The sequence below is a fragment of the Camellia sinensis genome, chromosome 12 (genome assembly GCF_055761805.1).
Source record: "Camellia sinensis isolate YWXY chromosome 12, ASM5576180v1, whole genome shotgun sequence".
NCBI lineage: Eukaryota > Viridiplantae > Streptophyta > Magnoliopsida > Ericales > Theaceae > Camellia > Camellia sinensis.
Window position 1 is genome coordinate 72,810,432 of NC_138972.1, and position 72,089 is coordinate 72,882,520.

The 72,089-nt window shown below is 36.2% G+C and overlaps 2 protein-coding genes and 1 pseudogene across 10 annotated transcripts; 1 reads left to right on the plus strand and 2 right to left on the minus strand.

The window, feature by feature from the left end:
* Positions 1-2,844: 2,844 nt before the first annotated feature.
* LOC145789025 (uncharacterized) lies at positions 2,845-38,135 on the plus strand. 9 transcript variants are annotated; one of them, XM_082898931.1, is made up of 9 exons: positions 2,845-3,071; positions 12,688-12,912; positions 13,798-13,955; positions 14,049-14,194; positions 15,664-15,756; positions 31,311-31,472; positions 31,634-31,725; positions 32,061-32,245; positions 37,622-38,135. In XM_082898931.1, exons 3-9 carry the CDS (start codon positions 13,874-13,876, stop codon positions 37,645-37,647), a joined length of 786 nt encoding a protein of 261 aa, XP_082755057.1. In that variant the 5' UTR covers positions 2,845-3,071; positions 12,688-12,912; positions 13,798-13,873; the 3' UTR covers positions 37,648-38,135. The 9 variants fall into 9 exon arrangements, with proteins under 9 accessions (XP_082755057.1, XP_082755051.1, XP_082755059.1 ...); XM_082898925.1 differs by having other exon boundaries at positions 37,642-38,135; XM_082898933.1 differs by having other exon boundaries at positions 32,163-32,245.
* A 3,815-nt stretch (positions 38,136-41,950) lies between these two features.
* On the minus strand, positions 41,951-42,679 carry LOC145803660 (receptor-like protein 33 pseudogene; annotated as a pseudogene).
* On the minus strand, positions 42,614-44,531 carry LOC145804565 (uncharacterized). Its single transcript, XM_082898922.1, has 2 exons — positions 42,833-44,531; positions 42,614-42,723 (listed from the first exon to the last, which is right to left on the minus strand). The coding sequence occupies exons 1-2, from the start codon at positions 44,453-44,455 to the stop codon at positions 42,682-42,684; spliced, it is 1,665 nt and encodes a 554-aa protein (XP_082755048.1). The 5' UTR covers positions 44,456-44,531; the 3' UTR covers positions 42,614-42,681.
* Positions 44,532-72,089: the final 27,558 nt, after the last annotated feature.

Genomic DNA, 72,089 nt, shown 5'->3' on the forward strand with positions numbered 1-72,089 from the left:
TTTATATTTCGAAGCATTTATTTTCAGCATTTCCATTTCGAAGCATTTTATGCACTTTCTTTTCGAAGCATAGGAGTAGAGGTAAGTAATTATTACTTTGATTGTTCACTCAATCATCTTTCTCCGTTCCCCATTCTTCTTTTAATTTTTCTTTTCTTTACACTTGGCAATCTTGAAGTCCTCTTCGTTGAGGCAAAAGAACCGTCAACACAATCGCTTGATAATTGGCTTGAATTTAATCTGTAAGGATTTTTCAATCCTTGCTGGCACGCTCGCATTTATGATATTTTCCTTCGTAGGAAAATAAGCCAACATTTTAGCCAACATTTTTTGGCACGCCCAGTGGGACGTCAAGTGTAATAAATGGAAAATGAATTGGATTTGTCCATTTCAAATAGTCTAGATGAAATTTATTGGCGTAAACAAGAAATTTTGGATCTTCAAGAAGAGATTCATTTTCTTGATGAAATAAATTTTCATCCCTTACAATATTATTTGGTGGAAGAACAAAGACACCATTTAATTGGAGAAATTCATCAACTTGATATGGAAATTCGCCAATGGAATGATGAGTTATCAACTCTCACTACCAAGTCTTTAACTGAGGCCTTAATGGCCGGAATTGGTGAATTTTTTCAGAATTTTTCCATGGTTAAAAATAGCAAAAGCAAAGAATTGATTTCATCAATGGCTCGGGGGGTTCAAGAATCCGTTTTTAAAGAGCCAAATTATGAAATTAACACAACGAAAGAGCATGTTCTTGAACCAAATTTGGCTAAGAATGATGTTCCATGTATGACTCGGGGGGTCCAAAAACCAAATTTTAGAGAGTCAAGTCATGAAAATAATATATCTATGGGTGATTTTCATAAGCCATTAATGGCTAACATGGAAAAACAACCTATTTTGCCAAATAATTATGAAAACCTATTCGGCAAAAGTCATGTTTTTAAAACAAACATGGTCAAGAACAATGAACAAGCCACTGTTCATGAATTCAAAATTTTTGACATTTTTCAAAATGTCAAAAAGTATAAATTTTCATGGTCACACTATACCATGACTTTTGGTGTTCAAAATCCTTTTTGGATTTGTGGTTCACATCAAAATATAATTATGATGATGTGGTTAATAAAATTAACAAATTGTTCTTATGAGTTCGAAGCACTAAGAACAAGGGATGACCATTTAAAATGCATGAACTTGGCTAGAAAAAGCCTTTGCATTTAAATAAATGGTTGAGAATGGCTTATCTTTTCAAATTGATGGCCAGTTGTTTGTATGTACACAATCAAAGCATCGAAGATACATTCGAAGCATCAAAAGTTGTTTCGAAGGTTGATTACTTCACATTCGAAGCTGTATAAAGCTTTGAAGATACATTCGAAACATCAAGAGTTGTTTCGAAGGTTGATTACTTCACCTTCGAAACTGTATAAAACTTTGAAAACTTTCGAAATGTGTACATCTCTTCAAATATATGAAAAATGACAATTAATTAGTTGTCGAATAATGCCTGTTTTTGGCATCATAAGTTGGCTCGAAGAACAACAGTTTTGGTGTCTTCGAAGAATTAATAATTGGTTCGAAGCACAAAATTAATATTTTCATTAATTCTGTGTGAACCAGAACATATAAGTTTTGAATAACCACAATGTTGGCCAAAAACAGCTTCGAAAGCCGTTTTGCCATAAGTTGCTTCGAAAGCCGTTTTGCCATAATTTTGTAAGCTTCGAAGCACTCTATCTTGTATCAACAACAGCTTCGAAGAAATAATAATGGAGGTTATGAACCTTCGAAGCTTTGTCGAGTATTTTTGAGGATGTAATTCGTCTTTGGTCGGTTCCATCGACCTTCGAAGAATGATTTTGGTTCTTTATATCACTTTCGAAGCTTGTTACTAGTAATAATTCGAGTCATCTTGTCATAATTTCATACTCATTCGAAGCACTTTATTGGTGTTGTTACATCATTCGAAGCACTTTGCTGCTTAGGTTAGTCATGTGCTTGGTTCGGCCCTTCAAAAATTCAAATAAACATCATTTTTAAGGGCCGCGGGGGGTAATGTTAACACCATAAATCTGCAATTTTTATTATTATTTATTATTTATATAATTGCAGGACACGTGGCATCCTCTTATTCATTTGGAAGTTAAAAGAAGTTATAGAGATAATGGAGAAAATGAAGGACAAAGTGGATGAGTGGGAGGACAAAGTGGATGAGTGGAAGGACACATGGCAAGACAAGAATGAAGATGGAAGAAATGGGTAGTTACTAAGTAGTTATTGCTGTATTTTTTCTTCTATAAATAGCCATTAATGGCTACATTGTAAAAGATCCAGAATTCATAATCAAAGACACTTGATTTCAATATTTCTTGTTATTTTCCTTATCTTAGGAGTAGTTTAACATAGATTTATATTTCGAAGCATTTATTTTCAGCATTTCCATTTCGAAGCATTTTATGCACTTTCTTTTCGAAGCATAGGAGTAGAGGTAAGTAATTATTACTTTGATTGTTCACTCAATCATCTTTCTCCGTTCCCCATTCTTCTTTTAATTTTTCTTTTCTTTACACTTGGCAATCTTGAAGTCCTCTTCGTTGAGGCAAAAGAACCGTCAACACAATCGCTTGATAATTGGCTTGAATTTAATCTGTAAGGATTTTTCAATCCTTGCTGGCACGCTCGCATTTATGATATTTTCCTTCGTAGGAAAATAAGCCAACATTTTAGCCAACAATGCCACTAACACAAAAGGTGTAAATGGAAGATATAAACATTAAACAGGACTGCAACAGAAAAGGCGTAAATGGAAAGCGTAAGTTGCACGCTTAAGAAAAGTCCGTTTCGAAAAACCCAATTTCGATTAATCTCTGTTCCGTAAAAAAGCCCAAAAAATTAAAGACCAAAATCATCAAAAAGGCCCACCCAAACCCAAAGCGCGCGTGGCGCGTTCTTTCTTCTCCTTGGAGCGATGAGCTCTTCAGTAGCTCCTCCTCTTCTTGTTTTCTCTCTCTCGTTCTTGTTCTCTATCCTTTCATGCTCAAGCGATGATCCTACATTCAAAGGTACTTTTTACTTCACATCTCTTTCTCTACTCAAACCCTATCTCTGTGTGTGTCTGTTTTTTTTTGAATTGATTTGTAGAGATTTTAGGGTTATGTTGTGAAGTTTTTGTTTAATTGATTTGGTGTAGAGATTTAATCAATCGCGATCTTCAAGCTGTAGAATATAGGAGGTTCATTTTTTATTTTATTTTTTTGGTATGCTAATAGTTCAATTTGTAATTTGTGAGTGCATTGGCAATATGGGTTCTATATATAATTATTATTGATTTTTGAATAAAGATCCTTCTTGAATTTCTCTCAATAATTGTACTTTGTTTTTCTAATACACACTTACGCTAGAGATAAGCGTCTTCTAACCATTGTAAGACTATAATGCCTGACTTGATGAATGATATTGTAGGCTATATAACTGCTACATTAGAGTCTTTAAGGAATTGGGCAAGTATCACAATTATCACCCGCAACTAATTAGATAACTAATTAATTAAATAAGCAGGTAATACATATATGTATATATATATATATATATATATATATATATATATTGATAAATACAAGGGTTAAATTCGTTTTACCCCATGTGGTTGGGGCTTGGAGATGTCCCTATGATTCAAATATAGTCAGAAAACCCCATGTGGTTTTGGCCTAAAGTGTTACCGTTTGTTTTCCAATCCAAACTAATACACATACCATTTTTTAGAGTGAGTTTGGTTTTTTGAAAAATTAAAGTGAAATTAAGACAACAAAAAAAAAAAAATTTACCTCCATTTTCTCCAAACTCAAAATTAGATTAATATGTTAATTAAATTAAATAAATTAAAATATTATTAAGAATTGATCTAAAATATAAAATATAATGAAGAATTGATTTAAAATATAATTAAGTAAAATATAAAATAAATAATAATTAAGAATTGAATTAAAATATAATTAAATTAAAATTAGATTAACATGTTAGGAATTATAATAAATAATTAAATATTTCGGATTAATTATGATATAAAATATAATTAAATTAAAATTTGAATAACAAGTTAAGAATTACAATAAATAATCAAGAATTTATAATTGATTGTAATTTAATTAAATTAATGTTAGACATTATAAATTATGTGGATTAGAGCGGAGAGAGAAAGAAAATGACAAAAAAATATAGGGTTTGAGGGTATTATAGTCATTTTACATTTATAGTTAACGGTTGCACTTTAATTCAAAACCATATGGGGGCTTTCTGGCTATATTTAAACGATAAGGGGGTCAAGTGCTCTGGCCTCAAACCACAAGGAGGTAAAATGAATTTAATCCTAAATACAATACAACGCTATAGGGGCCACATGGCAGGGATAGAGAAAGAAAGAGGAGGATCAAGGATGAAAGGGAGTCTGTAGGATCTTTAAGGAGGAAGAGATAGCCATTCAATAGAAGAAGAAGAGTGAGGGGAAGAACCTCAAGAAGAAAAGGAAGGAAAAGTAAAAGAGATTCATAAAAACGAAATGTTTAGAAACAATCTGTTTATTAGTAGATAAGTCAATGCTAGGATATATATTCTTAAGCCATCAACTTTTTCTCAATGGTAAGTTGAGTACGCAGAAGTCCCTAATCTTCTTCTTTCTAGGGTTCTTTGTATTTACCTCCCATGAATTCTAAAGGAATGGGATCGAGAAATACATGGTAAATGTACCTAATGTTAACCCCAAGGGTTTTGGCCTAGTGGGTGCACCTTTGGTTGTGCTCCCTTCTAGATCTTAAGTTCAACTTCCACTAAGTGCTATCAACTCCTTGGGGCTACGCCCGCGGATTCTGCTTGAGATTTACTCGATCCACGTGGAGGGGGTGCTTTGTGTGGATCTCGGGATTAGTTGAGGTGTGCATAAGTTCGCTTGGACACAGGTCATCAACAAATAAAAATGTGCCCAATGTTCAATTATCTTAAACAAAATTTTGAAAAATTGGTTAATAGACGGAATTTAGATAAAGATGCTATTTCCTTTATGTCTGAAACCTTGGTATAGGTCTAAGTCACAGTTCTATTTCATAGCATAAATATTGTTAAGAGCTCTATGGTATGAAAACCTATGAAGTACGGACTCCTCTCCAGGGCTTTCGTATCAGTGTTGGACACATGTCGGACGCGTGTCCGACTCTCTCCTGAGAGTGTCCCTTTTTTTTTTTGAATTTTTTGCAGCCAGACACGTTTCGGACATGTTTCGAACACTGCGGGGTGCAAAACATAATTTCTGAAACTTGAGGTGGGGTCAAATTGTAAAAAACAAAATTAAAACAATTAACCCAATTTGGAACCCTACAATCGAACTGATTGAAGAGAAGAGGCAAGAGAAAGGGTTGGTCACTGCTCGTTGCTCGCTGCCATATTGAAGGTAAGTACTTCAATTCTCTTCTTCTTCTTGTTCGTTCGATCTTCTTTTTCTCTTCTTCTTGTTCGATCTTCTTTGAGTTTTTCGATCTATCTTTCTCTGTCGCTCTCTGTTTTTCTTCTCTCTCTATCACTCTCTTTTTCTTTTATTTTTTTTTGCTAAATGTAAGGCTTTTCTCTCTCTCTCTCTCTTTTGTTTCTTTTTTTTCCCTTGAATGTAAGGCTTTTCTCTCTATTATTATTATTGTTATTATTATTTTGTTGGCTGATTAGTTTTATAATTTTATTTGAAAGAACAAATTAGTTTTGTTTGAAGAAAAAAAAATTATAGTTGATATTGCTGAAATTATTAATTTTAATGATGTGTTTATTAATTTTATTATAGGAACCAATTTTTTATTTTGAAATATAAAAAGTTTTTTTTTAATGTAATTTTAATAGTGTCATTTTGTATTTTTTTATTACCTTTCAATATATATATATATATATATTTTTAATTTTATGACAATAAATAAATTCAATTATATATATTGAATGTGTCCCCAGCATGTCCCCGACAATTGAATATATATTTTTTTTCATATATACGTTTTTATATATTTATGTCATATATATAAATTCAATTATATATACTTAGAAAATATGAGGAAGAAGAACTCCGAAAATATGAGGAAGAAGGAATATATTTCTGTTATATTCAAAACTTCTTATTTTACAAGACCAAATGACACTCCTTATATAGGAGATATTACAAACATCATTATAACCCATTATATGCCACTTACATATTATATATTACCACTATCTACCACTATCATATTATATACATGCCACTATCTACCACCAACACCACTATCATATTCTATACATGCCACTATCTACCACCAACACCACTATCATATTCTATACATGCCACTATCTACCACCAACACCACTATCATATGCCACTATCTTATTATATGCATTAACACAAATTTCCAGCACTCTCCCTCAAGCTGGTTTGAAGATATCTTCCATAGCCAGCTTGCTAGTCAGCTTATCAAATTGCTTCTTGTGTAGTCCCTTCGTTAGCACATCAGCTAATTGTTCACCTGTTGGAAGGTAGGTCATACAGATTATGCCAGCATTGATTTTCTCCTTGATGAAATGTTTATCCACTTCTATATGTTTTGTGCGATCATGTAGAACTGGATTATGAGCTATAGATATAGCTGCTTTGTTGTCACAATAGACCTTCATAGGTGTCGGGTGAGAAAGCTTTAATTCTTCAAGAATTCTTTTAATCCACATTACTTCACAGATTCCATGGGCAACAGCTCTGAACTCTGCTTCTGCACTACTTCTAGCTACCACATTCTGTTTTTTACTCCGCCATGTAACTAGGTTCCCACCTACAAAGGAGCAGTATCCGAATGTTGATCTCCTGTCTGTAACACTTCCTGCCCAGTCTGCATCTGTGTATACTTCAACTTGAAGATGTCCATGTTTCTTGAACAGTAAGCCTCTCCCTGGAGTTCCTTTCAAATATCTTAAGATCTTATAAATGGCCTCAAAGTGCTCTGCCCCTGGTGAGTGCATGAACTGACTTACCATGCTGACTGCAAAGGCAATATCAGGCCGCGTATGAGACAAGTAAATCAATTTTCCGACAAGTCGCTGATATTGTTCCCTCTCTTTGACTTCTTCAGCCTTAGCAGCTTGTAACTTCAAGTTAGGCTCGATCGGAGTCTCCACCATCTTACAACCAAGCATACCTGTTTCTCCAAGGAGATCAAGAACATATTTTCTCTGATTAACGAATATACCTTCCTTGGATCTTGCAAATTCCATTCCGAAGAAATACTTGAGGGCTCCCAGATCCTTAATGTGAAATTCTTTTGCGAGTTTCTCTTTGAGGGCTGCTAACTCTGCTTCATCATTACCAGTTAAAATGATGTCATCAACATAAACAATCAAAATTGCAATTTTACTGTTTTTTGAATGTTTATAAAATATTGTGTGATCTGCTTGACTCTGCGAGAAGCCACAACTGATAACTGCCTTCCCAAAGCGTTCAAACCATGCTCTTGGTGATTGTTTGAGTCCGTATAATGACTTGTTCAATCTGCATACTCTGTCGCTTCCAAGTCTCTGCTCAAATCCCGGCGGGAGGCTCATGAACACCTCCTCTTCAAGATCACCATTGAGAAATGCATTTCTAATGTCAAGTTGATGTAGAGGCCAATCTGAATTTACTGCAAGAGATAACAGTACTCCGATTGAATTTATTTTAGCAACAGGAGCAAACGTCTCCTGATAGTCGATCCCATAAGTTTGAGTGAAGCCTTTAGCCACCAGTCTCGCCTTGTGTCTCTCAACGCTTCCATCTGCGTTACATTTTATCGTAAACACCCATTTACACCCAACTGTTTTCTTGTCTTTGGGTAGATCAACTATCTCCCAAGTACCACTTCTCCTTAAAGCATTCATCTCCTCCATGACTGCTAATTTCCAATTCGGATCATCCAATGCTTCCTGTATATTCCTTGGAACAAACAAGTGTGAAATCCTAGATGTGAAAGCTCTATGGTTTTTAGACAGTCTTTGATAGGAGAGGTAATTTGCAATAGGATGATTAATGCAATTTCGAACACCTTTCCTAATTGCTATAGGAACATCAAGGTCGGAAATAGAAGGAATAGGATTACCTAAAATTTCGATGCCAAAACTCGGGTGGACATTCGGGTCATTAGGATGGACATTCGGGTCATTATTCCTCAGATGAAATCGCTTCCTAGTATAAACCTGAAGCTCAGGATTTAGATCATTTTGTAGTACTTCTCCCCCTAAACAAGAATCTTCTTGACTAGGCACCATAGAACTTGGTTCTCCTAAGTGATCATTATCAGACAGATGTGGTTTTTGTGTAGGATAAATGACATTGGGGAGCGGGATAGAAATATCCCAAAAACGGTCTTCTACTCCACTTGTCTCCCCCTGAAGAGAAGTGTTGGGGAAATAGGATTTTGTTTCCACAAATGACACATCCATACTCACATGAAATTTCTTGGTTTGAGGATCGAAACACTTATACCCCTTTTTGTTTGAGGAATAACCCAAAAAAACACATTTTATAGCATGGGGGTCAAGTTTTGAACGAAATTGACTAGGAACATGAACATAGGCAGTACATCCAAAAACTTTGGCGGGTAAATCAGAAAACAACCTCGTGTCAGGAAAAAAAGTTTTGAGACAATCGAAAGATGTTTTGTATGTTAACACCTTTGTAGGCATCCTGTTTATCAAATAAGTGGCTGTTAAAATTGCTTCACCCCATAAATATTTAGGAACATGCATGTAAAACATTATAGCACGTGCTACTTCAAGTAGATGTTTATTTTTTCGTTCTGCAATGCCATTTTGTTGAGGGGTATCCCGACATGTAGATTGATGAAAAATCCCCTTTTTTTCCAAAAATTCACCCAACTGCTCATTGAAATATTCTGTTCCATTATCAGAATGTAAAATACCAATTTTGGTTTGAAATTGGTTTTCAATCATATTGTAAAAATTTGTGAATAAATTTTTCACGTCAGATTTTTTATTCATCAAATAAATCCAACATAAGCGGGTATGGTCATCAATAAATGTAACAAACCATCTTTTACCAGAAAGAGTAGTGATTTTAGAAGGGCCCCAAACATCACTATGAATCAAATAAAAAGGTTTGGAAGCCTGGTAAGGTTTTGGCAAATAAGTAGAGCGATGAAATTTTGCAAAAATGCAACTTTCACAATGAAAAGAAGAACAATCAATCCCTTTAAATAATTCTGGAAATAAATGTTTCAGATAAAGAAAACTAGGATGTCCTAGCCTATAGTGCCATAGCATTATTTTTTCTCGAACAGAGATTGAACTAGTACTATTAAAGCTCTGAGCTTTTTTATTACTAACAGGTACTTCATCAAAGTAGTAAAGACCTTCAAGCATCCTAGCACGCCCAATCATCATCCCCGAGTTCTGGTCCTGAAATTCACAATGGGATTCAAAAAATGTAACACGACAATTAGAATCCTTAGATAGTTTACTGACAGACAAAAGGTTACAGGCTAAGTTGGGGACGTGAAAAACAGCATTGAGATTAATTTTCTCAGTTAGTTTAATAAATCCTTTTCCTGCAATAGGTGAAAAACTACCATCGGCTATTCTGATTTTGTCATGACCAGAACAAGGGAAATAGGTACTAAATAAATGGGAAAAACTAGTCATGTGATCGGAGGCACCGGAATCTATGATCCACGGAGAGAAGTTTAGGCAAGAGAAGGCTTTAGGATTTCTACCTGTTTGTGCCAACAAAACACTAGGAGTACCGGATGAGGAGTTGGATTTTATCAGCTTTAAGAGTTGATCAATCTGCTCTTTGTTGAAGGGACCTGAATCGGCTTCATTAGCGGTAGGAAAGCCACGATTCTTGTCTCCTTGTTTGCTGCTTTTCCAGTTGACAGGTTTGCCATGGATCTTCCAACACGTTTCGCGTGTATGGCGAGGCTTGTTGCAAAAATCACACCAGACCCGTGGCTTATCATCAAACCTGCGCTGGTAATTTGCAGCCTTGTTGGCCGCAGCATCGCTAATTAAAGCAGAAATTTCAATTGATTCACCAGTACCTTTTTTCTTAAGCATGACGCTCCTTCGGCTCTCTTCCCTTCTGACTTCGGCAAATACTTCGCCAATGGATGGGAGAGGAGGTCTGCCAATAATTCTTCCTCGCACTTCATCGAACTCAATGTTGAGGCCGGCAAGAAACTTGTAAATACGGCTGTCTTCCACAGTTTTCTTGTGGTGGTTGCAGTCGTCAACCGATTTCCATTCGTATGTGTTGAAGATGTCAAGATCCTGCCACAACCTTTTCAACGAATTGAAATATTTGGTGACGGAATCATCTCCTTGACGAATCTCTCCCAACTTCAAAGTTAAGTCGAAAGCTTGAGATTGATTTCCTAGGTCAGAATACATCTGACTAACATTATCCCACAATTCTTGTGCAGTAGGATAGCACATGTAATTAGAGCTTATATCCTCCTCCATGGAATTGACCAACCATGTCATAACCATAGAATTTTCAGCGTCCCAACTGTCGAACAGCGGATCATTAACAGCAGGAGCCTTCTTGTCACCAGTGATGTAACCGATATTTCCTTGCCCACGGATATACATCCGGACAGATTGTGACCAGCGGAGAAAATTATCACCATTTAGGCGGATGGTGGTGATTTGGACAGAGTGAGAGTTTGACGTTTTCACCGGAATGGCAGCGGCAGGGGTTGAAGTGGTTTCGGACGTGACTTCCGACATGGCTATGACGGTTTTAGGGCTGCTGTGTTTTTTGTAGCTCTGATACCAACTTAGAAAATCTGAGGAAGAAGAACTCCGAAAATATGAGGAAGAAGGAATATATTTCTGTTATATTCAAAACTTCTTATTTTACAAGACCAAATGACACTCCTTATATAGGAGATATTACAAACATCATTATAACCCATTATATGCCACTTACATATTATATATTACCACTATCTACCACTATCATATTATATACATGCCACTATCTACCACCAACACCACTATCATATTCTATACATGCCACTATCTACCACCAACACCACTATCATATTCTGTACATGCCACTATCTTATTATATGCATTAACACAAATTTCCAGCATATATATTGAACGTGTCCCCAGCTTGTCCTGAATATATATATTTTTTTCATATAAATTGAATTTATTTTTTTCATATATTTAACGTGTCCTCGACAATTTTTCAAAATTTCAGGACACGACATGGGGGATACATAAAAAAAATAATGTTTTTATATATTTATGTCATATATATTACAATATTCGTGAATTTAGAAAATACTAAATCAATATTGTGTTCGATTTTTTTAAATTTTTTTATTGGATATGATTTATTTATAATAAACTATGGGGGTGTTTGGCAAGAAAAGTTTTATCCTCTTTTAGGCTAAAATTCACAAAAAGACAAAATAGGCGAAAATAGCTAATAAGACAAAATGTCACATCAAACCCATAATTATTTCACTTTTTCTCTCACAAATATCACATCCAATTATAAAAAAATCCAATCATCTTCCCAAACACAAAAATTTTAGTTTACTAAAATAGCCAAAAACTAAAATAGCAACTTCCCAAACACCCACTATTTGTTTATTTATTTTCTTGGATTGGTTTGCAATATAGTTTTTTCCTCAGCATGCTTGGACATGATGGGCTTAATTTTTAAACCTGCTTGATGTAGTCCAAGTAGAAAGCCATGCACAGCGAATTGGGTCTCTGAAAATTTAGAATAAAACACCCACAAAGCCCATAACAATGTACAACGGACCAACAAAAAGAGAGCCTACCCCATTAAGTGGAAAAAAATAAAAAACGATTCTGAACCCAGGATGCCTCTGTCAAAGAAGATGAAGTTGAACCAGGTAAGTATTCTTCTTCTATACTGTTATTGTCTCTTGTGTGACTTCTTCCTTCATCTCTTTCTCTGTGAATCACAGATCTAGAGTTCCTACAGGTAGCATGAACAAAATCACTGATTTTTTAATTTTATTTTTGGCAATGTTCGGAGAGTGTTGGAGGTGTGTCCGGCAACTAAAAGAAGTGAACAAAAGTTGGTTACAAGAGAGGGCATGTCTGACATGTGTTTGCCGTGTGTTCGAACTTATCTGTGTCCTAGACGTGTTGGACACTAATACATTAGGCTAGATGGAGTGCATGTGCTTCATAGGTTTTCATATATAATGGACGTGATTCATGAGATGAATGTTTTAACCTCATGGTTATATTAAATGTGCTTTATGTAGGTAAAGGAGTTTCATTTACGTGAGATCTCCCAAGTTTTGTAACTTGGAAATTTCACAGTTGTTAATAGAATTAGGGTCTCTATTAGGTCAACAACAACATAATTAATTTTTATGTGGGTGGTTGGGTTTGTCCAACTAGAACATGACATTTTCAGAATATGACACTTCAAAGGCTGAATTTGCGGTTGATTCGATTTGAGTAATGTGGTGCGGGAAATACTAATTTAAGGGATGTGTTACATGATGTCTATCATGGAATTCCTAGAACACGTCATTTCTTTTCTATCTCAGTTTTGCTACTTACTTCCAATGTTCCCTTTTTTTGTTGGTAATGTATTTTTTTTTGATAATTAATTATCTCTAAATGTTAATAATACAGGCATTGATTTGGAAAATCCAGTTATTGATGTCACTCCATCTCCCCTTACCGGCTATACATCATCTTCTCATGGTTCCAAAGATGTTTTATTGTGTGAATGCGTTCAAGTTGCTAGTCAGTCAAGATTGGAACTTGGGAGTTATGCAGTGCATATCAGGTTAAATTGGTCCCATCTGCAGTAATTCCTGAGAGACTGCACAACAAAATTTAGATTTGTTTTCACCAGTAAGTGAAATGTCCTTGAATTTTGACTCTTTTAACTCCCACCCTCTTTCTCTCCCTAATACTCTACATTACATGGACTTGGGTACAATTGTCGGGTGTGGGTATGTATCTAGGGGTCGGACTCAGCAAACCTCTAAATGAGGGATACGCGAGTACGTCTAAAAGGTACCCAAAATTAGACACGGGTACGTGGATGCGGCTAAACATGGATGTATCAAAAAAATATTATGTATTTTTTTGATAAAGTTACAATAATTTATGGCTCAAAATGATTACATATTTTTATGATGATGCTACACATTTGTAGTTAAAAAATATTGAATAAAAATTATATATAACGTTATTAAAAAAAATGAATAATTTATTTTCCATGGATATAAGTTAAATTCCAACACCTTAATTAGTATTAGTCCCAAACATGAGAAGCTCATGTAAGACCATCTCCAACGCTGCATTTAATATTTTATCAAATTTAAATTTGATGAAAAACGGCAACTGTTTAACCTCTAACCCTTTCATCAAACTCATATCAACTGAGGGATGAACCAAAACTTTCATCAAATGGAGGCTTTCATCTTTTATCAAATTTAAATTGTTATCGTTGGGCCAGACATCCTCCTGGATGCCCACCCACGAGCAACTTTGATAGCCTTTTTTGCTCATGTCCGGACGACCGCCCGGATGTCCCCCCGGACAACTAGGGATGTGAAAAAATCTGATGAAAATTCTAGTTTTAGTATTGGAGTGAACGGTATCATACCCCTATTGTATCGTGTCGACACGGGTACCTCTCAAAATACAAAGAGTCCATGTAACGTAGCTGATACTTCAACGCGATAGTTATGTTGATTGAAAATAGTATCTCACATAGAAAGTGTTTTGTAGGAATGCTTCACGTGGTTTATGACAATGTGAAACCGATGAATGGAAAACTGTCCACAAGGAGCTTTGGAGCTCTGTAATGTCACCTTATGAGGACAGATATGTTGATGTGAAGTTTGTTGATAAAATTGCTGGTTATGTGACAGTAACAGTTGATAAAGGTCAGGGATTTATCTCCTGGTGCTTGGGTTTAATTTATCTTCTGTCTCCCTCCATCTTTTGATGTTTGTCTTTGGCTTTTGTGGTTTGTGCAGAGTTTCAAAGATGGCGTCTCTTTTGTCTTGCTTTTGGTTTTGTTTTATTGCTGTTGGCACCACTGGTCAGCAGTTGGGTTCCCTTCTATTATAGCAGTTCAATGGCTGTTGGAGTTTTTCTTGTCATTATTATCCTTCTTTTTCAGGTATTTGGATTTGATGTGCATTGTATAGTAGTCTTTTTTTTAAAGAAAAAAAAAATCTGTTGCCTTTTATTTTACTCTGTATTCTCATATGGTGCCCACTTATTCTTCTTAAGGTTTCAATTTCTATCACATAACAAAAATCAAAGTTGTTGGCCTGTTTAGTTGTACAGAAATCTTGAAATGTTTTCAACATGAAACCTTTGCAACCTTTGACAAAAATCTGGTTGTAGAAAATGCAGGCATTCACTGGTAATATTGGTGATATGATCCATAACAACCAAAAATCTTATAACCTGTGTGGATTTTATATTTTCATGGTCTCTCCAAAGGAGAAGAAATGATGAGAAATAAAAATAGGGCTTTGATTTTTGTCCTTCTCCAGCTTTAGAATTAAATGATGAAGAGGATGGAAAAGTCTTCTTGTTTCTGTATTGCATGATTTAGGGTGGCACTTCTCGAAGATACAATGAGTAATAGTTGTTTGACATTGACCAATTAATGTTCCTGTAAAGAGTGATCTGATCTGGGTCCATGGTGCCAAAAAGAAAAGAGGAAGGTCAAGAGAGGCATAGGATGGGAACTATAAAACAAAAAAGGAAAAAAAAAGAAAAGAGTGACATAGGATGGGGCGGTGACAAATTACATGATTGCTTCAGATTTAATCGAGAATATGGATTGGAATAGAGTGGATAGGAGAAAACAAATTCGTGTACCTGAAGCCAGTTTTTTGGGGCTAAGTGATGTAGAACAACTGGAAAAGAAGAATAGTAATACTGAAGAAAGCGAATAAACCACACAGAAAATAAAAACAAACCCTAAAATACTCAAATACAACTCTCAATTTTCAATACTCATTCAACGCTGAATAATCCTCCTACATAAAGGCCTAGTTACCCTTCTTATGAGACGAAAACTTAGCATTATGACTTGTGTTAGATTCATTATTCTTCAATTGAGTTTTTATTGCTGGCTGAATTGTTGGCGATGGGGAATATATTTGATTCTTCTTCTTATTAGTTTGATTTGGTGTAATGAATTTCCGGATTTGTTTTGGATATTGATTACTGAATATATTTGATTTTGCTTTGGAACTATTTCCCTTTTCTTTCCTCTCTTCATACTCTTCTTACTTCTCTTCTCTTCCTCTTTCTCCTTCTTTATCATTCTTTTAGTGTTACATCTGTTGGAGCTTGGGTTTACTATCATTTTGTATGCAAGTGCTATAATTTTATAAAACATTTTACTGCCTAGTTTCATATGTTGCTTCTGAATTTATTGATGAAATATCTCATTGGACTGCCGCTGAAATTGGTTTAGGGGATGAAATTATTACAACTGGGAGGAAAAATGTCTTCTACCTCACTTTATATGGATCAGTGATAAGTGCTTTTCTGCTTTAGTATTGCGATGTTAGGATCTTTTTTTTTGGTGTTTGATATCTTATGGAATTGACTTGCGTTTGATGTCAGCTTGGAGCTGGTTCTTTCCTGTTACATGACTTTTCAATGTTGGTCAATTCAATTCTTGTCAGTTTTGGGCTGAGTGAAGAGATGCACAACCCTGTATGTCTTACTACCATTATGTTTATATAATGAAGACTTGTTTCCCAAAGTGATTGGCTTCATTTGGTCTGGAATGTACTGTATTTCAATTTTTTAGTGATGTAGTATAATAAATAGATAAGAGTCTGTTAAATAGCTTCTTAGTTGTAGTATATAAATAGGTGATGTATTACCCATTGTACTCAGTTTTGGAATAAAGAACATATATTGTGATTGGAGTAGACCTTAGTTTCTCCCTCTAGCCCTTGGGGGTTTTACCCCTAATTGGGGCATTTGTCTTCTCTCTCTCAATTTGATCTTGATTTGGCATTTGGATTTCATTATTTGGTATCAGAGCATAGGATCTTGTACTTCATTGTTTTTAATTGTACATAGAGCTCGTCAATTAGAAAGGAGCAACATACCTGACTCTGGATCTAAACCCTAATTCCTGGGTGCGAATGCTAGATCATTTCACCAGAAGTTGCCATCACAAGTGTGATTGATTTGATTTGAAGCCATAGAATTGACATTGCAATCAAGAGTTGACCCTAGATTTGGTAGTCGCGACTTGCTTTTGAATCTTGAAGCCTTCATTCGAGTTCAGATCTCAGTTCGAAGCCCTTCATTTGTTTGAATATGTCAGGAAACCGGGGAATACCATCTCTTTTTGAAGTCTAAGTGGAAATTACGATTTGACCAGATTGCTTCGTTGACTCCGCTGGACGAACGAGGAATTTTTTTTTGTTTAGTTGTTCTGGGTTGCATCTGGCTTGAAGTTCAAACCTAGAATCTCTCTAAAGTCGAAGTTGAAAACCCATCGCGATTTGAAGACCCATTGCAAACTCGAAGTTGCTATTGTTCATCGCGATTGCAACCTAGCTCTTTGATTGAGTTCGCGTTTGCTGGAATTCTTGAATCCTCTTATTGAGTCAAGTTCGCAAACTTTGAATTCTACTGGTCTTGCGATTTCAGTTTGGCCTTGCGATCTGACTTGCAAGATGAGATTCGATCTGGGTTTGGTCCTTCGACTCCAGTTTGTCGCTGAATTAGGTATCACAACTCTTCGTGAACCAACTCCCTTGAACTCCATGTACCACTTCGATTCTACATCTTGGGTTTGAAGCTGTGAGTCGACTTCGACAATCAATTGCAAGTTGCGATTCAACCCTCTTCAACAAGTTGATGTCAGGAGTAGTGAACTCGTCTTCTTTTGAAGTTGCAACTGCAGATTACCAAAAAAATCAACTTAAAGATTTAATCTCATAGTTCAAAAGTGATTCAAAATCTGACCTAGTTATGTTTTTCAAGTTGATCGACATGACTCAATTCAATTCTGGTATGTTTGACTCAGTTTTCTTCTCAATTGGAATTGTCTTGAATCAATTTGCGATGTGGCTATCTTATTCCTGATTCTTATTCTTGGATTGGATCTTTGATTATTTGCTGCTGCATACTGTTGTGAATGGATATTGAATTGAGTTGTCCTCAATTGTGAAATTGGGCCTGAAACTGTGATCTCTGTAATTTGGCATATCTAGACTATTTGTGGGTCATTTTGGTTTGTTTGGTTATGGCTAATTGGGATCGAGGTCATCGAGATGGCCATGGTAGAGCTCATGCTCCGACTTTGGGTGAAGAAACTGAGATGAAGTTCTCAATTGGAAGGGACACTGATGCTAATCCAAATCAAAATTCTTAATCAAAAAGATGAGTTGAAGCAAATGAGTGGATGACTTGTCACATCGCAAGCCGCCATTGAAATATTTGACAGCTTTAAAGAAATTATTTGAAGTTTATCGTCAGGACTCTTTCATATCTCTTCACAAAGTTGTTTTGAGTTGAGTAGGTTGCTTCTTGTGTGCTCAGTTCACATTGGTGCCAAGGGAGGAAAGAAAGAACTCGTGTAGTGCCGAATTCCAGCTCGTGATCAACTACTCTCATGGTTTTGCCTAGTGGATACATTGTCCATCCTATCATTGTGTCAATCTTCTTAGCTTTGCTTTGGAAGATGTCATTTGCCAACTATTGGTCTCATTCCAACAGAATGAGTACTCTTCTGCACGAGTATGCTAGTTAGAGGTGAAGGGGTTTGGAAATAGGGGTCTATCTGAGTTTTTTATCGAGAGGATATGGACACACTGGTAGGTCGTTTTGCACACCAAAAATAAATCCTTACGGAGACCTTAATTCAATAGAATAGTGGTTTAGTTTGGGGATCGATCCACAGGGACTAAAAAGTTAAGTTGTTTAAATTTCAGATTAATTCTTAAATCAATTCAAAAGTAGATAAGAAGAATTTTGTATGAGCTTAATTAAATTAAACAAATAAATATAATTAAACTAGTATCAATCAAATAGAAGAGACTCAGGGTTTCGAATCCACCATAACATTGTAATCAATGAACTGTAACAGTTTACAGATTTATTATTCAACTCAACTATAATCCGTTAGTGACAAGAAGTCCCAATAGTATCGTCTAGAGGATAATTGGTAGTTTAACGATTAACATAGACTATCTAGTATTAGCACGAATCGTCTCTCCTAGCATAGACTATTTTAACTGAATAAAAGCAAATCAATGAAAACTGTTGTATAAGTATGCAATTAGAATCACAAAAACTAAGAACATGTGCCAGATAGAAAGATTCAAAACAAAGTAATAATATAGAAAAGCCTTAATCTTATACAATTGTTGAATCAATAATAAAAACCCAAACTAAATACAAAACATTGTTACTTGACTAGAGTTTCATCCAAACCCTAAGAGGAGAGCTCCTTAGCTGCACACGTCTTCGTAGCCTCCGCATTCTCTGTCTAAAATCAAGAACAATCCTAATAATGAATAGGGTTTTATATTTATAGACATTAGGAGCCTTCTAAGTAATACCCAAGAGGTTAGAATTTCCCAAAATGAAAGGACAATTCGGATGTAATTATTCTCAGCTTTTTAGGCTCATCTTGTTGGCCTGTTTTGACCTGGTAAAAGTCAAAATTTGAAAATTCCTATTTCGCACAAAATCGTAGCCCTTTGAGTTATCTTTCCAATGCCGCTTGAATCACTTAAATCCAAGATTTTAAGAAGCAGCCGCAACCGTTACATTACGTAACGGTTGTGGTGGTTACCGTCACCTGTTACGGCCGCTATAGCGGTGTGACGGAAATTCACATGTGTAACGGCCGTTTCGGTCTTACATAACGGCCGTAGCGGTACCGTAACGGCCGTGACGGTCTGTTAGACACCGTTACATTACACCCATGGTTTCAAAATGTGGCGTTACATAAAGGTTGTAGTGGTAGGCACCACGCGTTACCCTCGCTTTTGTTGCGTGATTGAGATTTATAGGTATGTCGGCTGTAGCGGTCATAACGGTGCCATAATGGCCTGTTATGAACTGTTACGTAAAAATAAAAAAAAAATAAAAAAAAAAAGGGAAAAGAGGGATAGAGAGAGAAGAGGGGAGATAGAGGAGTAAGAGATAGAGAGAAAAGAGGGAAGATGAAAATGTTATTGATTTGTTGAAGCTGTAAGACCTATGCTATTCTATTCAGCTGCTATCACTCAACCATTTTATTTGTTTTTGTCTATCTATATATTGTTTGAAAATAATAATAATAAGTGTGATCATTATCTATTTGGCTTGATTAAAAAATATATATATATATGTATATTTAGGTTCTTATTTATTCTCTTACTTTTTGTCATTGTTTATCTTATATACTATAGTTAGCGATTGACTTTTTTGTAAAATATCTAGAAAACATAACACCTATAATTATATATTAATACATATTTTATAGTTGTCAATTTTTTTTGATTAGTTTATTTTATTTTTATTTACAGGTTATCCAAAAAGAGGATGAATATTAAAGTGATCAAAAAAAAAAAATCTTTATAATTTATTTTTTAATTTTTATATGATTACATTAGCATGTATAATTTTTTTTTAAAACTATTCAAGTTAAAATTTGCATATGCTTCTACAAGTATAATAATTAAAAAAATAATTTTATACATCTAAGCCCAATAATATTTTTTTTTTTGCTACAAGCGTAATATGGATTTATGACTTACAAAGTCATTAATTATTAAAAAAAATGTAAAAAACTCGGTTTATAGTGATTTAAAAATATGAAATATATTGGATCATACTTAAAAATTTACAAAAATGGATCAATATTTATTTTAAAACCCAACAAATATGATTATGGAAAAAAAAAAATATGCGTATCGGTAAGTTTTTTTCAAATTGTGCGAAAAATAAAAAAATTCAAGATTTCGGTTACCGCAACCGTTACGCTATGGCCTTTACACCCCGCAACCGCAACCGCTTTTCAGAACCTTGGCAGCACCTATTCCTTACATATCGTTACATGAGTAGTACTACATCACCTATTTATATACTACAACTAATAAGGTATTTAACAAACACTTAGGCCTTGTTTGGTTTGTGTTTCTCAAAAAATTTTGGGAAAAATTCTCTACAAATAAGTTTTCAAAAGTAATCAAACCAAACAAATTTTCCCAAATTTTTTTTCCAAAACTTGTTTGGTTTACAAATTTTCCAAACAAATCTCTCTCTCATACACATCAAATCAATCACTTTTTTCAAAACTCGCTCTCAAAATAATTTTTCAAAACATCTTTTGAAAAAAAATCAAACCAAACAAATTTTCGTACTTTTTATCTCAAAACATGTTTCTCAAATACAAACCAAACAAGGCCTTAGTCTATTTATTATACTACATCATATAGATTATATATATTCTAAAGCCTACCCTGCTTTTGAAGTATGACAAATTTCGATTGTGCAACCCTTTAACTAAAACTCAACAAAATGATTTGATAAATGTTAACTCATCTAAGAGCTTAAACTGTTGGAGAAAGTGGTGACTTCACTACTTATAAATTATATCCTCAACAAGCCCCTCACATATGGCCAAACTCTCCTCCAAAAGCAGGCCAAAGAGGTGCAAGTATTATAATTACCGGGTAGGTGTTGAGGTTCAAAGACATGATCTATTACATGCTCTAGTACCATGATAAATTGTTGACAAGCTACTCTTCCTGTCCTTCAACATGATCCTTAAAGTTTTATGTTGTCTTAGCAACTTTTCTGGCTGCCATAATACTCATCGTCAATAAAAGAGTGGAAAATAATCAAAGAAGAATACAGTTTCCCTGAGATTAGAAAAAAAAGAAATGCAAGTACATGTGTTGCATGAAAAGAAACAAGAAGAAAACATTCCTAATTAAAGAAGAATACATTTGCATGCGTTGTATTACATTTGTTCGCAAGAACTAATTTAGCCCTTTGAACACACTCCACCCATGCTTCTTGGACAAAAATAATCCCCCATAATAACCACTGAAGTCCATTAAAAAATTACCACAACATCCTCGTTCTCTTACATTACACCGGACAAAAGATAGAAGGAATAGAGACTTGAGACTCTAGCCTTGATACTATACCTTGAGGTATCTTACCTTATGTCTTCCACCCTATGAAGCATGCGTACGGGTACGAGTATGAGTACGTCAATACGGTAAAATCTAAAAAAAGTAAATCATGGGTATAACTAGGTACGTTAGTAAAAAAAGATTTATTTTTAATTTAGAGTTGTGCAAGAATTAGGTAAATGGTTTAGTAGGTTAAGATACAACGTACAATTTACATTTAATACCAAAAGTAAGGTATAAAGCAAAATTAAATGTCATTATATTGAATAACTGACAAACCAAAGATTAATTTTAAAATCAATACATAAAAAATCCAATGAAACTGAATTCACCTTTGTATAAAAGAAAATATTATTCCGGCTTCAGTATGACTTCGGTATATACTAGGTACCTCTAGGGAATGACAAAAATTAAGAAGGAAAATTTAGGTATGTGCTTTGTGTACCTGATATGTACGCAGAACAACAATGCAAAGTGCTAGTACCCGATACGGTTATAGCATGTTTGTCGAAGTACCTATACTTCATCGTTCCACCCAATGCTATGGAACTTACCTGCTCGTTGTCCATAAGAGGGACTTGCAAACCCTCTTTTGAACAATCAACTCTAATCATCTCCCACCCTTTGTATTATTCAGAGCTATTGTATTGCTCCACTCAGGTCTTGAAGCATCTCCCTCTTTTGTTCCTTCTCGAGCACACATTTCTTGGCAATCAAAGCTTCCCCTTCTGAGAACAAAGACCACCTCCTTTTCACAACCACCAAAGATGCCCCATAGAGCTGAAAAATGACCATATAACAAGGGGTGATTGTCTAGAAGAATAAGGCCCTACTCTTTTCACAAGGTCTATTAGGATAAAAAGAATAAGCCCCCGAAAGCAAACACACCAAAGCTTGATGGCACTAAGGACCATTTTGACAAAATGCAACTCTTATGTCTTCAACCATGAGTAGGGCTTGATTGTTAGGATAGTGTGTAACCCATTTTCCTTTCTATTCCTAGCTCGAATAAAACAAACCACTTTTTCTTATCCCATCAGGAACTAGCCTAGTACAAAGTCTATTGTGTAGAATGTTCAAAAAATTATCCAAATCGTTCAATCTGAATGACCCGACTAGAGCATCATCGGATGGTTTTGAAATCAGTTACGGTTTGTGGTGGGTGAAGTTCTTAATTTTTTCAATCAACCAGTCGGATGTCAGGTCTACTGTCCAGAAATTTGCCACCCGAACCAACTAATGTATTTACTTAGCATATTGCATCTACCTGTGTTACGTTAGTATTGGCTCTTGAGTCACTTTCCTTATCATATTATCTTATCTCTAAAGACTAGAGCTATCTGAAAAAAGACTAGACCTATGTACTACCCTTTGCCCTTTTACCTATAGTCATATCTAAGTCTTCTCTCTTTCCCATCGTATCACTCTGAGTCACTTTTTTCTGTGTTTGTGTCTTTCGTTCTCTCCTTCGGAAGTCATGATCTGATGAATGAAAATCTATGAAGCACGGGTACTCCAAAAATGGTGCCGTACGAGTATTGGGTACTTACCAGGTGTGGGTGCGGGTGCGGGTGCGGGTGCGGCTGAGGGTGCGGGTACGTGTACCTGTATGATTGCACGTGTACTGGGTACGCTAAATACATGTTGGGTACGACAGATATATTTGGCTGGGTATGTTTTGGGTACGGCGTGGTATTTTTTTTTTTTTTTGCAGTTGCAAAATTTGTTGCAGCCTTTATTATTCTTCTTTCAACTTTGAAAATCATTAGGTAATTTGTTTCCAACATTCTTTACCCATGAGTCATGGCTATGCTCTCTTTTGCATTTTGTTTTAGACAATCAAAAAAGAAAAAGAAAAAGAAAAAGAAAGAATTATATAACTTTTTAGACAAGTTGTTCTCCGTTTAGTTTTGATATTGAAACTTTGATTGCTATGTTGGATGTTTAACTATAAATAAAAAAAAAAAAAAATTTGATGTTCCCCAATCGTTCCGTATCCTACTTTTTAAAGAATTTGACGTAACGGCGTACCCTTATCGTATCCATACCCGTATCCGTACCCGCACCTGTGCTTCCTAGTTGAAGATCATCGCTTTTTGTCTCTCAAAATCTTCTTACAATATGCAATCTTTCACGGTTTCTCTTCTCTTCGTCTTGTTGCATCATTAATACCAAACAACTGTAGGCCAAGCTGCTGCTGCAAGATGGAGGTAGTGGCAAGCTGTGATAAGATGGAGGCAGACACGGTATTCACTCTTTTTTGTTGATCTGCCTTACCCTCATCCTTTCTATCACTCTTCAATCTCCCTCTAGTCTCCGCTATCCGATCTTCGCAGTCTCATCTCTCACCTCCTTTCCCTCTTCGGTCTTCCTTGCCTTTACAATTGATTTTTTTTCTTAGGGTTGTGGTTGATTGCGAGAAAAAAAAAGACAAAAATGAACCACCCAATAGACCCACCCGAAAACGGTTGCAATCTGAATGACACTGTTAAAATCCACCCACTACACCACTACCACCTCACCTACTCCACTAAACCTAACCCACTACACCACTACCACCTCCACTTCACCTACTCCACTAAACCTAACCCACTACACCACTACCACCTCCACTTCACCTACTCCACTAAACCTAACCCACTACACCACTACCACCTCCACTTCACCTACTCCACCTACCACCTACTACCACCTACTCTTCTATATATAGGAATCATTGTAACATTCAATATATCAACATATCAATCAATAATACATCAATTTATTTTACATGGTATCAGAGCTATAAGATTTAGGCCTATACTCCTCTCTTTCCGGCGGGTAGCCGGCCGGCAACCTTGCCTTCGCTGCCCGCTGGAGTTTTTCAACACATACCACAAACACATACCAGAAACTCTTCTTTCTTTGTTTCCTCATCTTTCAGTCGACTCCACGCCACAGCACCCGCGTTCGTCCCTCGCAGCAACTCCTCTTCTTCTTCGCCTCGGGCCACCGCTGTGACTCAGTCCCAGCCCAGGATCGCTCAGTTCTCCACAGCTTCAGTTCTCCTTTACCCGTTAATTCAAATTTGCAAGCTAGTTTTGACTTATCTCCTCCGCGAACGATGGCTCTGAGCGATCTCGCTTGCTCCTACGCTGCTCTCATCCTCCACGATGATGGCATCCCTGTCACCGCAGAGAAGATTGCGACACTGGTTAAGGCTGCCAACGTGCCTATAGAATCGTCCTGGCCAGGCCTCTTTGCCAAGCTTTTTGAGAAGAGGAACATCGATGACCTCTTCATGTTCCGGTTCAGTATCGTCCTCCGTCCTCACCATCCGCATCGTCCTCCGTCCTATGGAGTTGGGTTTGTTGATCATCGGGAGGCTTCTGTGCAAGCTCAGCACTCAGGTCCTGTTGAGCCCGATCATGCGCCTCCATTAACATAAACAAAACCAAAACCAAACAATGGTCTATCTGAGGAAGCTACTCAGCAGATTCTCACTCAGGTGGAGTATTATTTTATATTTTATCCCCACACCAGAAAAAAAAAAAAAAAAAAAAAAAAAAAAAAAAAAAAAAAAAAAACACAAACATTCTCACCACTTGATTTTTTCTGCATGTCCTTCCTACCATTCGGGTTTGCACAACACATTTGTTTTATTCATATCGGGGCTCAACCCCGACCAGCATTTTACACCACAAAAAAAAAAAAAAAAAAAAAAAAAAAACAAAACAAAACCAAACACACATCCACAGGCAGGATTTTTCTTCTCTACTCTGCCGCCGGTCTCTTCTTCTTGCCTCCGTCCTGGACGGCCCTTGCCGGTGTTGCCTCCGTGTTTCCCACTCCACTGGGCATGATCACTACTCCCTGCTCCTCCACTGCAGCATATGGCGGCCCTCCAAATCGGAACATCACGGTGGCCTTCCGCTTCAGCTCCTTGTTTTCCGCCTTTAGCACACTTATCTCTGCTCGCGCATCCTTATACATGCGTTGGAGCAGAGCCAGTTGGGCGTTTAACTGCTGCACCTCATTTGTCCTACTCTGCAGCCGGTTCGACAAATTTGTAACCGCAGTCATGGTTTCCACACATGACTTCAATGTATACTGATTGGCCTCCACATCCGACTGCACTGCCATTCTTTGCTCCACAGACCGCATAGGAAAGTTCAACGGAGCAAAACCAGAGGTGTTTGGTTGAGGTTCACGGGCCACCGCACCTGTTATCTCTCCTGTTGACTCGTTGAGGTCGGGAAAGAGAGTGAGCAGACCACGGGAAGATGAGGCCATGTTCTGGGTAGCTGAACGGGAAGAAGAAGCCATGTTTTTTGGGTTGCTGAGTGTTTCCGAGAAGGGTTGGATAGAGAGTATTTACAGATTGTTTTAGAATGACAAGTTCAGAGGTTTCAGTCTGGTTTGGTTTCCTCCGCCTCCGCATTGGTTTATATTGACACTGACGACGCGGCCGACACGCCGCTCTGTCGCTCACGTGCCTCGCCGCGTGTCCGGCTCACCTTTTGATGGCTCGACGCTTTCTGTCGGGTACGACTTTTGATGAAGTGGGCGCGCCTTTTGAGGGCGCAACTTTTGATGGCACGCCTTTTTATGGATTGGGCACGCATTTTGATGGCACGTCTTTTTATGGATTGGGCACGCCTTTTGATGGCACGCCTTTTGAAAGATTGGGCACACCTTTTGAGGGTGCGATTTTTTAGGGGTCCGACAAGACTCTGTAAACTGTCCCGACATTAATTCCGGTTAGCTCCTTCATGGGTCCGACAAGACTCTGTCAACTGTCCCGACATTGATTCCGGTTAGCTCCTTTATGGGTCTGACAAGACTCTGTAAACTGTCCCGACATTAATTCCGGTTAGCTCCTTCATGGGTCCGACAAGACTCTGTAAACTGTCCCGACATTGATTCCGGTCAGCTCCTTTATGGGTCCGACAAGACTCTGTAAACTGTCCCGACATTGATTCCGGTTAGTTTCTACAAGGGTCCAGCAAGACTCTGTAAACTGTCACAACAACTGTCAGAACATTGTCTGCTACAACGGTCCGACATGACCCCATAAACTGTCTTCTACATCGGTCTGACACCGCCATCCAGTGTCCTCTACACCGTTATGACACCACCATACAGTGTCCTCTACAACGTTATGACACCCCCATACAGTGTCCTCTACAACGTTATGACACCACCATCCAGTGTCTTCACCAATGGTCTGACACGACCATACAGTGTCTCCTATCTTCTTTTATTTTTATGTATTTTCTTGTTTTGTTACTCTCTCCAAACTCAAGTTGGTTAGTTCCTATCCCCCTTGAGTTTGCGGGGGGCTGTTAAAATCCACCCACTACACCACTACCACCTCACCTACTCCACTAAACCTAACCCACTACACCACTACCACCTCCACTTCACCTACTCCACTAAACCTAACCCACTACACCACTACCACCTCCACTTCACCTACTCCACCTACCACCTACTACCACCTACTCTTCTATATATAGGAATCATTGTAACATTCAATATATCAACATATCAATCAATAATACATCAATTTATTTTACAGACACATTTGGTCCAGTTTTTTTCCTAGTGTTCGGTCGAAGGCGGATGCTTGTGCTTCCCACTTGAAAGGACCAGTTTGTGTGACGAGCCAATGGCAAACCCGAACCAATCCAACCTCTGAACACACTTACTCTTGTCGTAACCCAACAGTTACTCAAGAGCCGAAATGGTTGGGATTTCCCAGACCCACTACCTTCTGCCTAGGCAATGTGGCACATTTCTCTCCATGCACTTGTCCTATAGCTAGGGGACTTACGCAATGCACCCGACTAGACTGACCCAACTTGACCCGACATGCTATGGACGGTTTCGTGAAGTTGCAAGGTCGGCAGTGGGTTGGAAGTGTAGATTTTTTATATTTTTGGTTGGCTCTTGGAATGTGGAAAAAAACCAATGATTGGACCCCGAACTGTCCAATTTATGTGTATGTATACAGGATATTCATTACACGTGCCATTGTGTCTTTGGAAATTGAGATTGCACTCTTTATCTTTTTACTTCTCAATCTAACATCCATCTTTTTTAATTTTTAAATACTATTTCATTCTCTTTCTTCTTAAATGACTTTATAATTTCTCTTTCTTCTCAATCGACTCATATTTAAAATCTATCATTCTCTTTTTCTTCTTAAATGGTATTATTTAATTCTCTCTTTTTTTTCAAATGACTTGTAGTATTTGAAATCTCTCTCTCTCTCTCTCCCTCCCCCCTTAAATAGTATTGTTTAATTTTTTTCTCTTTCTTTTTCATTCTCTTTCTACATCTAACACATATACAATCTTTCTCTAACCTGCATCTCATCTCTCTCTCTCTCTCTCTCTCTCTCAACGATGCAATCAAAGGAAGAACGCAAATGTTGTACTTGTAGAAACTAAGGTATTGAAGCATATTGATTTGGTGTTCTTTGTATTATTTTTAAACCCCCCCTTTGAAATCCCCTGCACTTAGATCTCCATCACCGCTCTCCCTCTCTAATTCGTGATTTTTATGTATTCATCAAATGGTTGAGGTTGATTTGGGTCAGATCAAACAGTGCTACTGCTCATCTCTTTTTGTTTTTCTTAGATCTACGTATGTGCGTAGAGAGTATGCGGGTCTTGAAGCAGACAGAAAGCAACATTTCAACTGGAGGAAGAAAATTGGTTGATTTTGAAGGGAGATTCGGTCAAAATTGGATGGTCAGTTTTGGAATCTGAAATGGTCGGTGTATACACAAATTTCTTGTCTGCAAAAATAAAGACAGAAAAATAGAGTAACAAATATAAATTTATTGATTTAAAATAAAATGAGTACAATCTCTACTGAAATTTCTAATCAAAGAAAATCCTCTGATTCTTCTCTTCATTAAGTTGCTTCGAGGGCTTGATATCTTGTTCCCGAATTGAGTGTCGAAATCTCCTCCAAGTAATGCGAAGAAGACCGTGAGGGCCTGATAGGTTTTTCCCAAATCAGGTTTGTAGAATCCCCTCCAATTTAGTAGAAGACGACAATATGTTTGATGACGAACTTTGATTTGAATCTTCGAACTTTTATGTTTTATGGAGATTGATCGGCTTTGGTAAAGAAACCTCGGGGCTTTAGGCTTGAATCCGATGGAGCTTTCTCTTGCTTGATGTAAATTTTTGTCTCTACAACTTGATTTATGTATGTAGAATTTGTATGAAAATTTTTGGTAGAGATCACCCCAATTTATAGGAATGGATGGAGGAGGAGTCTTAATAGACTTTAACTTCTTCGATAATTATCTCTGATTTATTTAGAGATAAATACCAAAATGTCACTTTAATGGTGTGCCATAATTTTTATTGGCTTGACCACTTCAATGTGACAAGTGACTTAATTTGATTAGTCAAAAACTTATTTGCTGCATCACTATGACTTAATTTGATTAGTCAAAGACTTGCTGCATCATTTTAACACATGGCAATATTTAATTTGACGACCATGTAATCTTGATTTGAGACCAATTAGACATGAGGCAAGATTTGATTTGCCAATAATTGTGCCATATTTTGTAGGCCTTCGTAGTGCATGGCAATTTGTAATTGGCTAAAATTTCCCAGGCTTACAGTTGGTTCAGGTGACGGGTTATGGACAAACTTGGGCCGACTTGACCCGTGAACACTCTTACCTATAGCACTTTCTTGCCCTTTTGTCTATTCATATTTGAACTAGATGACAATTGTTATGCACTAACAATGCATGCCTTTTTGCCAAGCAAACCCATGTATTGACCACGTGTGACCCTCCATTATCCTCCTCATTCGGTGAACGCTATCACCTCCAATCATTGTATGGTACGCATACCTTCAACTATCATGCACTTGAAGACCCCAATTCCGTCCAGAGAGCGATCTCAAAAGCCAAGGATTTACCTCCACTATTACTATCGTTAGAAATTGTCTTGTGTAATCTTCGACAAGAAGCCTAGCCCAACGATATTGACATCTTTGCGTGTGTCTTTGTCAACCCTTGGAACACTTCCACAAACACCTTAACAACCTCCTCATTCTATAGGTGTAGTGATAGCCTAGGAAGTGAACCCAAATTGCCTTTGGACCACCATTTCCATGACAACACTCTCCCACTAGAGACCACCAGTCAGAAGAACTCAACTTTTTTCATTTAAAACCCCTTTTCGCCTCCTCTTTTGATGGCAACAAAATAAATAAAAAAGATCTTTAACATCAAACCCAACTCTGATCGAGACCTTCCAAGGGTGATTAGCATATTCGTTGTAGAGGGGATGCCCCTATACTAGTCCACTACCCTCCCCATCAAACCTCTTTCCAAGAAATGTAAGGTTTCCTTAGCATCAATAGAATTCACTACTCTCTTTTCCCCTTGTAACCGTAGTCTAGAAGGGCTTTGATTTGGTGGCCAATACACCATTTCAGGCACCTGCATAAAGGATCAACCTCTTTCACCTTGGCTGGTTCCTTCTGCACCTTGAGTTTCAATCATCCCTCAAAGAGGACGCCTTTTATTCTTTGGCAAGAAGACCACCATTTCCTACCTTTACCAACCAAAATGCAAAGGAACCTCCCCCAGTATGAAGGAACTAACATCCATATGACTACCTTGTCACAAAATCCTTCTGTAAAATCCTTCTCACCTTCGCTACCCATTAGTTGGTTAAGGACTTCACACAACCAATCTAACTTCTCATGCTTCAGTCTGACCTAGTGATTCAAGTTTCGCTTTCTCTCTCTGAGCATCAGGAAGTCACCATCTCCATCTCTATCATCTTCCTTTTCAAGGACAATCTTAGACCATCCCAACTAAAGAGCTACGTTACACGGACTCTTTGTATTTTGAGAGGTACCCATGTCGACACGACACGACACGACACGAGTACGGGTGGGGAAAATAGCTAAATACAACCGGATACGGTTGATTTTCTTTTCTATTTTTTACGGCAGCAACAAAGGAGGAGAGAAACATGGCTCGCGACCTCATCGTCATCGTTGTTCGTCATCTTTGTCTTCTGTATTCATCTTCGTTGATGGTTGCTAGGGGTGTATTAAAGGGTTTGGTGCATTTGGGCTTATATAGGATACACTTTGGTCTGTTAATAAAATGGGCCTTATAATAAAAATTATAAGGTTATTGGGCTGGCTGGCTTTGACATGGGCTTCTCATGTTTGGGCCTAATACTGATTAAGTTGGAATTTAACTTATACCCATGGAAAATCAATTATTCATTTTTTTAAAAATAATCATATATATATTTTTTATTCAATATTTTTTAACTACAAATGTGTAGCATCATCATAAAAATATGTAGCCATTCTGAGCCATAAATTATTGTAACTTTATCAGAAAAATACATAATATTTTTTTAACACATCCATGTTTGGCCATATCCGTGTACCCGTGTCTAATTTTTGGCTACTTTTTAGATGTACCTGCGTATCCCTCATTTAGAGGTTTGCCGAGTCCGACCCTTAGATACATATCTACACCCGACACTCGTACCCGAGTCCATGTAACGTAGCTAAAGAGTGACTCTCATTGCTGAAACCTTCCGCTTCTCTCAATTTAGTGCATTTCTTTTATCTAATAAAAATCAATAATATTGAAATTGATTATGTCTAATCTGGTATAAAGACAATCATCTAGCACCTTTAACTGTCCTTATTATCTCCGTGTTAGCCCACTTACATCTATTAAAAATTTCGTCATTTTTTGGGCCACTTTTGAAAGCATTTATTTATTTTCTTCTACTACGACTTGAATCCCATTTTTATTGTTTTTCGAAAAGGAAAAATGGTGCATATGGCATGTGCTCAAAATTTCAGTCTCAAGGATTCGTAACCAAAAACACCACAAAGCCTCGTAACCTGTTCATAGCCACAAAGCCTCATAACCAAGTTCATGACCAATCACCCCAAGTTTGACCATCACAAAGCCTCACAAGTAATTACATGATTCATAATCAAGACCAAATGGCTTGATAACTGCTAGACCATAGAATTAGCGTTTTTTTATTACAGATTCAGTTTTCAACTATGTCCTTTATTTGTTTAAACTATTTACCTTGTTTGGTTACAGGTTTCTATTTTTGTACTACTTGGGATTGTTGTTGCAGGAGCTGCCCTAGGGTATTTGATGGTGCGGAAATTTGTTATTGCAGAAGATGGAAGTGTGGATGTTGGCGTAGCTCAATTTGTGAAATGGGCCATGCGCGTCATTGCAGCCACATTTATCTTCCAGGTGGGTATTGTGTTCATGTTAATAAATAGTGTGATAATGCTCCACTTGCGTATCTCTGGACCAAACGGAAATCAGTGTGCAATTTGCTTTGCATTCCTGCAATTTCTTCCTACTCTCAGAATTGTATTATTTCTGAATTTTTTATTCTTATTTTCAGTCAGAGTACTCTTGATACTCCTTTGGCAATGGGGGCATTGGCTTCTTGTTTGTCAATCTGCTTTCTTATCACTTCCTTCAAGCGGAATGGTCCAGAGTAAGTTACTTGCACCATTTTTTCCCTTCTCTCCTTGCATCATGCTGGCGGACTGGTAATTATTGTACCAAATAAATGTTCATATAATTGATGCTTAACTCAATTTATTCAACTTATTAAATCCAAAACAAATAGATCTTGTTAGCTTTTTGAGTTATATCTGTTGGGATGTTGAAATCCATTTTGGATTAGTCAAAATGGGTGGTATGCGTGATTTAATATATGAATGGTCATGAATATTGATTGAAGAGAGATCTGCTCAGTTGATAGAACAGATTTAAAAAATCTTTCGTTTGCTTGGTTTAACAAGATCTTAACTAATTATTTGTACGTAGTTCTACTATTACTTTTGGGAATTCAATTTATTCTGCAAATGGGAATCCTTGGCGGGGTAGAGGACGAGCAAATGTAAGACAAAATCGTGCTGAATTTCTCAGCAGGTCAGGGATGGTGGCTTCACGGGGAACACTGTGGAACAGCCCAAGGAGCTCTTCTGGTTGGTCTGACTCTCCTGTTAAAGGTTCACACTTTTGTTAAACTCAGCATTTCTCTCCCTAATATTTGTTTTATCTGTTGAAACATTTTTTTTAAAAAGATTTAAGCTTCTACAGAGCATTTTATTTCCCTCTTATTTTCCTTTTGACATCATGGATCACGTCCATAGTTACCACGTAAAACTCCCCATCAGATCTCTTATGAACATGAACTGTGCAAGGGTCCTTATGTTTTCTTGGATGAGCACCTGTAAAGAAATTAGCCCAGGATTGTTGGTTTACATTAGCAACTTGGAAAAGGGAACACTGGCAGATAAAACTATGGAATTAGTAGATTCAATGATTAGAAGGAAAGTACAACATGCTTACAAGAAACCAAGCGAGTAGCTGAGAAAGTAAACGAAATAGAAAAAACTTGGTACAACATTTTGTATGCTAGAAATATTGGTTAGTAGATAGATTTTTGTGAGTCTTGTGTGGTTGGGTGTTAGGATGTGTGGATCCTGATTTGTTTACCCTTTTTGATTTCCTTGATGACATAATTGGCTAGTGCTCCTTTTTATGGGGACCTTTTTGTATCTTTAGCATCTTCTTGATGCTCTTCTTCAATAAAATTTATTTATCAAAAAAAAAAAAAAAAAAAAGACGTACAAATGGTGTAGCTAAGCATCTGAAAAATAAGGTAGTAATAGTTATGAGAATAAGTTATATAGTAATATTAATTAATATTGTAATTGGAGAGTATAATTAGTGCCTATGCACCCCAAATAGGATTGGAGAAACGTATTAAAAGGAAATTTTGGGATCAACTGGATGAGTTAATACAACAAATATTTGTAGAGGAGAGAATAATTATAGGTGGAGATTTCAATGGTCATGTCCGAAAATATAAGCAAGTCCATGAGAGGATACATGGTGGATATGGTCTTGGTGATCGACATGAGGGCGGAGAGAACATCTTAGATTTTGCAGTAGCATTTAATCATGTTGTAACCAACAACTTTTTAAAAAAGGAGGGTTAAGCACATAACTTTTAAAAATGGGTCAAATAAGAGTTGGATAGATCATTTTCTTGTAAGAAAAATAGACCGTTGAATATGTAAAGGTTTCAAGGTTATTTCCAAAGAGAGTTAATAGCACAAATTAGGCTATCAATATTCAATATATAGTATTATATACAATAATAAAGAGCAAAATCAAAGCGGGAAATATTTTTTAAAAACTCATGAACTAGATGTGAAATCTAAAAAATGAGAAATTAAGGATGAAGTGTTTAAATAAGCAACGCGGGGTTTGAAAGGTGTTACTAATAACATGTGGAATACAATAGCATAAGGCATTGAAAGAATATCAAAAGCAGTGCCATGGAGAGTCTAAGGGAAAAGCTCCTATATCGAAATATACTTGGTGGTTGAATAGTGAGATATAAGCCATAGTAAAAGAGGATAAAAATGGGAATAATTTGAAGACATAAGTTGACCAATAAGGAGGTTGGATGAGGAGATCAAGAAAAAGTGTGAATGATATTTTGAGAAATTGTTAAGTGAAAATCATTTTAAAAATTTGGAAGGAGAGGAATATGATAGCCTTGATGGAACTAGAGAATATAAGTTTTATCATCGAACTAAGAGAGTTTGAGGTGGAATTTGCATTAAAAAAAGATGAAATAAGGCAAGGCATTAGATTTATCAAAAAATAAAAAATAAAAATAAATAAATAAATAAATAAGGCAAGGCATTAGGACTGGATTGTATTCCTATTGAGGCTTGGAAATGCTTGGGTAAGTAGTTGTCTGGTTAACAAAATTCTTTAATAAGATTCTAATGACTAGGAAAATGGCGGATGAGTAGAGAGAGTTTTTTAAAACCTATATATAGAAGTAAATGAGATATCCAAAATTGCAACAATTATAAGTTGAGAAGTCAATACAATAAAATTGTTGGTGAGAATGATTGAGCATCGCTTGAGAGTTATAATAGTAGTTTTAGAGAATCTGTTTGGATTTATGTTTGGTAGATCAAATATGGAAACACAATTTTTACTAAGAAGATTAATAGAGAAGTACAAAGAGAAGATGAAGGATCTAAATATGGATTTTACAGATTTTCAAAAAAAAAAAAAAAACTTGTGATAGGGTGCCTAGAGATATAATTTAGGAAGCACGGATATGGATACGAGATATGGATATGGCGATACGACAAAACCTAAAATGTAGGATATGAGTACGGCTAGAATACGTTTGTAAAAAATATATTTAACATAAATTTATTAGTAGGAGTGGAGTTACAAATAAGCTCAAGAATGTTGAGAGATCACATTGTAATTTTACAATGCAGAATACTAATCTTTAAAAATTAGGTATTAATTTTAGGCAATTGCTTGTTTACTTTTTAAATTTTCAATAGGTCTTGCAAATATTTCATTTTAATACCAAGTTTAATATGTTTATATTACAATAATAGAGCAATCCACAACTTGTTTCTATGCTTTCTCCTTTGGCACTAGCAAAAATATTGTATTCAAGTTTACTTGCTTATTTATTTATTAATTTATTAATTTTACTATTGTTTTATTCTCTTGTTAATCTTTACTATCTATGTAGTTATAGAGGACATGCATGAAACAATATGGATACATAAATTTGACAAATTTTGTTACTTTAACTCTCACTATGATTTTTCAAATAACTAAATAAAGTATTGGGAGTAATATGTGACTTGGAGTATCTGATACTTCAAAATTAAGTATCCGATGCTCCAAAATTAATGAAAAAATAATTAAGAAGTATCCAATAATTTTCGTAAGTATCTGATACATATCTGCGAGTATCCAAAGAGTATCGGTATCGAATACGTATACAATATGGATACGTCTCCCTTTTTGAAATATTTGTGCTTCATAGGATATAATATGGTGAGTGTTGGTGAAAAAAGGTGTGACCAAAAGGTATATGCATGCAATAAAACGCATGTATAATGGGGTATTGACCACAATTAGATCACTTGTAGGGGAAACTAGTAAATTCTCAATCACTATTGTATTGCATCATGGGCCAACTTTGAGTCCTTACCTGTTTGCTATGGTCATGGATGAATTAACCAAACACATTTAGGATGATAGTTCGCAGATGTATTGTTCTAGATGAAACTAAGGAAGAAATTAACACTGTACTACAAATATGGAGAGAAGCACTCAAGTTAAAAGGTTTAAAATTAGTAGAAACAAAACTGAATATATAGAGTGTGACTTAGCAACTATAGAAATAGAAATGATAAAGAAGTGAAGATTGAAAATCAAAAATAACAAAGTGAACTTTTTCGTTACCTAGGTTTGATTATTAATAAGGATAGTGAGGTTGAAAATGATGTGATTCATAGAATTGAAGTAGGTTGGCTCAAGCGTGGGAGTGCATTTGACATAATATGTGATTGACGAATTCTAACAAAATTGAAAGAAGAATTTTATAGAACGACTATAAGGCTAATGATGCTTTATGGGACAAAATATTGGGCAACTAAAATACCTGTCAATAAACTGAGTGTAGTTGAGTTGAAGATGCTTAGATGGATGCGTGATAAGATTAAGAAAGATAGAATTAGAAATAAATATATTATTGAAATGGTAGGAGTAAACACCGATTGAAAGATAAGTTGAAAGAGAATAGGTTAAGATGGTTTGGTCATTTACAATGAAGAAATGTAGATGCAATGGCAAGGAAGAGTGATATGATTTCTATAAATAAAAAGTTGGGGGAAGGGGAGGACTTAAACTAACATGGGATATAGTCGTAAAAAAAGATATGAATGTATTTCATTTATTTGAACTTGTAGGCATCGATAGAGCAAAATGGCAAAAAATGATTGACGTAGATAGGGAAACAATGCTTAGATTGGATTGGTTTGGTTTGGATGCGGGAAATGGAAACTGAAACTGAAACTTCATCCAAAAATATTATGGAAATGTGAAACATTAGGCGATGTAAAGATTGAATAGGTTGAATAAAAAAAAGAGTAAAGTTTGAATAGGATATTTGTAAGAAATATTTATCAAGAAACTTAAAAATAGCGATGTAAATTATTTTTATATTTTCATGATCAATTAAAATACTACTACTACTACTACTACTACTACTACTAAATATCTATGGAAACTTATTAGAGCAGTCATATATTGTTGTTGAAAAATAGTATTTGCAAGTATGCAAAGATGGTAAAAATTTTGAGACGTGCATTTCTAGGGAGTTTTAAGAACATTTTTTTGAAAGAGTCTCTCGCAATCTTATTCAAATTGAGTTGGATTTTTTCCTTTCATATGTAAATTCTACTTGAATTCTTGGATTGTTTTGGAGATGTTTTCTACAGGTTTTCCTTAAAATTTCATGAGAGTTCTGTGTCCGTTCCTGAAATCAGTTTACAGGGAAACAAGTTTCCTCTCTCAAGAGATTTCCCAGTCTCCCTTTATCCCTCTTTATTTTCTTTCTTTCCCCTTGTATGTGGTTATTGCCGTCACTAGAAATGTGTACAAAGAAAGTAAGAAGTTGTGGACGTTTTTTGGACGAGAGAAAGCGAAGTAGCTTGTTTATTACAGAATGTATGGTGGTGGCAGTAGTGTCTGGTTGAGTATGAAAGTGGTGAAAGAGGGTGCTTAGTTGGGTTTCCGAGATTGTGATTAAATTGCATTTCCGAGATTACAGTCCAGACAGGTGATGTGGTGGGCATGCAATTCGACAGTCCCTTTCAATGTATGTTGCATGAGTAACCACAAAATTATGTTTCTCTATCCTAATGAAGTCTGTATGATGGTTTTTATGGAGCATGGGGCATTAAATGAGATGTATGATGTGAAATTTTTAGCAAAATTGGATGTAGATATACTAGGACATGACAATATCTAACAAGAAATATTTTGATGGGGGAGAAGTCTACGTTTTTAATAAATTTATCCAAATTTGTGCATTAGTAGTTGCACAAATTGGGAATTAAAGATTAGCGCAAGTGTTTCTTTAAAACTGTTTCTGCTTTCTTTATATCTTTATCTTTACAATAGTTTTCTTTTTTGTATATTAGAAGCGGGGTTCATGCCTGACTTGGCAAGGTAAATATTTAGTTTCTTTTGAAATATCTCATGTTCTTGACATTTATTGGCTTGTGTTGCCTGATATGGTGTCAGTGTCAGAGCTCCTATGGTCTACTGTTCATTCTTCATGGTTTGGTTTTGACCGTGATATTGTAATCATAGTAAGAATGAAATGAACAAAGTAGGTTTTTGGTTGGGAGGATTAATCTTGTTGAGGATGTTTCATGCACACACTCTTTCCAAAAATGTCTATAAAGTACAATGTTACTCATGTATATTATACTATATATAGCATTGGTATTGACCTTTAATTCATACTTCATTAGTTTGTTTTTGGCTGTTGCAGGTATGATATCGCCAACCACTGGGAGGGTGACAAGAAATCAACATGATTACTATTCAACATTCCATAGGACACCCAACAGAAAGAAGTTTTCAAAAAAAGAGTGGGAGAATTTCACCCAGGAATCTACCCAACATGCTGTGGCTGAGTTAGCATCCTCTCCAAAGTTCACTGATTGGATTATTAAGCATGCTGACAGGATACAACTCCTTCCAGATGATAGTACAGATAACACAATTGGAAGTGGCTCAGATTCCACAGATGAGAATCTTGTAGAAAGTGGCGATTGATTTAGTTTGTTTAAATGGTAGCTGCGACGTTAGAGTAGGAAATTAGTTACTTGTAGCAGTACAATGAGGTAGAGGCTAGGAATGGTGCTCATTTAATTTTTCTTCTCCTTTGTTTTAGGTTTACTTTTAATACATCATACTATGTCATTAAGCAATTGTGTCAAATCTTTTGAAATCTTCTAATCATGTTATAGTGCCTTCTCTTTCTATGCCTCTTCCTACCAAATACTTTTGATGGTTGCATAAAAAGAGTATTGTCAAGTGTTCTAACTCTCATTTTCAGTTTTAACCAACTTATTCAATCACCCACAAAAAGGGCAACACACTCGTGCAGTTTCAACCTCCGTTTGCATTTGTTTATCTGTTTTAGTTCAAGTTGGTGCATATGTTATGTTTGTTTCTATCACAAATCTGTAATGCTACAGCTGGAAGGCCTAGAAAGGTATCTCATCTATGAAGCTAGTTTTGGTAAATTTTAAGCATGGTTTCCATTCTCCCTGTGAATAATTTTAAGGGGTAATTACATTTTTGGGGATTGACATGCATATCTTAATAGATAGATTGATTACCTAATAGGTCATATGATAATGAACGGCGTTTTACCTTTATATTTTAGTGGGACTTTGGAAAACAAAGTATATTTTAGTGGGGAATTTATCTTGATTGCAATAGGGTTGGGAAGAAAGAAAGAAAAAAATATGAAGCATGGAATTTATCCCTTGAATTGACTAAACTATCCTTCCCTTTTGTTCTTTCCTCTCTGTTCTCTTCCATTTCAACTTTGGTTGCTTGGCACTTCCTGCTAGCCACCATTGCCATGCCCTCTCTTGTTACCCCCAAAGCCTTCTCCTACCCATCCTCGCAACCCTAGTCCTTTCCATCATTTCCTGTCATCCCTACCATTGTTGCACCTGATTGCCACCTTGTTGCTTCTATCAGTCTCAACTCTTTCCCTTTTCACCTAACCCCTCGCCATCACAACTACCCTTTCCTATGAACCCTAACCATCTCAGCTGCTTGAACCTCTTAGCTTCTCTCTATTGCGATGTCACACCTCTACCCCTTATTGTTGGGAAACATGTTTGATAAGTGTTACTTATGCTAAGATGTACAAGGTAAATTTGTGTGCGGTTGTCACTCTAGTCACTTGCGTCACACATAATTACAACTTGCACTAGAAGTTTCGCAGCAATAGATGTAATAGTAAGGAAAGAATTGTATAAAGTGAAATTGAATGCTTAAAAATGATTTATACAATTGATCAAATTTATCCCAAAGTTTAGTTTGGTTTGATTTATTTGTTCATATGACCAATTGGTGCAAATCCTAGATTTTCCATAGATCTTTAACTTTTACAACTTAAAAACAAGTGTATGAACATGTAATTATGGATCAATCTCTGCTAGGCACCTAGAAGGTGCACATGATGCAACAATGTGATTGAAGTTACGATGTATTGTGCTTAAAATTATAACTTAAATATATTGAGTCACACTCGAGTTATGACTCACCGAGTAACTCATTGGGTCATTGGAGTTATGACAGAATGAGATCACATCATATTTTGAGAACATTGTGCTATAATTTTGTGCACATCTCATCATCATAATTAGAGAGGGTATAAATCATGCACATTTTTTTGGGTTGCACATTATAGATTTTTCCTATAATGACAAGTTCTTTATATGAACTAGCGGTGGGTGTCATGTCGTGTTAGGTTGTATTCGTGTGGTTTCATTTCGGGTGTGTATAAGAATTATTTCAACACTAACATGTTTATTAATTCGTTTTTTTGAGTCATGTCATTTTTTGTATGTGTTCAGTTCATGTCTTATTAACATATCATATCAAATTTTTTTTTAGCTTAATTAGTTAAAAAACTTAGTGTAAAGACCAATTATTGGATGAAATTATTCATAAAAATATTTGCTTTCTGTTCATTTTTTTTGGTGCTTAATTACAAAATCAACAATGCTACGTAGCTCAAATTTTGTGGCTCAAAAGTGGCTCAAATGGCCAAAACGACGTCGTTTTGAGTACAGAACAACATAAAAATGGCCAAAACGACGTCGTTTTGGCCATTTGAGCCACTTTTGAGCCACAAAATTTGAGCTACGAGACATTTTCCTTACAAAATTAAATCCTATTATTATATATTTTTATTAGATTAAAATAGTAGGAAAAAAAATTATCTTCAATTAAGAAAAAAAAAAAAGCCTTAAAATCCCTATTTTACGTACTTTTTAATCAATTAGATGGAGTTACATAAGTAATTCAAAAATGTCATGGTACCATTTAGTAGAAATAACATTAAAATATGTAAATAATTATTTGTAAAACATCTATATCAATTTCATTTTATACAAGTTTAATACTAACTTAACTTGTTTAATACTCATATTATTGGATTGTGTCATATTTGTATTTGTGTTGGAAGATGGACAAGTTAACTAGTTTAACTCTTGGGTACCTATTATGGGATGCCTGAGTCAAATTTGTGGTCTATAGACTATATGAAATAGACACAACTAACATGTCTACTCCTATTGTATTCCACAAGAGTTCTGTTATAGCATCTCTAATAGAGATGTTAAATTTGTGTCTCAAGTGCTTATTAATTTAGAGAGTAAATTGGTGCTCTCATGGATGTGTTAAGGTGTGTTAAAATGTGTGTCATCTGAGGGTAGAGTCCAATTGAATGAGTTAATATATAGAGTATCAGTGAATAAAATTTCAAAAAATTTAACTAGAAAGACAAAGAAAGTAAATTACACCATTAATCCCTATTTTTTAAGCGAATTAATTTTCACTTTAATCCCCGTTGTGTTAATTTGAACATTTGAATCTCATGCTTTCATTTTGTTGCAATATTGTCCACTTGTCATGCGCCTTTTATTTTTTGGATGGAAAAATAACCCGTGCACAACTAAAGAGACTAAAGTGGAATTCCAAAGAAACAATAGAGACCATTGGTATAGTTTATTCAATTTCTTTTCTTGTGTTGAAATTGCTAAAAATCTCATGTGTGTTGCACATGGTAGTTTTGCGTATAAAATTTCAACAGTATGTGATAGAAGGATTAGACTGTAACAGAATTAAAAATATAAAGTTTAAATTGAAATTATGAGGACCAAACTGAAACTTTGCTCATCCTAGATATACCAATGATATAATTTACCTAAAAAAAAGTTAATTGGTGACTTGGCCAGCCAAAGGGCTGTCACAATTAATGAAAGTACACAGTGGCTGATTATATTAAAGAGGAAGATAACATGTCCACTAGGACAGAAAAATGGAAAAGATTAGGTAACTATTAATTTATGACACTAACTACCTTCTTAACAATTTCTAAGTTCCAAAATGTAAACTAGTAGGAAAGGGAAAAGAAAAAAGACAAGAAAAATGAAAATGAATACAACTTAGATATGCATATCATAAGCCAAATTGAAAACATAGTTGATGAGTAATTACTGATGAAACTAAGGAGCATAAAAGGCTATTAGTGAAGAGAGATGCAAAACAAAAACAACAAATCAATTAGATCAACAAAAGAGATCATCAAGAAGTGCGCTACTTCAAAGATCACAATAAGGGCATAATCTGATCATTTTGATAATATATTTTCTCTTTACTCCAAATGTGTTCCATGACAATTTAGTGGTTGAGTAATACAAGACTTAAGTTGTTTTGTACGACGTTTGAGTGGCAAGATTAAAGTTGCAATTTTTCCTGTTTGCATTAGAAACTAAGTTCCATTTATATTGTTATACATTATACACACACATATATATATGTAACAATATATTGTATTAGCGAGTCAGAGTATATAGGATAAGATTGTTGCATCTCTATGAAACAGAAAAATTACACAAGTTTCTTCCACATGTCGTCGTTCATTGGAGATTACAAACCAATACTTGCATTGGCAAAAGAAGACATAGTGACAGAATTGCAGTATAGCTTTACCTTGCATTGCAGCCTTAAAATACTTCTCCAATTTATTAGAATACACAATAAATTTACTACAAACAATTTATAATTGACTTCGTATGAGCTATCTTCTTCCAAACCTTCTTTGATCTCTTCCCATGTTGACGCATTTTTACACCAAAAATCCTCACGAGCCATTCTTCTTTCCTTCGAATAATGTAACTTCCAATCAACAAACCAAGCAATACTCCACACCCATATCCCATCAACACAGCTTCCCAACCAAAGCCATCAAATTTGAACTTAAAATTGTGGCTAAATGAGGATGGTAAAGTTGGTGATTCTGCTATCTGGACATTCCCACAATTCTTTGACAATGGAAACCCGCACAAGCCTAGATTCCCCTCATATGAAGTGTTTGAAAATGTTCCAAACTGCTGGCCTTGTGGTATAATCCCAGTTAGATTATTTTGCGAGACATCAAAAACTGCAAGGAATGTCAAGCTTGTTAGTTGTTGAGGTATCTCACCAGAGAGCTTGTTTTGGGATAGATCCAAGGACTCAAGCTCAGTTAAATTGACCAAGGACAATGGAATCGGACCTGTGAAGCCATTTCTTGAAAAATTTAGTAAGTGGAGGGCTTTAAGTCTTCCAATAGATTTGGGAATCTTTCCATGAAACTTGTTGTGTGAAAAATCAACTACTTTGAAGATGGTGAGGATCTTAAGGTATTCCATTTCATGTCCTTTATTCATTATGGTCACCGAATAATAATCATATATGGCTATGTATTTTGACTGAGCTTTGTCTTCATTGGCCATCATCATTGAATCCCAACTATCAAAGTATTTTGATGGCAAAGTACCTGTAAAGTCATTGTGAGACATGACAATGATATGTAAATTGGTGAAGGCTAATCTCTTCCTTGGTTGCTCTATGGGACCATGGAATTTATTATATCTTAAGAGAACAACCTTCAATTGGGGCAGGTTCTCCAACCAAAATGGAAAAGCATCTTCTATGAAATTATGACCCAGATTCAAAATTTCTAGGTTTGTGCAATTTGCCAATGATCTTGGAAGCACCCCTTGCAATCCATTGTCGCTAATGTCAAGTACTCGTAACATGCTTGCGTATCCAAATGTTTGAGGGATGGTACCATGGAAATTGTTTCTTTGCAAACTTAACAAGGTTAAATTTCCACTGAAGTTCCCCAAACAGGTAGGAATTAATCCGGCAAATTGGTTATTGGACAGATTGAGATATCGAAGAGAATGAAGATTGCAGAGTGGATTGAGTTCTTCATTTAGGTGGTTTTTCGAAAGGTCTAGCATGTACAATAATTCGTTTCGGGTTTTCAAAAATTCAGGAATTTTACTTATGTTGCAAGACGACAATCGTAATGTCCTAATGTTTCGGAAAGAGGAGGGAGTGGAGTTGGTGGTGGTCAATGATAGACCACTCTTTGAAAGATCCAAAGAACGCAAATATTCAAGCTTTGCAAACGAGTCCAGCTCAACAGTGTCGCTTAAATTATTTGACGAAAGATCAAGATAGGCAAGGTTCACAAGATGAAACAAGGAAGAAGGAATTGGGCCTTCAAAATTGTTGTATGAAAGATCAAGCCAAATTAATCGCGTGAGGTTTGTAAGCGATCTCGGAATCGTACCAGAGAAATTGCAGTGAAAGAGGTATAGGTACTCCAAGTTTTTAAGATGGCCGATTGAAGATGGGAATTCACCATTGATCCAGTTATTCCCTCCAAGATCTAACATTCTTAGTTTCTTGAGGTTTCCAAGCCATGTTGGAATGGTACCAAAGAAATTGCAGTCATTGAGGAATAGCTCCTCCAAGTTTTTAAGATGGCCGATTGAAGATGGGAATTGACCATTGATCCAGTTATTCCCTCCAAGACCAAGCGAAATTAATCGCGTGAGGTTTGTAAGCGATCTCGGAATCGTACCAGAGAAATTGCAAGCAGCGAGGCCTAGCTCCTCCAAGTACTCAAGTTGGCCGATGGAATTAGGTAGCTCTCCAGTGAAATCTATTTGAGAGAGATCCAACGACCTAAGGTGCCTAAGGTGCCGGAGAGTTCCATTAATAAAACTTGCAAGTTTACCTGTGAGTTCTCTGTTACCTTGTATTGGGCCAGAAAGATGGGAGTAACCGAGGTAAAGATGGGTCAAATTTGTGAAATGGCCAAATGAAGGTAAAATTTGAGAGTGATTGAAGTTGTTTGGAGAAAGGTCGAGGTGTTGAAGGTGAACAAGATTGAAGAGGCTGCTGTTTGGATGGATGGTACCATATAGGCAGTTACAAAAGAGGTCGAGGCCAATGACATGAGAAGTGGTGTTATCACATGTGACCCCATCCCATGCACAACAATCTGTACCCTCTTTCCAATTATCAGTGAGTGGAGCAGAATAAACAGAGCAATCGCAAGCAGAGCAATTGAAGGAAAAGGATTGCTTAAATTGGAGCAAAGCAGTGCTCTCGTCATTATGGCAAAGATGTGCAGAAGAAGAAGAGAAGCAGAAAATTAGGGAATACAGGAGGATACATATTGTGAGTTGATAATTGGATAGTAAGAAACCCATTCTTACACCAGTATTGGGTGGTAGAGAGGGAATTGGATATGATGCTTCTTCTATATGCACTCTCCTATTTATAACTTAATAAATAATTCAATTATCAAAAAATATAAACTGAAAATTGTTATTGTGTAGTCTCACATATTACCATTGTATCAGTTTAATGGATTCCATCACTTGGTCAATTTTATTACTAATATAAAGATAAAATATAAGATGATAAATTACTTTTAGTAAATAAATGTAATGCAACTTGTTTGGTTTGTGAATTCTGAATTCACTTTTTAGAAAATTAAAATTTTTTGTTTTCCATATTTTTTTGTTTTCATTGAAATTTTTTTTATATTTTAAATAATTTTTTAAATTTTTAGATATATCTAACATAAATACACTTAAAAAATATAATGTTGGTGAAAAAAATCTTTAAAAAATTCACTAACTACCGAAAATACAAAAATAAATATATATATATAAATTCAGTACATTTTTCGTATTCTTGTGTATTTGTAAATTTTTTGAAATATTTTTTTACAAATATTTTACTTTTTTAGATACATCTAGGTAAGGTGCATCTAAAAAAGTAAAAAAAAAATGTTTAAAATTTTAAAAATATTCACTAAAAACAAAAATAGGAAAAATAAAAAATTCAATTTAAAAAAAATTAAATTTAGAAAATTGAAACTAAATACAGTGATTTGTTTTTAGCATAGTATTATTGAAGTAATGAGTCCCAACACTTGTTCATTTTTATCACTAACAATATAATGTTAACATTTGAGGTGATATATAATTTTTAGTAAATAAATGTAATCAACATTGTATTATGAATAAACTTGTGTTTGAATTATGAATTGGTAAAGTAATTTGAAAAAAGATAGGCAAATATAAGAGAAATATAAATAAAATATAAGCTAAATTTTTTATCCCCTTTCTCACATTTTCATTTTCATTTTCATTTTCAAATCATATTTAAATACATAATCAAATATGATTTAAAAAGATTTTTTATTATTATTATAAATGATTTGGCCATTTCCCAAACAGTGCCTGAATAAAGGACCTATTATTATTATTTTTTGAGAACGATAGTCTCACATATTATCATTGTATTAATTTAATGGATTCCATCACTTGGTCAATTTTATTACTAATATAAAGATAATATATAAGATGATGAATTACTTTTTAGTAAATAAATGTAATTAGTATTCAGCAAAGCATTATTAAAAGTAATGAGTCCCAACATTGGCTCATTTTTATTACTAATAATATAATGCTAACATTTGAGGTGATATATAAGTTTTAGTAAATAAATGTAATCATCATTATATTATGAATAAAATTGTATTTGAATCATGAATTGGTAAAGGAATTTGAAAAAAGAAAGACAAATATAAGAGAAATACAAATAAAATATAAGCTAAATTTTTTATCCACGTTCTCACATTTTCGTTTTCTTTTTCAAATTAATATTTAAATTCATAACCAAACATGAATTAAAAATATATATTTTTTATTTTCTTTGTTTTTTATAAATGATTTGGCCATTTTCCAAACAGTGCCTAAATAAAGGACTCACAATACTGTTCTAATTTGGTGCTTTATGTCAATAGCAAGCTTGACTAAATAAAAAAATTCGCATTGATTCTTCGGCACAAGGGGCTTCGGATCTCCTGTACCCATCTTCTGTCTCGTTCATTTTAGGCTACCATGTCGTCAATCTTGAAATCATAAATGGGACAGAAAATGTGTACAAAAAATGGGTATAGGTGATCCGAAGCTAGTACTATGGACTTGGAATTATTAGATTGTCCTAATTATATTAATATACACACACAACTAACATCAAAGAGTAAAATATATAACTAAGGCCCTGTTTGATTAATATGTATAATGTCATGTTTGTTTTTAACGATGAAAGGCTGGATTAGATTAGTAGTAAGAAAAGGTTTATAAAATTATTTTTATTTTGAGAAATTGTGAAATGAAGAAATAATCTAATGTATATAAAATAATTAATAATTTAATTTACTAATGAGGGTTTTAGATATTTTAAGTGCTAGTAAATCATTCTTACTCATCATGAGTGATTCCTCATTTTCCATTTAATTTTCATAGGGTTTTTTGATTTTCTAAAATTAATAGATTTAATATTATTACCCATAATAACACATTCACAAAATGATATTCTGGATCAGATTTCTTAACGGATTGAGCCTTCTTCAAACAAAAAATAACAAACTATATAAGCTTTAACTATATTATTAAAAACAAAAAATGATTCAAAACCATAATTTTTATAAATAAAACTAATAAATAATATAATATGATATTTTTGCAATTGTAAATTACCATTAGGTGTTTTTTGCTTGAAACAAGGGACTGAAAAATGACATATTATTTCGTATGAAATTTTTCAATAAAAATTATATATATATAACATTATATTTTGTGAAAATCTTTAAAATTTTGTACATCTTTATTGAAGAAAGGGATGGAAAAATGTGTACTGGGAGAATTGAAGAAGAAAGTTTCTTACAAGATGTTCATTGGTGCAAATCCTCTCCTCTCAACCAATATAATAAATAAAGTAATAGGTTGGATTCTCTCAAGTTGGCGAGAGTAGTTGCGCTTAATGGGATCGTTTTGGGGTTAATCTCAATAATTTAAATTGTTAATTTTTTAAAATTTATCGAGTAAATATTCATATAAAAAATCAAAATAATTATACAGTGGTAGTTAATAGTTATATATTTGAATTACATTTATCTTAAAAAAATAGACGACAAATATAATTTTAAGAATAATCATAATGTAAATATTATTCAAACATATAGCTATTGATGTGCAATCACTGTAATGAATTTTGCATTCAACGAATCTTCAAAAGTGAGCAGTTTGAATATATTATCAAGATCAATCTCAAAGGGGACGCACCAAACCCGAATTATTCTATTAAGTTAGACGACTAACTTGAGGAAATTCAAATCGAAAATTAATAATTGTAAAGCAACCAAAAGAAAAATTGAAAGCTTTTGTCACTGTATTAGTCCTGTAATTTTCAACTAACGCTTGGTTCTTTGAAATTTCATCTCATATTTAGTGGATGATTTGGTCCTCGAATATTGTTTGTATTGATCTAGATTTCATTTCACAAATTAGTGGAAATATGTTGGAATTTAATTGGAAGCTTCACAAATTAGAATTTTTTTTTGGTCATAAATCGTTGAGTAATATTACTAACTTGATTTTATTAATACAACTTAGGAGTCTACCTTGATATTATCTATATGCTTTAAGTTAATCTTTAATAATCTTGATTGGATAACCATAAAATTATGTTGTTCTATAAGTTTGATTTTTCAGTAAAATTAATTTAGAAGTCTACTATAAGGCTTAAGTAAGTCTTTAGTAATCCTCACATCATAACGATAAAATTAAATAGAAACCCGTATTACACTTTTATTAAACTGGACTACAAGCATTGAATGGTTACAAATTGATGAGGTTTGGTAAATGTTTTATTGTTGTTGTTGTTGTTTTTTTTTTTTTTTTTTTTTGGAATTTTTTTGACTTTTAGGTGAATTTTTTTTTTTTGCTGAAGATGCTTTTGGTAAATTTCTTTTTTACTTATTTGGTGCAGCCTATCTGAGCTGCTTATAGTTTTTTTTTATTCTAGAAGACTATGTGTGCCAGACTATTTAGTACATCTTCTGCTTATGTTTGGTACGGCTTTTTCTTATAATTTATTAGAAAGAAATAATTTAAATAAGTTGAAAAAAAAAATTTTTAATTTCTAAAATTTGGATGACGATTGATTTTGGCTTCTATTTTCAAATTACTAGTTTTTAATTTATAATAAATTGTACTAAACAACACTATTATTATTATTATTATTATTATTATTATTAAAATATTATCAAATTGATTTCTTAGATTTTGATTTGTTAACATAAAGAAGAAGCAAGAAACCAACAAATTTATTTTTAATATTTTTTTTGATTGGGCCAAATAAGAATTTTAGTGACCGTAATTACAAGTCTTTGTTTGCGGAAAAATTTGGATTGTTGAAAAGTTTAGAGGGATTCTTGTAAACGAAATTCAATTATGTGGAAAAAGAAATGCGTGACTGAGTCATAAAAAAATTGGAATTTAATTAAAAGTATCAAAAATTAAAATTTTTGTGACATGAGTCTTTCAATATTTAAAAACCGACCCCACATGCGTTTGATTTGTCACTAACTTTAATAAAAGTCTTCACAAATTTTGACTAAAAGTTTTAAGCAAGTCTTCTTTCATCTTAACTTGACATCTTCAATGATAATAAAGTTATGCATCTAAAATTTTTATATAGATTTTTTTTAATGTGTAATTTAAATTTAATTTTTATATTGTAGGGGAATGAATTGAAATAAAAATTACGTTTTTTAGTTATTTTTTTTATGACATTCAGCCTTATTAAATTGCTATATATCTGTAACGCCCCAAAATATTCCAACATTCATGAAAGAACAATAGCAACTCTCCAACCTTTACATCATTAATCGACAAGGTTTATACAAAATAGTCCCACATGCGAATTATACATTCAATGATATCAAATACATGAATCTATAGCATGTAGAACATCAAGTCCCAAAAATAATTAAAATGCCCTTAAGGGCTTACATATTCCAAGACTGAAACTTGGTTACACAAAATATGGTTTCACGAACCCATACATTTATAGCTCTTGGCTAGCAAAATAAACCACAACAAAATAAGAGTTGTTTACTCTCTACAAAATATGTCCATGCCCTTAACTCAGCGAGATCACCACATCTTTTCCTGCACGAAAATCCCATAGGGGTGAGCTTAAAGCCCAGTAGAGAATTCTTAATAAAGTATATACATTTTATACAAGTCCAAAGAAATGAAATGCGTATGTCATGCTACGCTCTTTTGAAAAAAAATAACATTCTTCTCATCTTTTGAAAACCATCATGTTCAATGATATTATGATATCTTCAACAAATTTAAAGTTTATCAATTTAATACAAGGAGCGGTAAATACGACTCAGGTAATCCCTAGATTGGTGTCTGCAAGTAGGCATAACTAGCACTACAAAAAACCTTACTTTACCGGTTGCTAACCGGAAGGGAAGTGGTATCTCCTCCGCGCGTGTTTTCGTTCTTTCACCCTGGACACTCAGGCTAACTTAATCAATTCCATCTACACCTTCTATCCGAACTTACCAACGTATTTACCCCAAAACATTTCAATAAATTTCATTTCTCAACATTTCTTTCTCAATGCAAGTTTCAAATCCCAAATTCAATGTTTAAAATTAGTAAGGTATTTAAGGTGTTCATGCAACAAATATCCATGCAATGAAATGATCAATCGAGTAATGAGGTGTTTATCCATACGATGCATCGTCCTACCATTCACAAACTTTCTCACAAACTCTCCGTTTGTGATCACAATTTCCACTTTTCTTTCCAATACATTTCCATATATATAACATATGTATTTATATAGCTATCAAAATGTAGCAACAATCCTACGTCTCATGTATTCTCAACCTTTTGTTATTTCATGATTATGTACATATATACTTAAACAATAGATTCCAAAGAAAACCCACTAATTCACATATACTAAGAAAATTGACATTTTACATCCAATATCATGAAATTTCCACTTGAACATTTATTTAACACAAATAAATCCATAGTTCCTCATCATCCACCAAAACCCCCAAATTTCTAGGTTTTTCACCCAAACGATGGATTTCTTTATTTCTTGGTATAATCTCACCAAAACATCATTCTCAAATCAATGTGATTCAACTTCTTAAGAACATCTTTTGAAGAGAGCAAGAGATAAACCCCTTTTTCAAAATCACTAATTTCTTGAGCCAAAAACAAATTTTTTAAATCAAACAAGGAGGAAAATCCCGAAATTGACCAAAACTTGCAAAAATGTATATATAACTCCAAGAAAAATCCCTACCTCAAGTTTGAAGGAAATTGAGAAAAAGGCCCCAAGATCAACGGTGATGAAACCTGATCTTCACTGTACACAATGAAGCTCTAGCTTAGCTCTCCAACTTTAATCAAGGAACTAACGTCAAAATGTTTATGGATTTGGAGAAATCAAAGATTGAGTGGGTGTTGATGTAGGAAATATAGAGAGAAGGAAGAGAAAAGGCTTTTTAGAGAGAGTGACATGCAAACAATGAGATACACACAGCCCAAGGAAAGAAGAAAAGCTTAATTTCGGACTCAGCCCGTCCCGCACGTGTGTAGACACCCCATTTTTGACCGTCCTTAAGACTTGGATGTCATTGTTTGAACACTCGATGATCATCCATGCTCGTATTCGTTTTGAGTTCCCGAAGGCCTCGGCTATGCGTCTTGCCTTAGGATCTCTCAACTTGTCTGTTTTGTGCTTGGTTGTGGACCAAACACTTATGGTTTAGCTTTTGAGGGAAGGGGGTGGCTTGTTGGCCATCCCACACCCCATCGGCTATGGCATGATGCCATCGGCCTTGTTTCCTTGCCATCAACCATAAATGTTGGTCGGTCGGCACTTTTGTTGGTCGGTCGGCACTTATTTTGGTCGATCGGCCATATTCTCTGGCCGAGGCCTTTTCTTTGCCTTTTTCAGGCATTGTGCATGCCAGCTGTGCCAGCTGGTGAGCACAGACTCTCCCCTCCATACACGTGTATGGAGGGATTTGAACCAAAGCTTAACTTCTCTAAGAAGCTTTGAATTTGATTTCCTATAAGAGGGGAGCCTCCCCTCCCTTTCCAGAGGTTCAGCAAAATAGATACAGAGTTCATATATCCCTCTCTCTCTCTATCTCTCTCTCTCTCTCTCTCTCTCTCTCGCTCTCTCCCTATATTTGTGTGTGTGTTGGTGCCTTAAAGTGTGTTTTTGTTCTTACTTTTGCACTAGAGCACCTAGTAGAATACCTTCTTTTGGTTGCTGAGGCACTAGGAAGTTGGTTTAAGAGTTCTTGGGTTGGTTTTGATCCAAGGGAGTGGCTGGACTTGTGTTCTTGAAGGTGTTCTTCAAGGGTGAACAACTAACCTTTTGTTTCCTCATTTTGGCTTAAGCTTTTAGACCTATTTGCATACTGTTTCAAGCTTAACTATAAACTGAAAAAAGTTCTGTTTTTATATGCTTAAGATGATTGTTTAAGGTCTCTTTTGGGTTGGGGGTTGTCTACTCCCTCTTAGGCCTTGTTTGGCATTATTTTGGGTCATCCTTTTTGGCCTTTGTTCTTACTTTGGCTTGACCTTTCTACCATTGAAATCCAGAGGATTTTCAGTGGTGGAAAGGTGGTTTTAGAGTCTTGTATAGGAGAGGGACACCCCTCTCTCCTTGTGTCTCATTTGCTTGCATTATTGGCTCATAATGGTAGCATGATTGCTTAGCATGTTTTGACTTTATTTCAGCATGTATTAGGCCTTATTTTGCCATGTTATCCCTCTGTTTTAAGTTGGTTTAATGGTCTCTTGCATGCATCATGCACTTGTCTTGCAATCCTCTCATTTGCCTTAACATGTATCATGCATTTGGACCATCATGCTTGCATATTTTGGCTCAACTCAAAGGAACTTCTAGTCATGTTTTATCATGTTTAAGCTCTGTTTGGTGTTGTCTTGGTCATGCATACATTGTTTTGTATAGCCTTTGTTCATTCTAGCTTGTAAGCTTTGTGCCTTGAGTCTATTAGCATGTATTACTTGAAGTATTTTTGTGATTTGGCATCATGTGAAATGTGATTTTAGTCCATGTTTCATGGTCATACACTTGCATTTATCACCCATTCCATGCTTTGGGTAGTTTGTGTTTTATGCCTTAAGAATAGGTCATTGTGCATGCCACCATGCTTAGGCCTTTGGGATGCCATCTAAGTGGATTTTTTAGGCTTATTTTGACATGCCATAACTCTGTTTTTCATTGGCTAAGTCATGCCATATTTGGTTGTAATAGGTGTAGTGTAACACCCTTTTATTGGCCTTACTTGCCTCATGCCTTATGCCTTTCATGTTGACTTGTTTTGGCTTTGGTCCATGCATGTTTTAGACTCCTTTTAGCATGGTTTAGGATTGTTTTGAGTCACCTTGGCCCTTTGGGGCTTGGTTGATATGGCCTTAGTACAAGCACCTTGTCTAGCCTTAAGCTTTGAGCTTCCTTGCATGCTTTACTTGACTTGTTTGAGTGGTTTGGCACCACTCCTTGCATGATTTCAGAGCTTACCTTGTTGCCACATTATCATGTTTGTCATTTCTTGCTAATGTTTGAGGATTGTACATTGTTGCCTAGTTCTTAGGCCATTTGGCATGCATGCTCATTTTGCATTTCATTCCACCATTTCTTGGCACTTTGGCCACTGTTTTGGTATGGCTGAGGCCTATCCATTTTCAGTATAAGTCCATGGATCATGCGGTTTGTGTATTGTTGTATGCTTATCGCATTGCATGTTGTTGCATACTTATTGTTGGTATCATTGTTGCATGCCTATCACATTGTATGTTTGCATATCTAGGTTGCACAGTCGTATTGCATACTTATTGTATATTATGTTGTTCACATGTTAGGTTGCATTGCATTGCATTTGTCATGCTCACGTTACATTGCCTTGCATTTCCATGTTGCATTGTACTTGGTTGCATGCATTGCATTGTGTTTGGTTTGGGGTGTCAAACCAAACATGAGGACCAAGGGACGTTTCGAAGTTGAAGTGACGAAACGTGCCTCAATCCTCGGTCGCCGACACTCTTGATCAAGCATGATAGAGTTCTAGGCATTCATATGTTTTTGTTGCATTTATTCCACATTGCTTTGCACACTTGGCTCCTTTGGCCATCTTGCATTGAAATGCGCGATTGATGGTCCGAGGGTCGAGAACCATACTCCTTTGAGTTCATGACATGATGGGAAGGGTGGTTGTGCACATATTGCTTTGAAAATGCATTGCCATGCTCTGTTTGTCCTCTGTTGCAGTAAAACAGCATTCTGCAGAAAGATATGGTCGGCCGGCCATCTTCAGTGCCGATCGACTAAAAATTGTTGGCCGAGATCCTCACAAATGGTCGATAACCAATTCCACATGGCCGATGTTCCTATATTTTGGCCGGTGACATCCTACAGTGCTCAGGGAGTGGTTCGGAAGCATCCTTGGGACTTGTGCAATTTTCAGAGGTGTAAAACAGTGCAAACAGAGGCAACATGTGGCATGGCAACGGGTTTTCGAGCAAGGCGATCGAGCATGCATCATTCAATCATTCCGAGGCGGAGCTGCGGTAGCCTCTTTAGTTTCATAGCTTAATTAATTTGTTTAAATTAGTTAAGGGTTTGGTAATATTTAATTAGCTAGGGCAGTTGATTATTTATTCGGTTTGTATTATTTATTCGGACCCTCCGTCGAGAGGGCGAATTTCGTAATAAGTGTGCGTGAGCGTGTGAATGTCTTCCAACCTCACGTGTTTCTCCCTTTTACTTAATTGCTTTCGATGGTTAGTCTTAGGGCATGTTTCGATTAGCATCCTTATGCTTGCATGTTTCCATCATTCAGCCGTATTGCATGCACCGGACTCAGTGTATCATACTAACTGCATTGTATTTCAATTCCTACTTGAATACATGATTATCAAGTTGCATCTCATATGCCATCTTAGAATAGCCGAGCCTATTTCTAGTTGCACTTTGCATGTGTTGCATTAGCCATCTAAACATAGTTAGGATCATGCATTGATTTCTAACTGGTTACTGTTTTGGCTCGGAGTACTAGGTAAGCGTTTATGCTTTAGCATCCCTGTATGTGTGAGTGTTGCCAGGATAGCATGCTTGCCATGAGGCTATTTGCTTATGTGATATAACTGCCTGAATGCCTATGGGTGAAGGTTGGATTACTTGAATTGGAACAATTCATCGAAATGTGAGTTTTAAGCCCACTTGAGGTGGGAAAATCATGTTTTCTAAGTCCACTTGAGGGTGGCAAATCCACGTCTTAGCCTACTTGCGAGTAGCACATTCAAACCATTTTCAAACAAACATGAGATGTTTTGTTCCAATTTAGGCGATCTAGTCTATACTTGTGTGTTGTGCGCATCACATAGTAAATTCTAGCTAATAACTGGAATAAGAACGCATATGTTTTCAAAAACAAGCTATCATGTTTAGTAGTGGCTGATCTTTGATCGGGCGAGCGGGGGTGCTCATTACATGACCTTCCCCAATCGTACCCAAGTTCCCGAGCCGAGGCAACTTTGGTGATGACGGATACGTGGCCTTAAGCACGAGTCCGGGTTTCCTAAATTCCCCCCAAAATAAAATATTTAGGTGGCGACTCTGTATCTGGCAAAGCAGTCCATGTTTGGCACTTCTTTACAAAAAATTAGTTTTCCAAAATGATTTGTCGGATTTAGACTCTTTGGTGATTTATCAATCTCACATCGCACATTGTGGGATCAGATTAAGAACCGTGACATTTGAGTCCGAACTGTAGCATGAGGCCCTCAGGGCGCGTCTACAATGTGCGGTACTTGCCCCCGTACGTGCAGAGCGTGTTTCCTGCACGTGTGGCACTAATCCCTGTATGTGTGACACTCTTCCGCACCTCCCATTCACACTTGCCTTTTAAGCAGAATGCAACCCAAAATTTTCCCTATTTCCCACACGTACGGCCCTGGTCCTTCAGTCCCGAATTTCCTCGGCTTGATTCCAGACACTCCGAGCTCGACCATGAACTCTCCGAAACAAGTGAAATCAAACCCGAAATAAACATGGACTAGAATTTTGAGAAAAACCTCTGAATGCAACAAACCCAAAGAAAACAAGGTTCCAAGTCAAACCGACATTCCAACAAAATAAACCCAAGGTTAAATGAAGGAAAAAATAGAACGAGTAGTGCACCCGGTCATCACAATATCTTTCCATTCATCTGATATTAATGAGACATGGTATTATAATTAACTTACGTGTCGAATGGATCAGAGAAGGTAGGGTTCCCCTACAAACCATTCGAGTTAAAATTGATTATTGTTTCTATACAGTTCAAACTATCTATGGAGTATTACGTATCAAATTTTGAATATTTATAGAAGAGAAATAAGAAACCTTTTCTTGTCTTTTCTTTCTACCACAGTAATGGAATAAACAACTAAAAAACTTGTTCATTTTTTTCTCTTCAATTTCTATAGGGTTGAATGAAAATTCTAATGAAAAAAAACTTTGATAACGAGGTGGAAAGCTTATCTATTGATGATGAGCTCTGCAGCGATAAAGAAAAAAAAAATATTGAAACTTATGAGGAGGTTGGTAATGGTGTTCCCCGTTGTAACATTAGGACACAATTAGAAGTGAAATGTTCAAAATAAGTTTTTTGGTGAAAGGGTAGACGTTTGACAAGAAAAATATAGGTCATATGTCAATTTTTGTCAATTTCATTAATGTCAATGGATGAAAACTTAACTTAACGTTTAAAAATCTACGTGTTACAATTGAAAGTGAATGAACTAGGTGCAAATGTATTGTGTATGCCGCGGAAATTATTACATAAGGCTAGATATTAGAAGAACCTTGAATATACAAGGTTGACATGAAATTTGGAAGGATTCCAAGCTTGTCAGTAAAGTTATGTTTTTACTCTTAGTTTGACTTTTTCTTTACCTTTTACTCATCCAGTTATTTCAAAAATTCTTTAACTACTTGTTCTACATTAATAATTAACCCTCCACTAAAACTATTTGATGAGTCTTTTGTGATCCTGATTACAAGTCCCCTAACCCAATACTCACTGGTCATATATACATAATAAAATTTAAGGGTTTCAGGCCATAAATTCATTTATGAATCTTTTAGGTCATTAGGACCAATTTCTAATTTGTTAAAATCAACTTATCTATCTATCTGTTAAAATCAACCTATCTTTTGAAATCAACCTATTTGCTTATCTGTTGAAATTCACCAAACTAACTATCTGTTAGAAAGGTGACACATGTCATCCATTCAACAACCTATCTGTTGAATATCACACATTTCTCTACCTTACCACTACCATCTACTACTGCGATCACCGGTGCCAGTTGCCGACGACAGCAACTTTTCCGACCAATTTTGTAACGCCCCGAAATATTCCAGCGTGAACTACCCACATTAATAAACATTCACTAGAACAATGACAATAATCCTCCAATTTCATATCTTTAATAAATAAGTTTAATACAAAAGTTCTACCTACGGCATACACTCACAACATAAATGAATACATGAATCTACAGCACGTGAAACATCTAATCTCCAAAAAACAAATAAATGCCCTTAAGGGATTACATCTTCCAAGGCAATAGCCCGGTTACACAAAATAGTCTCTCGGACCCATACACATTAGCCCTTGCCTAACATGGCACCAACAACATCTTTCATATATAGTAAAGAAATTCTCCACCAACATTTATGTGCATAGTTGTGTAAATAAACATTTCTCATTCTCTTGCCTAACATGGCACCAACAACACAAATAAAGACATGCATATATAGTTGTACATATATGTATAATCTCAGCATAGGTCCTCAACCCTTTTCTTTGAAGAAATCCCCAAATTTCTAGGGTTTTTACCAAAAATTCAAATACTTCCTCATCTCCATTTTGAAACCACACACATACATCAATCTTTACTCATACGGCTCAACATTTTCACAAAATCTTTTAAAAGAGATTAGGACGAGTTTTCCTTCAAATAAAATCAACAACTTCTTGAGCCATAGAACCCATTTTCAAAATACAAGGAGGAGTTCACAAAATCAACTAAAACTTACATAAACACACATATAACTCAAAGGAAAAACCCTACCTCAAGCTTGTTGATGAAAGATGAGATGAAACCCTAAAGTTTGAAGATGTTGATGTAGATCTACACCACTCCAAGGTAGTTCTAAAGATGTATTACAATGTTGATGAAGACAACATGGATAAATCTTTGATGGATGATGAAGGATCAAGAGTTTAACTCTTGTTTTGGGGTAGAGATATAGAGAGAAGGGAGAGAGATATATTTTAGAGAGAGAGAGAGAGGTGATGAAAATGATATCTAAACAGCCCCCAAAAGAAAATAAAAACAGAGCCTCGAATTTAGGCTCTCCCGCACGTGCGGAGCCTATTCCCGCCCATGTGGGGTGTGCCTCCCGCACGTGCGGCACCTCCCCGCACCTCCTCACGCACGTGCGTTTTTAGCAGTATGCACTGCCCAGCCTCTCCTGCTTCCCGCACGTGCGGCTTGGCCTCCCGCACATGCAGCCCAACCCCGAACGTGCGGCCCTAGGCCCCCGCACGTGCGGCCCTGACCCAGCAGCCCAGAAAAATCCCGATTTAACTCCCGGGCACTCCGAACCCAACTGAGCACTACCCGGAACAGGTGAAATTCCACATCGAACAAGACAAGAGTAAGGACTAAATTTTGAGAATTATTTCTGGATGTTTCAAACCCAAAGAGAGCGAGAAGAGAATGGAGTGAAAATGAAAGAAAAAGAAAGAAAACAAGACCCGGTCATTACAACCTCCCCACCTTAGGAAATTTCGTCCTCGAAATTTGAACAAACTCCCCAAAATGACTCACCAAGCAAGAGCATTCCAACAACATAACCTTTCTTAACAACATTATCGAGTTGCAACATTTATATTAATCAACATTTTTTACCCTTTTTATCATCATTTTGATCAAAACAACAATTGTTTATACAAGGCATATGAAATAAAACATCTATAGCAAAACATCGTTCCTTCACTATCTCGCACTTAGATTAACAACACATATATTACACGTGATCAACAACCTTACACTTTTTCTTTTCAACACGAGGAATCATTACAATTTAAACAAACATCTAAGCAGACTCAGACAAATCTGGATACTTGGAGCGGACTTCCGCCTCCCTTTCCCACGTATCCTCCTCCACTCCATGGTGTCTCTACAACACCTTCACCTCGTAGCACTTGTTCTTGGGTATCTAAGATTCGAACCGGTCGCTCCTTGTAAGAGGCGTCCTCATCTACCTCCAAATCAACCCAATCTAACATATGAGAAGGGTCGGGTTCATACTTCCTAAGCATAGACACGTAAAGATCTTTTGAAGTATGTTATTCATCAAATTACTTAATCCTATATAAGTCTTATAAGCTTGTTAATTTGAATAAGCTTGTTAATTTGAATTGTGGACAAATATTTGTTATGCCATATGGTTGGGAACAATTGAAATGGGCCAAAGGCCGTCGAATATGAATGAAATGGGCCAAAGGCTGTCAGATGTGAATGAAATGGGCCAAAGGTCATCGGATGTGAATGAAATGGGCCAAAGGCGGTCAGATGTGAATGAAATGGGCCAAAGGCCATTGGACTTGAATGATTGGGTCAAAGGCCGTTGTATACGATTGATTGGGCCAAAGGCTATTGGATACAAATAAGTGGGCCAAAGGCCGTTTGACATGAATGATAGTCTGACATGAATGATTGGGCCAAAGGCCGTTTGACATAAACGATAGGGCCAAAGGCCGTTGGATGCAAATGATTGGGCCGGAGGCCATTTGACATGAATGAAATGGGCCAGAGGCCGTTCGATATGTTCGGGCTTAAAGCCGTCTAATGTACTAGATAAAACCAAAGATGGGCCGAAGGCCGTTTGATAATTGTATATCTATTTCGAACTTCATTCATGTATTCTCTTTATTTGATATTATTCACTGGGCTTTCGCTCACTCTCAATCAGGTGTCTGTAGGTGAGCCAAGAAATGTCCAAACCCAGCCTCAGTGAAGTATGCGAGAAATAGTCCAGGTTTTGAAGAGTTAACTCAAACGTCTCACGTACGAGACTCGTTTCGCCCTTTTGTTCTTTTGTTATAATTTTGCCACATTGGCGAAAACATTGGATCACTTTTGTATATAAACTTTGGGATTGACTGACTTAGACTCGAATGATCCTGTATGTATAGAACTTTGGGTTACTTTCCTTTGATATGAGTTATTAAGCAATGTATGTGAAATGTTATGATGTGCTATGTAAGCACGGCTCTATGGACAAAATTTTTGATTGCTTCCGTTTGGCCCCTTAACTCTGATGGAGTATATTTTATTTGGTTTGAGGCCGTAGGTAATCCCTTGATTACTGGCCGGTGATGACCATAATCCATAGGGGCGGGTTCGGGTCATGACACCATACAAGGTCGGTCATACAAGGCCTCAAACGGTGCCAAGGAAGACCTCCCAACCAACCCAGGAAACACAACACCAACTTCCGGCCACAACCAAATTTGGAATACTACCTTAACTTTAGGAACACCAAGGATACCGGATTAGTCAAGAACACAAGGAAAGGGTCACAGACTTCCCTTCGAGTCACACCACTAACTGGGTCTATGAGACAAGAACAACAAACAACCACAGCAACCACATGCACGCCTCGGGTATCCACCACCACTAGCCAAAACACTTTCCACGCTTAGCACTCCAACAAGGTGGGAACTAGATTTTCACCACAATATCCTTGGTTACCTCATTTAAGGAAAAGGTTACAACAAAACCCGACTCAAGACAAGACTCCGGTCTAACAAGTTCTTACAACGCTCAACAATTCATATAACTGCACGTACAAAACTCAAGATTTAGAAATACAATTAAAGTGGTTACACAATCACAACCATAAAAGTACAATAATTAACAATTCAATCCCATAAGAAAATTTCATCATTTTCTCAATTCTTGGTAAAAAGTCTTTTCTTTACATGCAAAACATTTTTTTCAAAGGTATTCCACACTCACACCGGTCACACGTCAAAAATGCATTTTCTTCCTTTCAAGCAAAAATCCAAAATTCGTTCATTTTAATTTCCACTCCACCATAATAACTGGCGGATCTCTGCCGTTAACCAACAATATCCATCACCTACATGGTGATGCCACAACTGTAACAACATAACATAGCATTTCCATAATATTAATTAACGGAATATAACAATTATACTATTCCATTTGGCCAATAACATTATTACTACCACGCAAGTTATTATTTACACAAGATAACAACATGATCACGTAAATTAGTTAAAATAAGGATTGTTCTTGTCGTCTTGAAAGAATTTTTTTTTTTTAAAAAGGAATTCGTGTTACTAACTTCGAGTAAAAGCAATTTATTTTGTAATTATTTTCCTAGAAGAAGTTTTAAAATCTCACCCCAAGGGTTTTAGTTGAAATAGAAATGCCATGTAAGTTTTCAAAAATCAACAATCATTTGTCAATTTATCTTCCCAACAAACAACCGGTGAATCCCAACCATCGCCCAATCACATCCATCATACCTACGCTGACTTCCAGAATGCAACAATTACATTTTCATAACAACAACAATTAGAAATAACATGGTACCAAAAGAAACAGTGTAACGCATACAACTTTCCAAATTCCAAAACTTCCATACCAACACAAACATTAACCAAAAAGGACTAACTACGCCCGAAGACCTATGAGTATTCCTACTCAAGGAGCTAACACTCCACCCCGATTCACGGGCTTCAAAACTTACACAGAGACGCGTACACCGATAACCACACATAAACGCAAGGCCCAACACCCTAGGCACAACCCACGGCACCACGCCGTCTTCTAGCCAAAATGTACTAATTTTCCCAAAAGCTCAAATTTACAACCCACATCTAAACCATCCTATAATGACTATTTGTCACCCACCTTGATACCACTCAACTTAACTAATTACCCGAGAGTTTCCACTCTCAGCCTTCAAACACCTACATACCATTCCCAAAGGAATTCTATTCCCACGCCTAGATGGCCAACACACTCTTATACCCAACACAAGACCGAGTAGATCAACGGTGATCACACGATCCGGGTTACCCAAGACAATTCTTACCAACGGTATACTCGTTACCTAGAAACACCAACCATTCATTACTCCCTCAAGACGCGAATCTCACACTCCCTAGACATTCCCACATCACTTCCACCAGTCTTCACAAAACTCTAAGGTCTCACATTTCCTCAAACTTAACACAATAAAGCTTTTAAAAATTTTGGCCCTCATCCTAACACTGCGTTTGTCACAAGAATTCCTCAGACTTCCCAATCCCCATCAACAATTTCTAAACTAATCAAGAATTAAAGGCCATCACAAAATTCAACAGTTGATATACAATAATACTAGGATTACCAATTCCATTTACACATACATAACAAGGAATTCAAGTTTCATTAGCAAACCCTAACATGTGAGGGTAACAAACAACAATACATACACAACACGTAACTACGGTGCCTTAGCATCCTACAACACACTGATCAATCACAAAAGTTTCACAATTTATAACATAGATCTCTAAAACAAAAGTCCCTCTCAAGGGTGATACTACTGTGCTGGTTTAAAGGTCGACCCTCGTGAAGCTTCCAGAGCTTGGCCTCTTCGGGTCTGATACCGATAACGTCCCCACTGGACTAATGGGACAAGTCTGACTAGATTCTGAAACACCGGAAGGGTCTACACGTAAAGGGCAAAAACATCTAGCATGGCTCCGCTGACCAAAATCAAAACAAACAACCACCTCCCAACTCTGAACCCTATTTGGAGCCTGAACCTCACGGGATTCCCTAACGGACGAGCTCGAAACCCCTGATGAAAACAAGGACCGAGTCTGTGAGTGAGCATGCGCTCACCTCCATCTCTTGCTAAGTCTAGTGTGCTTACGAACTGTAGGAGTTACCGAAGTGGCATCCTCCCTAACTCGACCAACACTGCTAACCACGACCTCTGCATGGGCCGCTGCCTCAACTAGATCAAAATAATTCTTTCACTTAGATCTAACCACCTTCTCCCGGATATCATCACGCAACCGCCTCTCAAACTCATAACAACGGTGTTCCTCTGTTGTCACCAATTCTGGAGCAAATCTCAACAAACTAGTAAACCTCATCTCAAACTGAGCCAAAGGAGTAACATCCTGATGTAACTCAACAAACTATTCCCCTAACCTTTCCCGAGCTGAAAGAGGGAAATACTTGGCCAAGAAGGCCTCGGTAAACGCAATCCACGTAGCACCTACGGTACCCTTCACACACTTCCACCAATAACCCACATTCCCTTTTAATTGGAAGGTCGCCAAAGAAATCATCAACCCCTCATCCTCGACTTTGAGCATGTCAAGAGTCTTGGTAATCTGTTCCAACCAACTCTCCGCCTTTAGCGGTCTTGCCTCTCCCAAAAACTCCGGTGGATTGGAGCGAAGAAACTCCTTGGTAAGTTTGAGGGTACACCCGTTGTCCCCCTCATTGCGAGCTAGAGCATCTTGCACCGCTCTCACGACCTCGCGTGCGACTTTCTCGCCGACAGCCGATGCTGTAACGATAGGTGCTCGGGGAACCACCATGCCCCTACCGACATTCCTATCACTCATCCGTCCTCTATTTCCTCGTGTAGACATCCTAAAAAATTCAAAAACAAAATCAACTAAGTGCACAACGCAACAGCCTCCCCAAGGCACACACTCTCACCACCACGACGTTGAACGCTTCCCGACATCCTAATTAAGGAACAAAATAGATAAATTAACACATAATTCCAAATATGTTCGCAACAGTCCTCACACGTAAAACTATAACAATTATATACATTCTAACACAAACAATTCAATCCACTCCACATAAGCACGTAGTCATATAAGCACATACGAATTATCCTTTAGTGATGAGATTCGTCCCATGAGAAACCAAGAATTCTTAGTAGAAGAAGTATTGATCAGGTACCCTTCTAATAAGACCTCAAGGAATCTAATAGGCGCAAATAACATCCCAAAAGTCTAATCTCATACCCACATAATCACATAAACATGCTATCACATAATCACATAGACAAAACATTTCCTAATCATACGAAATGAACCAATTGTGGTATAGCAACCACTTCCCGCGAGCCCCAAGTATTCAAACCCAGTAGCTCTGATACCAAGTTGTAACGCCCCGAAAATATTCCAACATGAACTACCCACATTAATAAACATTCACTAGAACAATGACAATAATTCTCCCATTTCATATCTTTAATAAATAAGTTTAATACAAAAGTTCTACCTGCGGCATACACTCACAACATAAATGAATACATGAATCTACAGCACGTGGAACATCTAATCTCAAAAAAATAAATAAATGCCCTTAAGGGCTTACATCTTCCAAGGCAATAGCCCGGTTGCACAAAATGGTCTCTCGGACCCATACACATTAGCCCTTGGCTTTACAAAATCCACAACAAAATAAAAGAGCTATTTACTCTTCACAAGAATATCCACACCCTCAGTTCGACGGGATCACCACATTTTTACCTGCACCAAAATCCCATAGGGGTGAGTATAAAGCCCAGTAGAGATATCCTTAACAAAGTATATGTATTTATGTAAGATATCCAATATAAATGCAAATGCAAATGCAAATGCCATACAATGCCATTTCAAAATTTTCACATGCCATGCTTTTCTTGAAAATCACCATGTTTCATCAACACATTTACAATCTCATCAATTTCCAAACTTCCAATTTTTTTTTTCTTTTTTTTAATCACAAGGGGTGGTAAATATGACACTGGTAATCCCTAGGATGGTGTCTGCAAGTAGACTCTGCGAGTACTACCAAACTGTCATTTTTACTGGTATTAACCGGAAAGCTCGACACCTATTCGCGTGGTTTTTTGGTCTTTCACCATGGACACTCAGGTCAACTTATCAAATTCATCTATGCCCCCTAACCGGACTTACCACCGTATTTACCCCATAACACAACTCATAGTTCTCATTACAACATCATTTTGTTTCATGAAATAAATATCTTCAATCGAAAGTTACAATGCAAAAGCAATAATTGAATGAATATGCAATGTCATGATCTTTCCATATTTTCAGTCACAATGACTCATTCTCAATGAAGTTTCAAGTTTCTTTTCAAAACAATTTCCATGATATGCACAACTTTGGTAATGCCAATACAATACTTACCCACATAACTGCATGTCTCTCTACATGGTCCATAACTACTACTAACCTTCCACAGAGGTTCAAAGTTTACATTTTTCCCCTTTCCATGCCATTCCATCAATAGCCAAACAATCATTAACAAATACCATGTGCAACAATAAAACCACATTTCATGCTTTTTTAACAATTTAACCATTTCAAACTATAACAATGTAGAAACATCACCCTCATTTTTCCAACATCTTTCATATATAGTAAAGAAATTCTCCATCAACATTTATGTGCATAGTTGTGTAAATAAACATTCTCAGTCTCTTGCCTAACATGGCACCAACAACACAAATAAAGACATGCATATATAGTTGTATATATATGTATAATCTCGACATAGGTCCTCAACCCTTTTCTTTTAAGAAATCCCCAAATTTCTAGGGTTTTTACCAAAAATCCAAACACTTCCTCATCTCCATTTTGAAACCACACACATACATCAATCTTTACTCATATGGCTCAACATTTTCACAAAATATTTTAAAAGAGATTAGGACGAGTTTTCCTTCAAATAAAATCAACAACTTCTTGAGCCATAGAACCCATTTTCAAAATACAAGGAGTAGTTCACAAAATCAACTAAAACTTACATAAACACACATATAACTCAAAGGAAAAACCCTACCTCAAGCTTGTTGATGAAAGATGAGATGAAACCCTAAACTTTGAAGATGTTGATGTAGATCTACACCACTCCAAGGTAGTTCTAAAAGTGTATTACAATGTTGATGAAGACACCATGGATAAATCTTTTATGGATGATGAAGGATCAAGAGTTTAACTCTTGTTTTGCGGTAGAGATATAGAGAGAAGGGAGAGAGATATATTTTAGAGAGAGAGAGAGGTGATGAAAATGATATACAAACAGCTCCCAAAAAAGAAAATAAAACAGAGCCTCGGATCTGGGCTATCCCGCACGTGCGGAGCCTATTCCCACACTTGCGGCGTGTGCCTCCCGTACATGCGGCTTCCCCCTCCCGCACGTGCACCACCTCCCTGCACCTCCTCACGCACGTGCATTTTTAGCATTATGCACTGCCCAGCCTCTCCTGCTTCCTGTACGTGCGGCCCAACCCCGCACGTGCGGCGCTGGGCCCCTGCACGTGCGGCCCTGACCCAACAGCCCAGAAAAATCCCGATTTAACTCCCGGGCACTCCGAACCCAACTGAGCACTACCCGGAACAGGTGAAATTCCACACCGAACAAGACAAGAGTAAGGACTAAATTTTGAGAATTATTTTCAGATGTTTGAAACCCAAAGAGAGCGAGAAGAGAATGGAGTGAAAACAAAAGAAAAAGAAAGAAAACAAGACCCAGTCATCACAAATTTTATGGCAATTTTTTTTAGCGTGTCCTTATCACCAAATAAAATTTTATCTTAGATCTAATGTCTTATATCCCTTTGGGATAGGCTTTTCACCAATTTTCTCTAAAATTTATTTTTAAAAAATGATGCGTAATCTAATGTTTATTATAAAAGCATAATTTTAAGTAAGCTACTATTTAGAAAATAATTACTTAAATTACTTGGAAGTAGTTTATTTATTTATTTTTTTTAAGTTATAAACATTATTTTGTAACCTAGGTTTTTCGTAAACAAAGAAAAGTGTCACGCCACAAAGTAATGCTATATAACCACTAGGCCAAATAAAAAGTAACCAAAAGAAAAATTGAAAGCGCTTGCAACTGTATTAATCATGGTGAAAATTCTTGAGTAACAAAAACAAAATTTCAGATGAGAAAATAGAAAAATAATTTTTAAAACAATCATTAGTGGGGCAATTGAATCGTCAACAAATCATTTCTTTTTTTTTTTTTTTTTTCTTTTTTTTTTTGATGACTAGGTGTCTAGGTTACTCGCACTGCGACTAATTTCGGGACCTATGTGCAAATCTCAAGCAGTGCCCACGGGCATGGCCCTAAACAGTTGATAGCACCTAATGGGAGTTGAACCTGAGATTTAGAGGTAGCACACCTCCAGGCCACAAGCTGCACCCACTAGCCAACCCCCTAGGGTTGTCAACACGTACCTTGATCATTGTTTGATTGATGAAATTTGTATTAAGATGTTGTTGATTGAAGCCTTAACATAAAAGTTTGCTAACACTAGCCCAATCCAACAATCAACATAGTAACCACACCTTATCCAACAATCACATAATACAACCCTCACAATGAGAGAAAAATAAAAATGTGTTAAATTTCTCCTCATAGGATTTAAACCCATACCCTTCGACCACTACATAACCATTAGGCCAAATGAAAAGCAACCAAAAGAAAAATTGAAAGCTCTTCTCAATGTATTAATCTTAGAATTTTCAACTAATAATGATTGGTTCTTGGAAATTTCCTCACATATTTAGCTTAAATAAAGGATCCGCATAGGAGCTTTTGTGGATGATTTGTGTTATGGTAATAGAAAGAGAGAAAGAGAGAAAACTTTGTATTATATTAAATGAATAATATGAGTGAATACAAAGCTCTTTTATATAGGAGAAGAAGAAGCTAAGTATAGAAACTCTATCAATAGTAATACACAATATGGTAATATAAATATATACAGCTAACAACCCGCCTCAAGCTCAAGGTGGTAATGTAGATATCAACTTGAGCTTGGAAAGTAAGGCAAAAAAGCGTCCTGGAGAATGAACCTTATTGAAGATGTTGGCTATTTGATTGGCAAAGATAACAAAGATAAGACGAACAGTACCAATAGTAACATGCTACCATATGAAGTGATAGTCAATCTTAATATGCTTAGTGCGATTATGGAAAACATCATTATGAGCAATCTGAATAGCACTCTGATTGTTACAATAGAGGTTAGTAGCAGCAGAATGAGAAACATTCATACCAGAAAGAAGCCAATGAAGCTAACAAACTCCTGAGTAGTATAAAAAAGAGACAATACTCAGCCTCAGTACTAGAATGAGCAATAGGAGTTTGCTTCTTGCTATACCAAGAAATGAGGGAGTTACCCAAGAAGAAGCAAAATCCTGTAGCAGAACGATGGTCAGTAGGATCCCCTGCCCAAATTGCATCAAAAAAGGCGTGTAACTATAGAGAAAAGTGTGTTGAGTAGTGAAGACCATGAAACATAATTCCTTTGAGATAGCGCTAAATGTAAACCAGAGCATCATAGAACAGAAAGCGAGGTGTAGCCATGAACTGACTAACAATGTGAATAGTATAGGCAATGTTTGGACGAGTAACCGTGAGCTAGACAAGACTATCAACTAGCTGGCGATATAAAGCAGCATCCGACAATAGGTGACCGTCAAGAGGTGTGAGACAAGTCTGAGAATCAACTGGGGTAAGAGCAGTCTTACAATCGGTAAGACCAGCACGGGCCAAAAGATCAGAGGTATACTTGGTCTGGGTGAGAAAGTAACTAGAAAGATCATGAGAAATTTCCAAGCCGAAGAAGTAGCTAAGCAAACCCAAATATTTCATCTCAAACTGGCGACTACGAAACTATTTGAGACTAGTGATATCTGTTGTGTCATCTCCAGTGACGATCATATCATCTACATAGAGAAAAAGAAGAATAATATCACACTCTATCTTACGTATAAATAGAGCATAATCATAGGCACAAGAGGAGAATCCAAAGTCACGAATGGTAGAACTGAACTTGGCAAACCAGTCACGAGGAGCTTGTTTCAAATCATACAAATCACGGTGAAGTTTGCAAACTTTGGTGGACAAAACTAAGGAACCGAGATGAGTCTCCATATAAACTTCCTCAGTGAGATCACCATTGAGAAATGCATTCTTGATATCTATCTAACAAAGACTCCAATAGAAGTAGCAACGACAAGTAGGTTGCGAATTGAAGTAAGGTGAGCAATAGGAGCAAATGTTTCCTCATAATCAATTCCATATTTTTTAGTAAACCCCCGGGCAACAAGACAAGCTTTGTAATGCTCAATGGAACCATCAGAATGTGTTTTGATCTCGTAAACCCATTTACAACTAACAACACTCTTTCCAGGTAAAAGTTTTATCTAGAGCCTACATTTCATCAATCATAGCTTGTTTCCAAAGAAGGTTAGAACAAGCCTCTTAATCAAAAGTTGGTTTATGAGAAGAAAAAGTAGTAGAACCAACAATGAAATCATGAAGAAGGACAGAAGGTTATGTTACCCAGGTGGAATGACTAAGAGGTACCTCTGGTACAGAAGATGTAACGCCCCGAAATAATTCTACATGAACTATCCATATTAATAAACATTCGCTACACAATGACAATAATCCTTCCATCTTCACATATATAATAAATGGGTTTAACATAAAAGTTCCACATGCGGTATACATTCACAACATAATAGAATACATGAATCTATAGCATGTGAAACATCTAATCTCAAAACAATAAAATGCCCTTAAGGGCTTATATCTTCCAAGGCAATCGCCCAGTCACACAAAATGGTCTCTCGGACCCAAACACATTAGTCCTTGGCTTACAAAAAGATCACAACAAAAGTAAGAGCTATGTACTATTTACAATTATCCGCACCCTCAACTTGGCAGGATTATCACGTTTTTACCTGCACCAAAGTCCCATAAGGGTGAGCATAAAGCCCAGTAGAGAATTCTAACAAAGTATATACAGTTATGCAATTCTCAATAAGATGCAAATGTCAATGCCATGCCATGCTCTTTTAAAGAAATTTCATTTCATGCTCTTCTTGAAGATTTCGATTTTTCCAATAAAAGCTTGTAAACTTAACACTGGTAATCTCTAGGCTGGTGTCTGCAAGTAGACTCTACGAGTACTACCGAACTATCATTTTTACCGGTATTAACCGGAAGGCTCGACACCTATCTGCGTGGTTTTCTGGTCTTTCACCATGGACACTCATGCCAACTTATCAAATTCATCTATACCCCCTAACCGGACTTACCACCGTATTTACCCCATAAACAGTTCCATAGTTCTTATCACAACGTTATTTTCTTTCATGACATAAATATCTTCAATCAAAATTTACAATGCAAAAATAATAATTGAATGAATATGTAATGCAATGATTTTCCATATCTATAACATTTCCCCATTTTCAAAGTCTCTACAATAATGTCAATAATCACATCTTCCATTACCTCTTTTCAATGCTCTTCCCCAAGATAACCATATGTTATCTACACTTAGCCATAATTCACCTTTCACAATTCTTAGCAATATAGTCTCATCATGACTACATGTAATGTTTTTCAAACATTAATTCTCACAATCCATAATGCACAACAATTATTATCTTCCACTTAAATATTTCCATACATTCAACAATAGTTTAAAAAATTAAGTCCTCCACTCTTTTATATCAAGGAAACTATCATTTCATTATATCACATGGTGAAATCTACACTCATTTACTTATTTAAACACAAGAAAAGAAGAATTTCATAGTTTTTCTCATGTTTTCAAAAACTCCCCAATTTCTAGGGTTTTCATCAAAACCCAACAATCCTCCCATTTCATGGTGAAACCCATTCAAAACCATATTTGTCTTAAATTTAGCACAAAGAACATTCTCATGGATAAAAAGGAAGTTGAGATTTAAAACCCCTCTTTCAAAACTCCCTTTCTCTCTCTTCATTTAGTGCAAGATTAAAGTTAACACAACAACCTCATGGAAGCTTTAAAATCAACATTTATGAATCAAAACATGTATATATGACTCAAGAATTCCCTACCTCAAGCTTGATGAAGGAGATAGATGAAACCCTAGCTTCAAGATGGAGTATTCTTCAATTCCTCCTACACTAAAAGAAGTCCAAGCTGGATCTTCAAGATTAAGGAGAGATGATGATGGTCTAGATCCAAGGATTTGCAAGGAATCAAGGTGATTAAATGTTTTGGTTAGGGTTTTCTAGAGAGAAGGAGGAGAGAAATGAAGTATAAAGTGAGAGAAAAAGCCCCAAAATGTTATACAACTTCGGCTAAAAGGGTAAAAAAAAACAGAGATTCGGACTGTTTGTCTGCCGCACGTGCGGAATGCCCCTTCTACCACGTGCGGCCTTCATCCCCGCACGTGCGGGGCTCCTCTCTCGCACCTCTCTTCACTCGTGCATTTTAGACAGAATGCAGCTCAAGCTCCCCCTGAATTCCGTACGTGCGGCTTCACTCCCCGCATGTACAGCCCTTACCCGCACGTGCGGCCCTGGCCCAGCAGCCCAGAAAAATCAGTTCCAGTCTCTGGGCACTCCGGACTTGACCTCACGCTCTCCAGGACTAACGAAAATCGACACCGAACCAAACAAGAGCAAGAACTCTAATCTAGAGAACCATTTTTCGGACGTTTCAAGTCAAACGAAGATAAAATGAGAGTGAAGGAAGAAAGAAAATAAAGGAAACAAGGACCCAGTCATCGCAGAAGATGATGTAGTGGAATCAAAGGATGCACGAAGCTCATTGTAAGAGCGAATAAAGACATGACTATAAGGTGGAGCAGAAGCAGAACCAAGATCAGGGAGTGGAGCAGCAGGACCAGGAGGCGGAGCAAAATCCTCATGATGGGCTGGAGTCATCACGTCGGAAGTGGTGTCTGTATCAAGCTCATCAAACAAAAGAGAAGGATCTATAAAAAATGGTGTAGTAGGAGGAGTGGACAAATAAAACTCAGATATAGAGAAGAACATCTTGTGTGTGACGCCCCGATATTTTTAACCCATTTTATAATTACCAATCCTTTAATTAAGTTCCCTTCCATGATATGAAGCAAGAGTTAAAAGAAAATTAATTAAGCGTAGCCATTCCCAAGTCCAATGTTTATCTCTTCTCATTAGATTTTTCAAAGAGGTTACATTTCAACTTTACAACATTAGTGTTCAGATTAATAATACATGATAATTCAAGAAATAAAATAAATACAACAAAATGCCCAAAGAGGGCTTTACACCTTTCAAGGCTAGGGCCTTGATTACACACAAGTGGAATTCTATCCCAAACACATAAGCTCGATGGCTGTGAACACATAGAATATCAAAATGAGCTTTCGTGCTCCATTCAAAACATTTCCACAACTTTGACACTTGGGCGGAGTCACACCATCAAGTCTTGAAAAAATGTTGATTTAGGGTGAGCTAATGCCTAGTAGAAATACTATTAACAGGGTATGTAAATGATTGAAATGCAAATGATCATGCTATGCACATCCATGATAAAATTCATGTTTATCTCTTTTTAAAATCAATGATATCAAATGCACAATTTCCATTCAAAACTTGTCATAAAAAATGAGGCGGTAAATACGCAATGACGTCCGAAGCAAGAGCCGCAAAATCATACATATATATAGATTTTTGTACTAAAAATATCCCTATATTTTCAGGCTATTAATACGGCAGGGCGATGGGCACCCAAAATCATTTATTTTTTCACTCTTACTAGCTATTAACATGGTAGGACCAGTGGACACCCAAAAATATTTTCCTACATTTGTCCCGCGATAAGCTCAAGATAGGACAGTTGGGCACCTTGACCCCTCGCGTGGGTACCAATACAATACTCATTACATTTCCAAAACCCGACTTAACTACTCGGACTCATACGCTATTTACT

Bases quoted from the DNA above. Each gene is read 5' to 3' on its own strand.
- LOC145789025 (XM_082898925.1), top strand. From the start codon at position 13,874: ATGTCACCTTATGAGGACAGATATGTTGATGTGAAGTTTGTTGATAAA. The intron at 31,473-31,633 runs GTGGGTATTGTG...ATTTTCAGTCAG, and splicing joins CAGCCACATTTATCTTCCAG to AGTACTCTTGATACTCCTTT. The intron at 31,726-32,060 runs GTAAGTTACTTG...ATTTGTACGTAG, and splicing joins TTCAAGCGGAATGGTCCAGA to TTCTACTATTACTTTTGGGA.
- LOC145804565 (XM_082898922.1), bottom strand. From the start codon at position 44,455: ATGGGTTTCTTACTATCCAATTATCAACTCACAATATGTATCCTCCTG. The intron at 42,724-42,832 runs GTTGTTCTCTTA...ATGACTTTACAG, and splicing joins AGAACCTGCCCCAATTGAAG to GTACTTTGCCATCAAAATAC.